Consider the following 72,089-nt stretch of genomic DNA (forward strand, 5'->3'; position numbering starts at 1 on the left):
CTGTCATTGGTAGCCATATTCTGCCTTTATTTGGTTTTATTTATTTTTCGAGTAGAAATCCTCTATATAGTTTACAATTCAAGAGATGTAAGATGTGTACAATAATGTGTCCCTCCACACAAAATGGGCAATCATCAAGTGTCTGTACTAGAGGGACCATGCCATCCTTACAGGTCTGTTTTTGAACCTATGAACCAATATGCACCCCTATTTCCTCCTTTTTACAGAAACGGCAGCATTCCATACACGACACCCTGCACCATGAGTTCTCCATTTGCTATTTGGTAATTGTTCTAGATGAGCACACTCAAAGCTCCTCCTGTTAAAAATATTTTTATTAATGTCTTGTGAAATGAGTGTCTGTTTTACGGACAAGTAGTTGAAGGAATAAGACCTATGTGTACTATAGCTCAAAAAAGCTGTCATTTTGGGGCGCCTAGGTGGCTCAGTCAGTTAAGCATTTGCCTTCGACTCATATCATGATCTCAGGGTCCTGGGATTGAGCCCTGAGTAGGGCTTCCTGCTTGGCGGGGAGTCTGCTTCTCCCTCTCCCTTGGCCCCCCACTTGTGCTTGCTCTCTCTAGTGATCTCTGTCTCTCTCTCTCTCAAATAAATAAATTATTTTTTAAAAAACCAGCTGTCATTTTTAAAAAGTAGAAAAAGAAATTGGACCTGCCATCAACCCAGTAAACTCTGGTGATACCCTGTGAATAGCAACACCCTCCTCCAACATAAAAGACCCCTGCGGACTCCCTCCCACTGCGACTTTCTCGACTCCCCCTTTCCAAGTCGCAGAACCTTGCCCGAGGGTGCCCACCTCCTCCTGGCATGACTTTCTTGACTCCCCTTCTCCTGAGCCCTGAAACTTCGCCGGAGGGTGCCTTTAATAAATCTTGCCTTGCGCCCACCTTGCCTGGTGGTGTGTCTACCTCACCTGCAAAACCTTACATTTGGTGCCGAAACCTGGGAAGGAGATTGAACCCCCACCCCAGTGGGGAGGCTCTCTCCTTTCCCTAGCCAGACCTGGACCTGCCTTTCCGAACGCCACTTCCAAAGCCGAGGTGAGTTTCCCCAGATTCCGCGCCTCCGTCTGGAAAGCCATGCCCTAATCGCTGCTGAGTCAGGTCACCAGGTGACCTCCGTGGCTCCAAGAGGCTGGGAGACGTCCTAACCTCTATGGCAGTCAACACAGTTTTTCCGCAACCCAGTGGTGGACAAGGGGGGGCCTTCCTCCAGCCCTCGGGTTGCCCGGCAATGAATCATGGGGACCTCCCAATCCAAATTCGACCCTAAAACATCCCTGGGGTGTTTTAGGCCTGTTGGCCAATCTTAAAACCCTGGAACCAGACCAGTACCTGTGGAAACAACATTACTGTACTGTCGTTTGGCCACAATACTGATTGGACAATCATTCCCAATGGTCTCCGGAAGGCACATTTAATTATCAGATTCTCATGGACCTAAATAACCTCAGCAGACACCAAGGCAGATGGGCCAAGGTCCCATGGACCTATGTTCAGGATTTCTGAACCGGCGCCCTTGTCTACCTCTCCCCTTCCCCACTCCTATCCCAACTCCTGACAAAGTTATTAGCAGTAAATGTGAAACTTCCATCAAAGTTTACTGAAGGTCAAATAAGCTCGTGTTATTTGTTAAAATCTGTTAGCAAAGAAATGACTAAACTGATGGTTAATCGTCTGTCTCAAAGTTTTAATGGGTAATTGCTGAGATAGCTTTCAAAGTCTTTGGTAACCTGAAAGTTTAAAGTTTTGCTTGAATGACAAATGGAATTAAATTTGTTGGACATTTAGGTCTTTTCCAAAGAGGATAAAATGCCAAGTCATTGATTACTGAACATAGGTTTGCGCTTTTGACTTCTTACAGCAAAGAAAATAAGAATATTTAAATCTGTTAGTAAGCATTGTTTGTGCTTAACTGATTCATAAATTGGCATCTAAAGAATTGTTTTAACCGTTCACAATTGATTAATAATTGACAAGAGGTTAATAACTAAAGGTGTTTCTAAGAGTACAAAATTCTGCTAACTCTAAGACTGATGGAAATAAAGGAAGCAACTCTGTATGTAGGAAAGTAGAAGATATGTAAGAAAGATTTAAAGAATGGGAGTACATTTTGTTGAAAGTAAAAGGAGGTAATTTTATCCTAAATGAGATGGTTGTTTGGAAGGAAATTACATGGGACAAAACCTGAATGCAAAGGAAAGTTGTAGAAGGTTTGTGAAGGGAAATCATTCAGGAACCCAATGAAAACCCGGCCGTCTCTTAACCGACTTACTGAGGCGCTGACTCAATATACTCGCCTAGACCCAGCCTCTCCGGCAGGAGCAACTGTTTTAGCTACCTACTTTATTTCTCAGTCAGCAGCCGACATTCAGAAAAAATTAAAGAAAGCAGAGGAGGGCCCTCAAACTCCCATTTCTGATCTGGTGAAAATGGCATTTAAAGTCTTTAACTCCCAAGAGGAGGCAGCAGAACTTAAGTGCCAAGCCAGACTCCAACAGAAGGTCCAACTGCAGACTCAAGCCCTGGTAGCAGCCCTGAGGCCAGCAGGTTCTGGGGTCAACATGGGGGAGCACCTAACCGCATCCTTCTGGGGGCCTGTTTCAAGTGTGGAGCCGAGGGACACTGGGCCCGTCAATGCCCCAATCCAAAAGTGCCTATTAGGCCGTGCCCTCAATGCTGAATGATGGGCCACTGGAAATCCGACTGCCCCAGCCTGGGAGGATTCCTGGCACCTCTATGTGGGGGAGACCCTGAGACTGTAAGTCCTGCCTTCCAACTTCTCGGATTGGAGGATGACTGACAGAGCCCAGACTCGGACACCCCTCTCACCTATGCCAAGCCCAGGGTCATGCTCCAGGTAGCGGTAAGTCCATTTCCTTTCTGTTGGACATGGGGGTTACCTATTCCCCAGGGAACCCATCAGGTCCTGGACTCTTGTTTTTTGGAAGGTTTTTGATCACTACTTCAATCTCATTCCTAGTTATTGGTCTATTTAGGTTGTCAATTTCTTCCTGTTTTAGTCATGGAAGTTTGTAGGCTTCTAGGAATGTATCCATTTCTTCTAGGTTCCTTAACTTATTGGCATATAGCTGTTGATATTAATTTCTGATGATTGTTTCTATTTTATTGGTATTAGTTGTGATCTCTCCCCTTTCCTTCATAATTTTGTTAATTTGAGTCATTTCTCTGTCCTTTTGGATAAATCTGGCTAGTGGTTTGTCAATCTTATTAAATCTTTCAAAGAACCAGCATCTAGTTTTGCTGATGTCTTCTACTGTATTTCTGGTTTCTAATTCATTAATGTCTGCTCTAATATTTGTTATTTCCCTTCTCATGCAGGGGTTAGGCTTAAGCTGTTGATTCCCCAATTCTACAAGGTATAAAGAGAGTTTGCATATTCAGGATTTTTCCATTTTTTCGAGTGAGGCTTGGATGACTATGTATTTACCTTTTAGGACTTCCTTTGCCATATCCTATGTGTTTTCATTCTCATTGGTTTCCACAATTTGTTTAAGTTCTTCTTTTATTTCATGGTTGAACCAAATATTCTTGAGCAGGATTGTCTTTTAACTTCTAAGTGTTTGAATTTCTTCCAAACTTTTTCTTGTGATTGAGTTCCAGTTTCAAAGCATTGTGGTCTGAGAATATGTGAGGAGTAATTTCAGTCTTTTGATATTGGTTGATACCTGATTTGTGACCCAGTATGTGTTCTATTCTAGAGAAAGTTCCAGGTGAGCTTGAGAAGAATGAGTATTCTGTTGTTTTAAGGTGGAACGTTTTGTACATATCTATGAATTCTATCTGGTCCAGTGTGTCACTCAAAGCTCTCGTTGATTTTCTGCTGAGATGATCTGTCCATTGCTGAGAGTGGAGTGTTAAGGTCTCCTACACTTAATGTGTTATCATCAATATGATTCTTTATTTTAGTTAACAGTTGGCTTATGTAGTTGGCTGCTCCCATGTTGGGGGCATAAATATTTACAATTGTTAGATCTTTCGGTAGGTAGACCCTTTAAGAATGATGTAATGTCCTTTTGTATCTCTGACTACAGCCTTTAGCTTAAAATCTTATCTGTCTGATATAAGAATCTCTACCCCAGCTTTCTTTTGAGGCCTGTTGGAATGAAAGATGGTTCTCCATCCCTTCACTTTCAGTCTGGTTGTATCTTTAGGTTCAAAATACGTCTCTTATAGACAGCATATGGGTGGGTCCTGTCTTATTTTCCAATCTGCAACCCTATGCCATTTTACAGGAGCATTTAGGCCATTCACATTGAGAGTGACTATCGAAAGATATTTTTATTATCATCATGTTTCCTGTGAGGACCTTGTTTTTATAGATTGTCTCTGTAAATTTCTGTTCTGTATCACTCTTGGGGGTCTTTCTTCTTTTATAGAACCTCCCTTGATATTTACTGTAGTGCCAGCTTGGTGATGACAGAATCTTTTAGTCTTTACTGGTCTTGGAAGCTCTTTATCTCTCCATCTATTCTAAATGTCAGCCCTGCTGGAGAAAATACTCTTGACTACATGTTCCTCTTATTTAGTATCCTGAATATGTATTGTCAGCCCTTTCTGGCTTGCCAGGTGTCTATGGACAGGTCTGTTGTTATTCTGGTATTCCTCCCTCTGTATTTTAGGAATCTCTTCCCCTTAGCTGCCCTTAAGATAATTTCTCTGAATTTACAATTTGCAAATTTCATAATCACATGTCTGGAGGTCTTTCTGTCTCCTTGTTGATCTTGGGGGAGTGTCCTCTCTTTCTCTAGGACATGAATTCCCCAGATCAGGGAAATTCTCATCTAGGATTTGCCCAACTTTATCTTCTAGACCTCTCTCTCTCTCTCCACACCCTCAGGGATCCAAATAATTCTGACATTGGAACATTTCATACTGACATTTATTTCTCTAATTCTGTTTTTTACATACATATATATGTGTATATATATATATTATACATATATTTATATAGTATTATATATTATGCATATATGATACATACAATATATAGTATTATATATATAATATATGTTTTATATATATGTATTATATAATACATATATATATATATATAAATAGAGAGAGAGATAGTATTGAATAGGGAAAAAAGACTACATTGAAGTGCATATCTATATATATCTATATATCTATATCTATAACTATCTATCTATCTATATAAAAGAAAAAAGTATATGTATGAAAAAAGTTCAAGTTAAAAAGTTACTTTGGAATATGTTGTATTAAACATCTAGTTGAAATGTAAGTACGTAAAAAAATAAATAAAAGAACAAGAACCATGAGAATGAATTAAAAAAGAAAAAAAAGTAAAAAGTGGTATCAAAGAAACATACAGGCTCTGAGGCAATACCAGGAACTTAGTATATTGTTTTCCCTTGATGCTGGGCTTTTACAGTTTTATGGGGTCCCTGGGGTTGTTGTCCTCTTGTTTCTTTGGCTTGTCTTCTGAGGGAGTGGCCTGCCTTGTTTTTTGTGGTATTTTTTTTTTCAATCAATTCTGCTTGGGCAGAGTTGTCCTGCCCCATCAAGGGGCTGAGCTCCATGGAAACCAGTTTGGGAGGCTTCTGCTCTCTGGAGGCTTCCATTCTCTGGCAGCTTTTTGTGCCTTTTTAAAAGGTTAGAGCAATGTAAAATGTGCATACCTGGACCTCTGCCTCAGGGAGAAGCCACAGTCTGCTCCTCTCTGAACGGTCCAGAACACACAGACTCCCCATCTCTGCAAACTCTATTGAACACTGCAGCCTTCTACAGGGGATGCACACCCCTAGTCATTATCTCTGTGGTCGCCCGAGTCTCCTGCTTGTTTCTGTGCCCCTGTGCCACCAAACCCATGAGTGATACTGGTCTGGGCAAGCCCAGTCTCATGGCTGCCATTTCTGGGAAAACTGACTCAAGTCCATGCCAGGTGTGCTCAGCCCTGGTGATGGTGGAGAGTGTGGAGGTGGCTGTGATTGTTGTAGCAGCCACCAGCCCTAGGGACCGCCAATTGTAGCCCACACTGGATGCACTCAGGTGTGGACAGGTCCCAGATGTGGCCACCTGGGACCTTGGGCTTGGGTCTGCACCTGCAGCTGCTATTCCCAGCAACTGTCCCTTAAGTCCCTTTGTTTTGTTTGAGTGCTATTATCAGTTTCTTCCTGACTCACAGCCACTGGTTTCCAAGTTACTATTGGTCCCCATGTACAGGCACATTTGCACTGGGGTATTACATTCCAATGGCTTGCTGCTGGTGGCTCTCTCCCCCTTCTGTTTATTCTCTGATATTTTTCTGCAGACTCCCAACTCCTCTGTATCTCTCCACTGAAGATCCTCTGCCCTGGTAGAGATCCAGAAGTGTGTAATTTTTATCTCAGGCTGATTTCATAGGTGTTCAAAGTACCCTGGTAGATAGCTAGCTCAATTCAGGGTTGGTCTTCCACTCCTCCACCATCTTTCCCCCCCTCCCCTCTGTTTGCATTTTTGTTCCATTTCTTTTTCTCTTATCTTGGATCTGGCTTTTTCTTTTTTCTTCTTTTCTTTTCTTTCTTCTTCTGCAGGCTTGACTTGACAAATCAAAGCATACCTACTTAATGATCCAAACACTCCCAACTACAAGCAAGGAGGAACTCGGTAGAGGACAAAACAGTGAGAAAAAGGAGCCAAAACACAACAGCAGAGTGTGCAGAGCTGAAATACTTCCTGACACCAGTGACACTGGAAATACTTCCTGAAGTTTTCTTTTTGTTGTTGTTATTATCTTGTTTTTTCTTTCTTTTCTTTTTTTCCCCTTCCTCATTCTTTTCTGGACACAACAACTAGATAGAGAAATTCACTGCAAAAGAAAGAACAGAAGGTAGTTCTCTCTGCCATGGACCTAATCAATACGGATATAAGTAGGATGTCTGAACTAGAATTTAAAGTAACGATTGTAAAGATGATAGTGGGGCTTGAAAAAAGGGTAGAAGACATTAGAGAATCCCTTAATGCAGAAATAAAAGAACTAAAATCTAAACAGGTTGAAATTAAAAATACTAAAAAAAAAAAAAAACTAAAAATGCAGTAAAAAATGGAGGCTCTAACATCGAGGATAAATGAGGCAGAATGGCAAGTGAGTGATATAGAAGGCAAGATGATGGAAAACAAAGAAGTCAAGAAGAAGAGAGAAAGACAACTACTGGATCATAAAGCAGATTTTGAGAAATAATTGATTTTTTTTTAAATATTTTACTCATTTGACAGAGAGAAATCACAACTAGGCAGAGAGGCAGGCAGAGAGAGAGGAGGAAGCAGGCTCCCCATGGAGTAGAGAGCCCGATGTGGGGCTTGATCTCAGGACCCTGGGATCATGACCCGAGCCGAAGGCAGAGGCTTTAACCCACTTGAGCCACCCAGGCGCCCCAAGAAATAATTGATTCTTTAAGGGAAAATCATATCTGGATAATACAGATCCCAGAAGATAAAGACAGGGGGAGAAGGTTTATTTGAACAAATTATAGATGAGAACATCCCTAATCTGGGGGTGGAAATAGTCATTCAAATCCAGGAGGCACTGAGAACTCCTCTTAAAATCAATGAAAATAGGTCAACACTCCAACATAAAGCGAAGCTTGCAAATTTCAGAGATAAAGAAAAAATCCTGAAAGCAGCTCAAGACAGGAGGTTTTTAACCTACAATTGTAGAAGCATAAGGATGGCAACAGGCCTGTCCACAGAGACCTGGTAGGCCAGAAAAGACTGACATGATATATTCAGTGTGCTAAGTGGGAAAAATATGCAGCCAAGAATACTTTATCTAGCAAGGCTGTCAGTCAGAATAGAATGAGAGAAACCAAAAGGAGTTTCCAGGACACAAACCAGAGGAATTTGTGAACATTAAACCAACCCTGCAAGAAATATTCAAGGGGATCCTTTGAGCAAAGAGAGAGCCAAAGTAACAAAGACCAGAAAGGAACAGAGACAATCTACAGAAATAAAAACTTCACAGGTAACACAATGACATTAACTTCATATCTTTCAATAATTACTCTGAATATAAATGGATTTAGAACTCCAATCAAAGGACATAGGGTACCAGGTTGAATTTAAAAAGGAAGAAAACGGGGCGCCTGGGTGGCTCAGTGGGTTAAGCCTCTGCCTTCGGCTCAGGTCATGATCTCAGGGTCCTGGGATCGAGCCCCACATCGGGCTCTCTCCTTGGCGGGGAGCCTGCTTCCTCTTCTCTCTCTGCCTGCCTCTCTGACTACTTGTGATCTCTCTTTCTGTCAAGTAATTAATAAAATCTTAAAAAAAAAGAAGAAAACAAGATCCATTGATATTGTGTCTAGAAGACACTCATTTTAGACTCAAAAACACCACCAGATTGAAAGTGAGAGGGTGGAGAACCATTTGTCATGCTAATGGATATGAAAAGAAACCTGGAGTAGCAATCCTTGAATCAAACTAAATTTTAAAGTGTGTTTTTTTTTAAGACCTTATTCATATACTTGGCAGAGAGAGAGACCACAAGTAGGCAGAGAGGCAGGCAGAGAGAGTGGAGGAAGCAGGCTCCCTGCTGAGCAGAGAACCTGACTTGGGGCTCGATCCCAAGACCCTGGGATCATGACCTGAGCTGAAGGCAGAGGCTTAACCACTGACCCACCCAGGTGCCCCTAAAATAATAGATTCTTAAATAGATTCTAAATTTTAAACCAGAGATTATAATAAGAGATGAAGAAGGACACTATATCATGATTAAGGGACCTATTCAATAAGAAGATCTAACAATTATAAATATTTGTGCCTCTAACTTGGGAGCAGCCAAATATATAAACCAATTAATAACAAAATTAAAGAAACCCATTGATAATACAGTAACAGTAGGGGACTTTAACACCCCACTCACAGCAATGGACAGATCAGCTAAGCAGAGAATGTGGAAGCAAGCACTTTGCATGACACATTGGACCAGATGACCTCACAGATATATTCAGAGCATGCCATCCTAAAGCAACAGAATATACAGTCTTCTTGAGTGCACTTGGAACATTCTCTAGACTACATCACATACTGGTCACAAATCAGGTCTCAACCAGTACCAAAGATAGTGAATATTCCCTGTATATTTTTAGACCACATGCTTTAAAATTAGAACTCCATCATAAGAGAAAATTTGGAAGGACCACAAATACATGGAGGTTAAATAGAATCCCAATAAAGAATGAATGGGTCAACCAGGATATTAAAGAAGAATTTTTAAAATATTCATGGAAACTAATGAAATGAAAACACAGCTGTTCAAAATCTTTGGGAAGCCAAAGCAGTCCTAAGAGGGAATTTTAGAGCAACGCAGACCTTTCTCAAGAAACAAGAAAAATCTCAAATACACAAGCTAACCTTACACCTAAAGGAGCTGGAGAAAGAACAGCAAATAAGCCTTTGAGTAGGAGAAGATAAATAATAAAGATTAGAGCAGAAATAAATGGCATAGAAATAAGAAACACAGTAGAACAGATCAACAAAACTAGGAACTTGTTGATTAAAAGAATTGACAAGATCAATAAACCCTTAATAAGATTTATCAAAAAGAAGAGAAAGGACCCAAATAAATAAAATCATGAGTGAAAGATGAGAGATCACAACCAACACTAAAGAAAGACAAACAATTACAAGAGGATATTATGAGCGATTATATGCCAACAAATTAGGCAATCTAGAGGAAATGAATGCATTCCCAGAAACATATAAACTACCAAAACTAAAACAGGAAGAAATAGAACACAGGAACAGACCCATAATCAGCAAAGAAATTGAACCAGTATTCAAAAAACCCCCAACAAATAAGATTGCAGGGCCAGGTGGCTTCCCTGCAGATTCTAACAAACATTTAAAGAAGAGTTAATACCTACTTTTCTGAAGCTATTTAAAAAAAAAAAAAGAAAGGAAAGGAAAACTTCCAAACTCATTTTATGAAGCCAGTATTACCTTGATCCCCAAACCAGACAATGACCTCACCAAAAAGGAAAATTACAGACCAATATCCCTGATGAACATGAACTTAAAAATTCTCACCAAAATACTAATAGGATCCAACAGTACATTAAAAGGATTATTCACCAAGACCAAGTAGGATCTATTCCTGGGCTGCAAGAGTGGTTCAGCATCCACAAATCCACAATCAATGTGATACACCACACTAACAAAAGAAAGGACAAGAACCGTATAATCATCTCAACAGAGGAAGTAAAAGTTTTTGACAAAATACAGCTTGATTAAAACTCTCTGCAGTGTAAGGATAGAAGGAGCATACCTCAATATCATAAAAGTAATATACAAAAAACCTACAGTTAATATAATCTTCAATGGGGAAAACCAGATTTTTTGCCCTAAGGTCCAGAACCTGACTGGGATGTCTACCTCACCACTGCTGTTCAGTCTAGTACTGGAAGTCCTAGCCTTAGCAATCAGACAACAAAAGAAATAAAAGGCATCCAAACTGACAAAGAAGTCAAACTCTTACTCTTTGCAGAGATATGATACCTTATGTGGAACACCCAAAATACTCCACCTAAAAATTGGTAGAACAGATACAGGAATTCAGCAAAATGGCAGGATATAAAATCAATGCTCAAAAGTTAGTTTCATTTCTATACACTAACAATGAGACAGAAGAAAGAGAAATTAAGGATTTGGTCCCATTTACAATTACACCAAAACCTGTAAGATACCTATAGCTAGGAAGAAACCTAACCAAAGAGGTAAAGGATCTCTACTCTGAAAACTGTAGAACATTTATGAAAGAAGTTAAGGAAGGCATGAAGAAATGGAAAAACATTCCATGCTCATGGATTGGAAGAAAAAATATTATTAAAATTTCTATCCTACTCAAAGCAATCTACACATTTAACACAATCCCTATCAAAATACCGCCAGCATTTTTCACGGAGCTAGAACAACCAATCCTAAAATTTGTGTGGAACGAGAAAACACCCTGAATGGTCAAGGTAATGTTGAAAAAGACAGCCAAAGTTGGTAGCATCACAATTCCGGACTTCAAATTGTATTACAAAGCTGCAACCATGAAGATAGTAGTACTGGCACAAAAACAGACAGATAGAAAAATGGAATAACATAGAGAACCCAGAAATGGACCCTCAACTCTATGGCCAACTAGTCTTTGACAAAGCAGGAAAGAACGTCCAGTGGAAAAAAGTGTGTTCCACAAATGGTGTTGCAGAGGAAAGAAACTAACCACTCTCTTATACCATACATAAAAATAAACTCAAAATGGATGAAAGACCTAAATGTGAGATTAGAATCCATCAATATCCTAGAGGAGAACACAGGAAACAACCTCTTTGACCTGGGCCATAACAACCTCTTTGCCCTGGGCCACAGCAACTTCTTGCTAGCCACATCTCCAAAGGCAAGGGAAACAAAAGCAAAAATGAACTATTGGGACTTCATCAAGATAAAAACTTTTGCACAGGAAAGGAATTGTCAACAAAACTTAAAGGCAACCCATGGAATGGGAGAAGATATTTGCAAATGTCTTATCAGATAAAGAGCTACTATCTAAAATCTATGAAGAACTTAAATTCATCACCCCCAAAACAAAAATGCAGTCAAAAAATAGACAGAGGACATGAACAGACATTTCTCCAAAGAAGACATACACATGACCAACAGACATATGAAAAAATGCTCCACATCACTTGGCATCAGGGAAAAAATACAAATCAGAGTCACAATGAGATATCACTTCACACTGGTCAGAATGGCTAAAATGAACAACTCAGGAAACAACAGATGTTGGCGAGGTTGTGGAGAAAGAGAGGAATCTTCTGACACTGTTGGTGGGAATGCAAACTGGTGTAGCTACTCTGGAGAACAGTATGTATTTTCCTTAAAAAGTTAAAAACAGAGGTACCCTATGACTCAGCAATTCAGGTATGAGCTATTTATCCAAAAGATACAAATATAGTGATTTGATGGGGCAAAAGAACCCCAATGTTTATATCAGTAATATCTACAAGAGCCAACTATTGGAAAAAGCCCCAATGTCCATCAATGGATGAATGGCTAAAGAATATGTGGTATATATACACAATAGAATATTATTCAGCCATCAAAACGAATGAAATCTTGCTGTTGCAATGACTTGGATGGAACAAGAGAGTATTATTCTACACAAAATAAGTCGGTTAAAGAAAGAAAAATATAATTTCGCTCATATGTGGAATTTAAGAAACAAAAGAAATGAGCATAAGGGAAGTGAAGGAAAAGCAAAATAAGATGAAAATTGCTGGAACAGAAGTGGGTTAGGGGAAGGGATAATTGTATGGTGGATTTTAAGGAGGGCACTTGATGTAATGAACAGTGGGTGTTATGTGCAACAGATGAACTACTAAATTTTACCTCTGAAACTAATAAAAATATATTTAAAAATAAAAAATGACAACTGTTGGTGAGGATGTGGATGAAGGGAAAAATCATGCACTCTTGCAGGAATATTTTGGAACTTTGCTACAACAACTTTGGAACGCTCCTCAAAAGATCAAAAACAGAAATAACAAATAATCTAGTCATTCCACTACTGTGCATTTACCCAAGGAAAACAAAAACACTAATTCAAAAAGATGGCTGCACCTCTATGTTTACTGCAGCATTATTTACAATAATTAAGATAATGGAAGCAGTCCAAGTGTGCATTGATAGACCAATAGATGCAGAAGATGTAGTATATAAATATATACAAAGGAATTTATTCAGTTTAAGAAATGAGTGCTTTCCATTTGCCACAACATAGACGGCAGAAGATATTATATTATATATTAATATATATTATATATTAGAAGATATTATATTAAGTGAAATAAGTAAAAAAGAGGGATGCCTGGGTGGCTCAGTGGGTTAGGCCACTGCCTTCAGCTCAGGTCGTGATCCTGAGGTCCTGGAATCAAGTCCTGCATCGGGCTCCTTGCTCAGTGGGGAGCCTGCCTCTCTCTCCACCTCTGCCTGCCTCTCTGCCTGCTTGTGTGCTTTCTCTCTCTCCTTCTGACAAAACAAACAAACAAAAAAAAAAACTTTAAAAAAAGGAAAAGAGAAATACCATATAATTTTAATCGTATGTGAAGTCTAAACAAACAAACGAGAAAACAGACTGTTAAATATAGAGAACAAACTGGTGGTTGCCAAAGGGGAGTCAGGTGGAGGGAAAGATAAAATAGATAAAGGAAATTAAGAGGTACAAACGTCCAGTTATAAAGTAAATAAGTCAATGAGATGAATAGTACAACATGGGGAATGTAGTCAATAAGATTGCAACAATGTTGAATGGTGACTGTACTTACTGTGGAGAGATTTGAGTAATGTATAGAGTTGTTGAATCAATGTTGTGCACCTAAAACTAAGATAATGTTTTAAGTTAATCATTCTTCAATCAAAAAATATGTTGTGGGGGGATAAACTCCAGGTTGGAAGAAGAAGTTGCTATTTGCAGATGTTCAGCTGTGTTTGATGGCAGGTCTCACTTCTTCTTTTTTAAAATGACACCTTCATTCAGCTATAGTTCAAATACTGAAGGTATTGTCTTTCTTTCCTTCCTTTTTTTTTTTTTTTTTTTTAGAGGGAGAGAGAGCACATTTTTTTAGAGGGAAAGAGAGGAAGGGAGAGCAGTGTCTGCAAGCAGAGGAAGGAAGGAGGGGAAAACGGAGAGGGACAGGCTCTTCAGCAGGCTTAAGGCTGAACTCAGGGCTCCATGCCAGGCTTGAGATCATGATCCTGAGATCATGATCTGAGCAGAAATCAGTCAAAAGCTTAACCAACTCAGTCACCCAGGTGCCCCTCACAAAGGTATTATTTCTTGACCTATTTGTTTCTGAAACAGATATTTGCTTGAAAAGACATTAATAAAAATATTTTTAACAGGAGGAGCTTTGACTGTGCTCATCTAGACAATAACCAAATAACAAATGAAGAACCAAGGGTATAGGACATTGTGTAGGCAATGCTGCCATTTTTGTAAAAAGGCAAAAAAAAAAAAAATAGATGTGCATATTTGCTCAGACGTTCATTAAATGGACTTGTAAGAATGACATGGTCCCTCTGGTACAGACACTTCACAAATGACCATTGTATGTGGAGGGATATATTATATATATATATATATATATACACACACACACACACACACACATATATATGTATATGTGTGTATATATATGTCTTACACCTCTTGAATTATAAACTATACAGTGGATTTCCACTTAACAAAAAATAAAAATAAATAAATGAAAGTTAAAGTCAGAACATGGCTACCAAGGACACAAGTTTATTCCCTATTCAGTTTGCACTCCAACTGGTAATACTGCCTTTTAGTTCCTGCACTAACCACTCAGAGTTAACAAAAACTTCCCGGGTTTCAGGGCTCAGTCTTTGACAGTCCCTCACTTCAGACATTAGCTGCACTTGGGGGATTCCCTAGGTCACCTGGACCTCCAGCTGTCTACCAATTTGATGGTTCCTATAATCCCCCCTTGATAATTAACTAGGATGATCAACAAAAGTTAGGAAAGTTTTATACGTACAAATACAGCTTTATTTGAAAGGATATATATAGGGTGAGGTCTGGGAGTGAGTACACAGCTTCCATGTCTCTCCACATGGAATCATGATGCATCATCTTCCCAGAACATCAATGCAAATGTCAACCAAGAAACCCACACCACTGAGCCTTGAATTCCAGAGTTTTGATGGGGATTGCATAGACATGATTAATCAAATCATTAGCCCTTGATTGAACTCAATCTCCAAACCCCGTTCTCCTCCACAGATCCAGCTGTCTGTGTCCCCCCTCCCCCCCATTTCACGTGCTTGGTCTTTCTGTGGACCAACCACTAACTGGAAGCTATCTAGGATCCTGCCAAGAATGACTTCATTAGCATAAGAAAGTCAACTCCTACCACTTAGGGAATTCCTAGGGTTTTTGAAGCTCTGTGCCAGGAATCAGGGACAAGGACTAGATATCCTCTTTATTACGTTTCATGCCCCATAGAGTTTGGGCTGTCCAACGATAACAGGGGGGCCATGAGTGTTATTTCACCAGGACTCGGGCCTGTGTTCTCTGATTCTAGATTCAGATTCTGACTGGCCTGGAGCCTGGGGCCTGGTTATAGTGTCCCTTGCGGGTCACTGAGAAGCCTCCTGCTTGGGATCCAGTGTCTTCCTCTCACTCATGAAGCCAAAAACACACCATACGCATGGTCCTGATACCTTTCAGTTTCCCTTCCTGACAATGGCTGAGTTTCTCAGAAAAAGAGCCCTCAACTTTGATTTCACTTTCAATTCCGGGAAACGTAGAGCTCTGCAGTGTGATGGCTGCTTCTTACTATTGGGCAGGTTCCTGTGAGGGTGGAGCTGAGGCCACAGATGATTTGAGTCCTGCCAGCTCCTCACACCCAGTTTAGACATTTGGGGTGACTGTCAGCTCTTTATCTCTGTGGTGACCACACCAGCACACAGGACCTGTTCCAGTGCAAGGCCAGTCTGAGGAGAGCAGCGCTCCTCCTACTGACTTCATGGCTTCAGGGAGCACTTCAACCAGTCTCAGCATTTCCTGAGCTGCCTGGAGACACGTTCAGAGCTCAACGCTGGCAGCTGAAGTCTCTTTTCCTCCAGGAGCTGGTAAACAAGAAATTATTTTGGATTGAAGCCAGGTCTAAAAATGCAATTACAGATCTGTAGGCCTAAGGTTGAGAGAGACTGGATGTTCAATTTTGGGGGCTGTGGACTTGAAAGGCTGAGGGGCAGATGGGTATGGATGGCTGTAAACCACTTAGAGCATTTAACTATTTGGGACATTTTCAGAGGGCAGCTGGAGAACAAACTTTATTCCTATGAACACAGAAGGATTATGTGAATGTCAGGGGTGTCAGTGGGTTGGGGATTTCCCCAAGAACTTCTGGATCAGACACCCCCATCTCATGCCTAAATACCTTTCACTAAAGAGACAATGCATCTTATGTGTTAAGAAACAAAATTCAACTGAAAATTTTAAAGAGCTACTTAGCTTTATTAAGTGACACATGGGTTAGGCATCATCTTACCTAGCAAATAGCAAGGAACTCCACCGAGCTGTAGGAAAAGACATGTTTTTAAAGGTAGAAAGGAAGGGTAAAGGAAAGAAATTATTAGCTAAGAATCTATTATTTTAGGGGCACCTGGGTGGCTCAGTGGGTTAAGCCTCTGCCTTCGGCTCAGGTCATGATCCCAGAGTCCTGGGATCGAGTCCCGAATCCGGCTCTCTGCTCAGCAGGGAGCCTGCTTCCTCCTCTCTCTCTGCCTGCCTCTCTGCCTACTTGTGATCTCTGTCTGTCAAATAAATAAATAAAATCTTAAAAAAAAAAGAGAATCTATTATTTTAGTCCAGATTGCTCTCCTAAGGGGAAATGACAGGGTCTATCAGCAAATTTCCTAGCGCTGACCAGGAAATACAAAGTTCACTGTTTAAAGGGCTCATTCCTTTGGTATTTAAACTGTAGTTAGGCATTAGGTTTTGGTTACTGAGTTGAGGCTTTAATTTAAGTGTCTTCCTATGGCCCTGTGGCCATGTGACCCTGTAGCCCTTTTTCACAATTACCTGCTTGTGATCAGACTCAGCTTAAGTTATAGGTGTGATCAAAACGTACGATACTGGTGTCACTTTCAGGTACTGTTCAGTGTTCTTGCTGTTTTTGCTGATCTTTGCATGGTATTCACCTGTCATCATGTTTTTGCATAATCTCTGTGATATTTCCAGGTTATGACTTCATATTCATAATTTTTGAATTATCCATTTACATCCTTTTTCTGATGGTCCAGTCTCAGGGAGATTACTTACTTGATGGTTACCATCTGTGAACATGCATTTACAACTTCTGAGAGTACAATCTACTTGTCAGATTATTATGATTTTTATAAGCAGGATTTTTTTTAATGGTTAGAGTGCACATTGAAGCCATGGTTCCCAAGACCCCAAAAATCAAATGTAAGTAAGTCAAAGAAAGATCCCACTGAAGGAGTCTTTTTAAGCCAAGCGGCTTGCTCAGTGAACTTATGTAACTGTGTTTCAACTTCCCCAGAAGTGTTAATCCAGATGCACCAGGTGGTGTTGGTCACAGTATAAACAGCTCTTGTTTCGCTAAAAGATAATCAGGGGGATATCTTATTGTCAAGCGGATTTTTGGCTAGAGAATCTAAGCAGTTTTTTGGGGCAGCTACTGTGTTAGTCATGGATTTTGTAATATCTATTTTTTTTTAAGATTTAATTTTTTATTTGAGAGAGAGAGAATGAGGGAGAGAGAGTGTGAGAGGACAGGTTCAGTGGGAGAAGCAGGCTCCCTGACAAGCAGGGAGCCCAATGTGGGACTAGATCCAGGGACTCCGGGATAAGGACCTGAGCCAAAGGCAGCTGCTTTCCAACTGAGTCACCCAGGCACCCTCTGGTTCATCTTTTTTTTTTTTTTTTTTTTTAACTCAATGATGTAAACCTGAAAGAGCCACCCAGGCACCTTCTGGTTGGTCTTTTTTTAAACTCCATGATGTAAACCTAAGAGAGCCGATCAATGAGATGTCTTATTTTGGTTGTGAAGGGTTAGGAAGATGGTTAGATTTTTCTCTTAGCCTAAAATAAAAGGTTGTTTTACAGCTTACTCCCCTTGTGAGCAATGAGCTCAGACATACAGCTGAAGGCGTTATCTTTCCAGGATTATGCCAGAGTAAAGGAAAGGGAAAGAAGAAAGTGCTTCTCCTTTAAAGTATGAAGACTTGATCTGTTGTCACATGAAAGCAGTCTACCTCGATGTCAGGTACTTATCTTCCTCATCAATTTTATTTAGAGGTATCTAGAATCTGTGCAGGACAAGGTGCAGGGAAAACCTTCTTTAGCTGTGAAATGTGAACCCAAGACTCAACACCTTATAACTTTCTCGCAATGTCTGATTGAGAACACTTGGTAAGATCCCTTTCAATGGGGTCAAAAGCTGTATTCCTCTAATGTTTCTAGAATACTCAGTCACCAGGGTCTAGACTGTGTCCGACAGGATTCTTTGAATTGGGAGGTGGGAAGACTTCTCTAAACTACTGATGATAGGTTTTATGGTAAAGCATTAGAGATTTTGCTTTAGTTGGTCATACTAGCAGGCGACATCGAGGGATCAGCAGAAAGTTATATTCCAATAGACGTTGGTCTTCCAGTGACTATGTTGTGTGGGGCGAGTTTACATGCCCAAAATGGGTACTGCAAACAGTCAGCAAGTCCAAAGGCACTATACCTTAGGGCAGGGACATCCAGTAGTTGTGGCTAGTTTAAATTTTTAAGTTTGATCTCTCAACCTTACCTAATGATTGAGGGTGATAGGACTAGTGATGATTCCAAGAAGTTTGAACGGTTTTTGTTAAGGCTGATATAATTTGTCCGATGAAAAGGCTGCCTCAATCACTGGAGATTGTGCAAGTGGGAAACACCTTTTCTAACAGTTCCTTACTGGGAAGGCTTTAACTTTGTAGCAGGTGAAATTTTCAACCTTCCAGGAAAATATATGTACAATAACAAGAACATATTGACAACCCACAGCTGCAGGTCTTCATAAGTCTAGAGGGACTAAGGTGTGAGGCCTCCAGGGGCTAAAATAATTTCTCCAGGATAATGGACCTGAGAAGTCAGACATTGGTTGTAGACTGTTTCCACAATTTTATAGAAATTTCCCCACTAATGTCCAGTCATAGTTTGAGTCATCTTAAATGGACCAGGATGGGTAAAGGAATGAAAAAAAGCAAAACTAAACAACAAACAAAGAAACAATGGAGTTTACCAGGGAAAGAATCAAGCAACTACCCTGGGTTTCCCAAGCCCTGACTATTTCATTTACAGCCGTTGGTTACCCATCATGTTTTTTCTGATTCAGAAGCAGAGGGTTGCCATGTTACACTGACATCAGAATAGCAGAAACCTCACAGTGAGGGGACATTTTTGCAGTGGCAGAATGGATTTTATCCGCATATGCCACATTCTTTAGAGATACTTTTGCCGCCTGCCTTTACATGAGAGTCAGCTGGGGCATTTTCCTGATATTCTGGTTCAGTCCTTTTAGTGTGAGCGTCAGTTTTGATGACAGCAGTTTCAGAAGGTAAAAGGGTAATTTTAAGAGATAATATTTTACTAGGACATATCAAATTTCCAGGAATTCCACATAATTTCTATAATACTTATATACCTATACAAATCAAACATAAAACACAGGATCCTTGTTTTCTAGGAAGATCACTTAAATGGTAAGGGAACTTTTACAATGTATTACTAAAGGTAGATCAAATGTTTAAAACAGACAACTCTTTGTCCTTTTAACAGATAAGAAAACAAATTCTAATTTTACACCAGCTTACTTATGTATGAGAACATATTCATTGCAATGTTAGTCAGTCCTGACCATGAATAAATTCCTTTCCAAAGATTCCTTTTTCACAGTCTTAATACAAATTTCTTTTGCATCCAAAAAAAAAAGTCATCTCTCATCCATATACTTTTTTTTTAATCAAAAGCACATGCCCTACTTTTCTTCATTTAGAGAAGTCTCCTTTTTAAAAAATTTTTAGTAGCTCTAGCCACACACATTAATCAGAGTTCTTAACATTTAGAAACTTTAATGTCTAAGAAAAGTAAAGGGTAAGTACTTGTTAAGTGTATGTCATACCAATATTCTTTAGATTGTACATTTATAAATACATATCATGATTTCTGGAAATGTGCTTTTTAATAGTAGTTTCTTGTATTTCCAGTAGTGTGATTACTGGATCAGAGGGTAGTCCTCTTTTTAAGTTTTTGAGAAGCTTCCATACTGTTTTCTACTGTGCCTGCCTCAGCTTGCATTCCCACCAACAGTGTACCAGGATTCCTTTTTTAACACATCCTCCCTAACACTTTTTTTCCTTGTGTTTTTCATTTTATTTTTTATTCTATTTCATTTTTTTTTCAAAGATTTTATTTAATTTGACAGACAGAGATCACAAGTAGGCAGAGAGGCAGGCAGAGAGACAGAGGGGGAAGCAGGCTCCCCGCTGAGCAGAGAACCTGATGTGGGGCTCCATCCCAGGAACTTGGGATCATGACCTAAGCTGAAAGCAGAGGCTTTAACCCACTGAGCCATCCAGGCGCCCCTGTTTTTCATTTTAACATTTTGGTTATCTTATTGTGACTTTGTTTGGAATTTCCCTAATGTGATTTTGAGCATCTTTTCATGTGTCTGTTGGCCATCTAGATGTCTTCTTTGGTGAAATGCCTGTCCTTGTCTTGTACCCATTTTTTTCCCCTTTAAAACAATTTTTAAATTCAATTAGCCAAAGTATAGTACATCATTAGTTTTTAATATATTGTTCACTGACTCATTAATTTAGTATAACAGTCAGTGTTCCTCATATCATGTGCCCTCTTTAATGTGCATTTTTAAATTGGATTATTTTTGTGTTTTGGTGTATCAATTCCCTGCGTATTTTGGATACTAACTCTTTATCTCACATATCATTTACAAATATCTGATCCAATTCAGTAGGTTGTTTCTTAGTTAATAGTTTTCTTTGATATGCACAAGATTTTTATTTTGATGAAGTCCTAATAGTTTATTTTTGCTTTTATTTCTCTGCCTCAGGAGAGTGGTCTAGAAAATGTTGCTTTGGCCAATGTCAGAGACTTTACTTCCTGTGTTCTCTTCTAGGATTTTTATGGCTTCAGGTCTCATATTTAGGTCTTTAATTCATTTTGGATTAATTTTTGAATTAATTTTTGTGTGGTGCAATATAGTAGTCCAGTTTCATCCTTTGGCATGTAGCTCTCCAGTTTTCCCAACACCATTTGTTGAAGACTCTATTTTTGCCCATTGCATATTCTTTCCTGCTTTGTCAAAGATTAATTGACCAATAAATTCTGGGTGTATTTCAGGGTTTTCTATTCTTTTGCATTGATGGATGTGTCTATTTTATTTCAGTGCCATACTGTTTTTATGATTACAGTTTTGTAATATAACTTGAATCCTGGAATTGTGATACCTTCAGTTTTGTTTTTCTCTCTCAAGGTTCCTTTGGCTATTTGAGGTCTTTTTTTTTCCCCATAGAAATTTTAGGATTATTCATTCCGTGCCTGTGAAAAGTGCTCTTGGTATGTCTGTAGAGCTGCATTGGAACTGTAGATTTCTTTAGGTAATAAAGACATTTTAACAATATTTGTTCTTCCCACCCAAGCATGGAATGTCTTTCCATTTCTTTGCATTGCCTTGATTTTCTTTCATCAGTGTTTTATAGTTTTCAGAGAACAGTTCTTCCACCTCTTTGGTTAAGTTTATTCCTAGATATTTTGGTGTTTTTTGGTGGAATTATAAATGGGATTGTTTTTCTAGTTTCTCTTTCTGCTGCTTTATTGTTAGCGTATAGTAATACGACACATCTCTATACATTGATTTCATATCCTGTGACTTTACTGAATTTATTTAATAGTTCTAGGAGTTTTTTGATGGAGTCTATAGTGTTTTGTGTATCTCATACATGTCATCTGCAAATAATAACTTTTACTTCCTGCTTGTCAATTTGAATGCTCTGTGACTTTATGTAGTCTAATTACTATGACTAGGACTTCTAGCCTATGTTGAATACAAGTGGTAAGAGTGGACTGCCTTCTCTTGTTCCTGACAGGTGAAATTCTCCCAGTTTTTCTCAACAGAGTATGATTTCACTGAGGGTTTTTCATATATGGCCTTTATTATGTTGAAGTATGTTACCTCTAGACCTACTTTGTGTAAAGTTTTTATCACAAGCAGATGTTATACGTTGTCAATGCTTTTTCTTCATCTATTTACGTAATCACATGGTTTTCATTCTTTTCCTTATCGATGTGTCCCATTGATTATTTTGCAAACATTGAACCACACTTGTACCCCGAGAAAAATCCCACTTTATTTTATCTCAAGCTATTTTTAAAATACATTTCCCCTCCAAGTTTTTATTTAAATTCCAGTTAGTTAATTATACAGTGTAATATTAGTTTCAAGTGTAGACTTCAGTGATTCAGCACTTACATACATCACCCAGTGCTCATCACAGGTTTCCTGCATAATACCCATCACATGTTTAAGCCATGTACCCTGCCCACCTTCCCTCCAATAGTCACTGGTTTGTTCTCAAAGCTAAGAGTCAGTTTCTTGGTTTTACCCTGGTTTTCCTGCCACTCCATGTTCATTTTTTTGTTTGTTTGTTTCTTAAAATCCACATATGAGTGAAATGATATGGTATTTATCTTTCTCTCATTGAGTTATTTTCTTAGCACAATATTCCCTAGCTCCATCCACATTTCAAGTGGCAAGATTTTATTCTTTCTTATGGCAGAACAATATTCCATTGTAAGATATCTATATATCTATATCTATATCCATATATATCTCTCACATCTTATATATATATATATATATATAGAGAGAGAGAGAGAGAGAGAGAGAGAGAAGATATCTCTCATCTTCTTTATCTATTCACCAGTCAATGGATATTTGGGCTCTTTCCATAATTTGGCTATTGTTGGTAATGCTGCTATAGACATCAGGATGCATGAATCCCTTTGAATCAGTATTTTTGTCTCCTTTGGGTAAATACTTAGTAGTAAAATGGCTGGATCCTAAGGTAGTTCTATTTTAACTTTTTGAGGACTCTCCATACTGTTCTGGAGTGGCTGTACCAGTTTGCCTCTGCCAACAGGGTAAGAAGGTTCCCATTTCTCTGCATCCTCACCAACACCTGTTGTTTCTTGTGTTGTTAATTTTAGCCATTTGACAGGTGTGAGGTAATAACACATTGTAGTTCTGATTTGTATTTCCCTGATGATGAGTAATGTTGAACATCTTTTCATGTTCTGTTAGCCATCTGTATGTCCTCGTTGGGATCGTGTCTATTCATGTCTTCTATTTTTTAATTGGATTAGTTAGTTTTGGTGTTGAGCTTATACATTCCTTTTGTATTTGGACACTAATCTTGTTATCAGATATGTCATTTGCAAATATCTTCTCCCATTCCATAGGCTGCCTTTTATTTTTATTGATTGTTTCTTTTGCTCTACAGAAGCTTTTAATTTTAATGAAGTCCTGGTAGTTTATTTTTCCTTTTCCTCCCCTTGCCTCAAGAGACATGTCGAGTTAGAAGTTGCTTCAGCTAATGTCAAAGAAGTTACTTTGATTTTAGGACTTTAATGGTTTCCTGTCTCACATCCTGATCTTTTTTTTTAATATTTTATTTTTTTGATAGAGATATCACAAGTAGGCAGAGAGGCAGGCAGAGAGAGAGGGAAGAAGCAGGCTCCCTGCTGAGCAGAGAGCCCAATGCGGGGCTTGATCCCAGGACCCTGAGATCATGACCTGAGCCAAAGGCAGAGACTTTAACTTACTGAGCCACCCAGGCGCCCCTCACATCCTGATCTTTAATTCATTTTGAATTTACTTTTGTATATGGTATAAGAAAGTGGTCCAGTTTCATTGTTCTACATGTTGGTGTCCAGTTTTTCTAAGACCATTTGTTGAAGAGACTGTTTCTTCTCTGCCCCCCACCCCCATTGGAAATTCTTTCTTTCTTTGCCAGAGATTACTTGACCAAACCACTGGGGGTCCATTTCTTGCTTTTATATTCTGTTCCATTGATCTCTGTGTCTGTTTTTCTGCCAGGACTCTACTGCTTTGGTCACTACAACTTTTTATATAACTCAAAGTCCAGAATTATGATGCATCTCATTTTGCTTTTCTTTTTCAAGATTGCTTTGGCTATTTGGGGTCTTTTGTGGTTCCATGTGTATTTTCAGATTGTTTTTTTCTAGCTCTGTGAAAAATACTTATGGTATTTGATAAAGATTGCATTAAATGTGTAGATTGACTAGGATAATATAAACATTTTAACAATATTTGTCTTTCCTATCCGTGAGCATGGAATTCTTTTCCATTTCTGTGTCATCTTCAGTTTCGTTCATCAGTGTTTTATAGGTTTCTGTGTACAGGTATTTTAACTCTTTGGCTAGGTATCTTATGGTTTTTGGCATAATTGTAAATGGTATTGATTCCTTAATTTCTTTCTTCTGCCTCATTACTGATGTATACAAATGCAACAGATTTCTATAGGTTTATTTTGTATCTTTACTGAATTCCTGTATAAGTTCTAGCAAACTTTTGTGGAGTCTTTCAGGTTTTCTACACACAGTATCATGTCATCAGCAAAAATTTGACTTCTTCCTTGCCAATTTGGATGCCTTTTATTTCTTTTTGTTTTTAGATTGCCAACGCTAAGGATTTCCAGCATAATGTTAGATAACAGTGGTGAACGTGAACGTCCCAGTCCTGTTCCTGACCATACAGGAAAAACTCTCAGTTTTTCCCCATTGAGGATGATATTAGCTGTGGGTCTTTTATATATGGCCTTTCTTACTTTGAGGCATGCCTCCTCTAACCCCCTCCGTTGAGAGTTTTTTTTTTTTTTTAATCATGAATTGATCTTGTACTTTGTGAAATGCTTTTTCTACATCTACAAAAAGAATCATAGTGTCCTTATCCTTTCTTTTATTAATGTGGCATATCACATTGATTGATTTGCAAAATTTGAACCACCATTAAAGTCCAGGAATAAATCTCACTTGATCATGGTGAATGATTCCGTAAAGGAATCTGTATTGTTGGATTCATTTTGCTAACATTTTACTGATAATTTTTGCATCCATGTTCATCAGGGATATTGGCCTGTAGTTCTTTTTAGTGGATTCTGTGCAGTTTTGGAATCAGGGTAATGCTGGCCTCATAGAAAGCATTTGGAAGTTTTCCTTCTATTTCTCTCTTTTGGAACAATATGAGAAGAATACATATTAGTTCTTCACATATTTGTAGAATTCAACTGTGAGGCTAGCTCATCCTTGACTTTTGTTTCTTGGGAGATTTTTGATTATTGATTCAATTTCTTTGCTGATTATGCGTCTGTTAAGGTTTTCTGTTTCTGTTTCAGTTTTGTAGCTTGTGTTTTTAGGAAATAATCCATTTCTTGCAGGTTGTCCAATTTGTTGGCATATAGTTTTTCATGATAATCTCTTATTGTTTGTATTTTTGTGGTATTCCTTGCTGTCTCTCCTCTCTGATTTGTGGTTTCATTTAATTGGGTCTTTTCCTTTTTCTTTCTGTTAAGACTGGCTAATGTGTTATCAATTTTCTTAATGTTTTCAAAGAACTGGCTTCTGGTTTCATTAATACCCCCTCCTATCCTCCTCCTCCTTCTTCTTCCTTCTTCTTTCTCTTTCCCCTCCTCCACGTCCTCCTCCTCCTTCTTCTTCCTTCTTTCTCTTTCCCCTCCTCCACTTCCTCCTCCTCCTTCTTCTTCCTTCTTTCTCTTTCCCCTCCTCCACTTCCTCCTCCTCCTTCTCTTCTTCTTCTTCTTCCTTTCTTCTTCTTCTCCTCCCCCTCCTCCTCCTTTTTCCTCTTCTCCTTCTCCTTTCTCTTTCCCTTCCCCTTCTCCTCCTCTTCCTCCTCCTCCTTCTTCTTCTTTTCCCCTCCTCCCCCTCCTCCTTCTCCTCCTCCTCCTCCTCCACATCATTTATGTCTGCTCTAATCTTTTATTTCCCTTCTTCTGCTGATGTTCTTTTTTGAGATTTTTCTTACTTCTTTAGGTAGGCCTGTATCTTATGACCACTTTTGCTGCCTCCCAAATTTTTAGACTGTCGTGTCTTCATTTTCATTTGTTTCCATGTAATGTTTATTTCCTCCTTGACTTCTAATGAGTTAATGCTCTTTAGTAGTATGTTGTTTAACATCCATTTATTTTTGGTCTTTCCAAATTTTTTTCTTGTGGTTGACTTCTAATTTCATAGTGTTATTTTCAGAAAATATACATGGTATGACTCCTTCTTTTGGTACTAAATGAGGGTTGACCTGTGGTCCAGTTTGTGATCTATTCTGTGGAATATCCAATGTGCATTTCAAAAGAATGTCCAGTGTGTATTTTGGTGACATAGGGTGCAATGTTATGAATATATCTGTTAAGATCATCTGGTCCAGTGTGTCATTCAAAGCTATTGTTGCCTTATTGTTTTTCTACTTATATGATCTACCCATTGATGTAAGTACAGTGTTAAAGACCCAGCTATTACTGTATTATTATTAGTGAGTACCTTTTTGTTTGTTATTGTTTTATATATTTGGGTGCTCCCATGTTGGAGGTATAAATATTGACAATTGTTAGATCTCCTTGTTGAATACCCCTCTTGATTATGATATGGTGCCCTTCTTCACTTGTCACCGTCTTTGGTTTAACATCTGGTTTGTCTGTTATAAGTATCACTTCTCCAACTTTCTTTTGAGGTCCATTTCCATAATTATTTCTCCAACCCTTCACTTGCAATGTGCAGGTGTCTCTAGGTCTGAAATTAATCTCTTTTAGGAGGCATACAGATGGGTCTTTTTTTTTTTAATCCATTCTGACACCCATGTCTTTTTTATTGGAACATTTAGTCCATTTACAGTCAGAGTAATTACAGATAGATACATATTTAGTGTCATTTTATTACTTGTTTTGTCATTATTTCTGGATATTTTCTCTGTTCCTTTCTTGCTTTTGTCACTTTTGGTGTCCCCTTTTATATTTCTTGCAGGGCTGGTTTACTGGTCATGAAGTCCTTTAGCTTTGTTTGCCTGGGAAACTCTTTTCTCTCTCTTTCTATTCTGTTTTTTTAAAATTTACTAATGTCTATTATCTTTTATTTTTTATCTCTCCTTCTATTCTTAATGATAGCCTTCCTGGTTAAAGTATTCTTGACTGCAGATTTTTCCCATTCAGCATGTTGACTATATCATGCCACTCTCTTAGGGACTGCCAAATTTCTCTTGAAAGATCAGCAACTAGCCTTGTCAGTTTTCTTTTGTCTACCTCCTCCTCCTCCTCCTCCTCCTTCTTCTTCTTCATTCTCACTCTTACTCTTTCTTTTTCTTCTTCTTCTTCTAAGTATACAATGGCTTTATTTTTATTTTTAAATTTTTATTTAAATTCAATTTAAGATATACTGTATTATTAGTTTCAGAGTTAGAATTTAGTGATTCATCAGTTGCCTACAACACCCAGTGCTTATTACTTCGAGTACCCTCCTTAATATCCATTACCTAATTACACCATCCCAATACATCCCACCTCCCTTCCAGCAACCCTAAGTTTGCTCTTCTTAGAGGTAAGAGTGTCTTATGGTTTGTTTCCCTCTCTGTTTTCATCTTATTTTGTTTTTTTCTCCCCTTCCCCTATGTTCATCTCTTTTATTTCTTAAATTCCACATATGAGTGAAGCCATATGGTATTTGCTTTCTCTTACTGACTTATTTTGCTTAGCATAATACTTTTTAGTTCCATCCAAGTTGTTGCAAATGGCAAGATTTCACTCTTTTTGATAGTTCAGTATATCTATCTATCATCATCTATCTATATATATATCTCTATATATCCCCTCTTCTTTGTCCATTCATCTGTTGATGAACACCTGGTCTCTTTCCATTGTTTGGCTATTGTGGGTATTGCTGCTATAAACATTGGGGTGCATGTGTCCCTTCAAATCACTATGTTTGTATCCTTCAGATAAATACCTAGTAGTGCAATTGGTTATAATGCACCTCTATTTTTAACTTTTTGAGGAAAATCCATACTGTTCTCCAGAATGGCTGCAATGGTTTGTATTCCCAACAATGGTGTAAGAGAGTTCCCCTTTCTCTGCATTTTTTTCCAAAACCTGTTGTTTCCTGAGTTGTTCATAGTAGTCTTTCTGACCAGTGTGAAGTGGTATCTCATTGCGGTTTTTGATTTGTATTTTCCTGATAACGAGTGATGTTGAGCATCTTCATGTGTCTGTTGGTCATGTGCATGTCTTCTTTGGAGAAGTATCTATCTATCCATGTCTTCTGCCCATTTTTTGACTGGATTTTTGTTTTTTTTCAGTGTTGAGTTTGATAAGCTCTTTATAGGTCTTGGATACTAGACCGTTATCTGATAAGACATTTGCAAATATTTTCTCCAATTCCGTGAGTTGCCTTTAGCTTTATTTATGGTTTCCTTTGTTGTGCAGAAGATTTTTTATCTTGATGAAGTCCCAAAAGTTCATTTTTGCTTTTGTTTCCCTTGCCTTTCAAGATTTATCTAGCAAGAAGTTGCTGTGGCCTGGGTCAAAGAGGTTTTATTTTGCTTTATTTTATTTTTATTTCTTTTCAGCATAACAGTATTCATTGTTTATGCACCACACCCAGTGCTCCATGCAATACGTGCCTCCCTAATACCCACCACCTTGTTCCGCCAACATCCCACCGCCCACCCCTTCAAGACCCTCAGATTGTTTTTCAGAGTCCACAGTCTCTCAGGGTTCACCTCCCCTTCCAATTTCCCTAAACTCCCTTCTCCTCTCCATCTCCCCATATCTTCCAAGTTCTTTGTTATGCTCCACAAATAAGTGAAACCATATGATACTTGACTCTCTCTGCTTGACTTATTTCACTCAGCATAATCTCTTCCAGCCCCGTCCATGTTGCTAAAAAAGTTGGGTATTCATCCTTTCTGATGGAGGCATAATACCCTATAGTGTATATGGACCACATCTTCCTTATCCATTTGTCCATTGAAGGGCATCTTGGTTCTTTCCACAGTTTGGCAACCATGGCCATTGCTGCTATGAACATTGGGGTACAGATGGCCCTTCTTTTCACTACATCTGTATCGTTGGGGTAAATACCCAGTAGTGCAATTGTAGGGTCATAGGGAAGCTCTATTTTTAATTTCTTGAGGAGTCTCCACACTGTTCTCCATCAAAGAGGCTTTTGCCTGTGTTTTTCTCTAGGATTATTATGGATTCCTGTCTCACATTTAGGTCTTTCATTTGTTTTTAGTTTATTTTTGTGTATAATGTGAGAACATGGCCAGTTTCATTCTTCATCATATGGTTGTCCATTTTTCCCAACACCATTTGTTGAAGACATTGTCTTGTTTTCACTGGATATTCCTTCCTGCTTTGTCGAAGATTAATTGACTATTGAGTTGATTGACTATTGAGTTGAGGGCCCATTTCTGGGTTCTCTTTTCCGTTCCATTAATCTATGTGTCTGTTTTTGTGTCAGTCCCATATTATTTTGATGATTACAGCTTTGTAAAACAGCTTGAAGCTGTATTTTGATGCCCCCAGCTTTGGTTTTCTTTTTCAACATTCCTTTGGCTACTTGGGGTCTTCTGTTTCCATACAAATTTTGGATTGTTTGTTTCAGCTCTGTGGAAAATGTTAATGGTATTTAGATAGAAATTACACTGAATGCATAGGTTGATTGGGTAGCATAGACATTTTAACAATATTTTTCTTGCTTCTTTTAAGATATTTTCCTTATTGCTATATTTTGCAAATTTAATTACAATAGGTCTTGGTGTTGATCTGTTTTTGTTGAATTTGGTGGGAGTTCTCTGTGCCTCCTGGATTTGGATGTCTATTTCCTTTCCTAGATTTGGGAAGTTTTAAGCTATGATTTCTTCAAATAAATTTTCTGTCTCCTTTACTCTCTCTTCTTCTTCTGGGACTCTTATAATACAAATGTTACTATGTTTGATGGAGTTATTGAGTTCCCTAAATCTCTTCCTGTGTTACATATTTCTTTTTTTTAATTTTTGTTCAACTTCATTTTTTTAATCTTCCTCTTAAAGATCTTTTGCTTTTATTTTCACTTCTTTTTAAAAATTTTTTATTTTATTTTTTTCAGTGTTCCAAAATTCATTCTTACGCACCGCACCCAGTGTTTCAAGCAATACGTGCCCTCCACAATACCCACTACCAGGTTCACCCCTCCCCTCCAAACACTGTTTTTCTCTCAGAGATCAGTGTCTCACAGTTTATCTCCCCCTCTGATTTCCCCCAACTCACTTCTCCTCTCCATCTCCCAATGTCCTCTGTGTTATTCCTTATGCTCCATAATTTTGTTTTATCCTCTTTATCACTTATTCATTCCTATCCTTCTTCTACCCTTGTATTCACTGCATCCAGTCTGTTTTGAATGTCAATTATTGCATTTTTCATTTCTGTTTTTTAACTCCTTTATCTCTTTGGTATGGGCTTCCCTGAAGTCTTCCATTCTTTTCTCAAGCCTAGTATATTTGTGATTATCACTTTAAATTATCCATAAGGCATATTACTTATATGTTTTGATTAGATCTCTGGATGTGACCTCCTCTTGTTATTTCAGTTAGGATGAATTATTCTGCCTTGGTATTTTGTCTAAGTCACTGTGTTCTTCTCTGTGTTAGAAAAGCCTGTTATGTTTCTGCTCCTGAGAGTAATGGCTTTTTGAAGTGTCTGTGGCCTGGTACTTTTTGGTATTCTCTGGTGTGTGCTGCATACACTCAGCTACTGTGTTTTGGCTACTTTGTCCTTCCAGGCCTGTCATCTGCAGAGGCTTTCCTTTCCTACTGTGAGCAGTGTTTGAACCTTTTCCAGAGTGTGGTGAGTTTTAACTAGGTGTGCTCTGGTCTATTTGCTAAATGAGACCTGATGCTACTTCAATGAGAACTTGTAAAAGTCTCTGGTCTAGAGATGCAGTGTGTGTGGTGGTTTCTGCTTGTCTTCTGGGGGAGTGGTGTGCTGTATTGGGGCCAAGGCAAACTTCACCAAGATGGGCAGTTCTGGTAGAACATGGGTTTGTGGGACCCATGTAAGTAGGTTAGGCAGCCAGTGTTGGTGCTCAGTTGTTTGATGCAAGTGATTCTGTGTTTATGCTGGGGGCCAGGGCTAGGGAAATGGCTCCATCTAGCTCATTGTCCTCAGAAAGGATTCTTCATGCTACTGTTCTCAAGGAAGTACTCTCAGTAGAGTGATGTCTCTCCCATTTGTGTGTCCTAGGCATCTTTCAGATCACTGTTTTCCTTTTTTTTTTTTTAAGATTTTATTTATTTATTTATTTATTTATTTATTTATTTATTTATTTGACAGAGCGAGAGAAGAGAGATCACAAGTAGGCAGAGAGGCAGACAGAGAGAGAGGGGGAAGCAGGCTCCCCACCAAGCAGAGAGCCTGACTCGAGGCTCAATCACAGGAACTTGGGATCATGACCTGAGCCAAAGGCAGAGGCCCAACCCACTGAGACACACAGGCACCCCCAGATCACTTTTAACTCTATTTCTGGGTCATTTGTCTGCCCTCCTTACAGGAGAAATTCAGTTTCCTCCCAACTCTATCCCAACCAAGCCACCAATCTTAAGCTGCAGTCTTTGAGCCCCACCAATTAAAAACTTTACAAAAATCAGCCAATGGCTTTGGGGCAGTGTTTTCCTTATGCATCCCCCTGTGTGTTCCTCTCTTTGCTGCCTTTCTCTGTGACCAGAGAGACCAAAATGGTAAATATAATTCTAAGTTGTAAATCTCCCTGAGGGCTGGCAGCAGTTTGGTAGGACCCTGATTACAAATGGAGTTTAACACACATTTCTCTCCAACCATATCTAGTAGAAAATAGGGGGCAACTCACATTTTTGTTTGGCATTATTTTGTGGCTCCCAACTTCACATAACTAAGTCAAGTTATTTAGGACACACAAAAAGTCTTGTAATTTTTATAGCTTCCAGAACCATAGTTTTTTCCCCCCAAGTATGTATGTATGTATGTATGTATGTATGTATGTATGTATGTATATATTATCTATCCCTTTGTTAAGTGTCTTTTTTTCCATTAATTTCAGTTAGCCAACATCTAATACTTCATGGTTTTTGATGTAGCGTTCAATGATTCACTAGTTGTACGTAACACCAAGTGCTTATATTCCAGTTAGATACCATACTATATAATATTAGTTTCAGGTGTACAAGTAAGTAATTCAATACTTACATACGGTTACCCATGCTCCTCATGACAAGTACACTCCATAAACCCCACTGCCTATTTATTCCACCCCCATCCATGCTTCCCCTCTGATAACCATCCATTTGTTCTCTATAATTAAAAGCCTTTTCCTGATTTTCTTCTCTATTTTTTCCTCCATGATCATTTGTTTTGTTTCCTAAATTCTACATGAGGTTGAAATAATATAGTACTTTTCTTTGAAGGATACATATAGCATATGTGTCACATAGCTATACTACTGTCTCCATCCACTTCCTTGCAAATGGCAAGATTTCATTCTTTCTTTATGGTTGAATAGTATTTCATTATATATATATATATATATATATATATATATATATATATATATATATATATAAAGCAGGTTCCCTTAATGAAGACTGCAGGCAGGAAATGGGGGAACATACTAAGCCAGCAAAGATCAGTAAATACAGACTGTGGGCTGGAACTGGGGAAGGGATTCCAATGTGGACTTCTGGATTGAACTAAGGGTGAAGGATGGAAGTTCTGTCAGAGCCTTCTGTCAGTGATAGATTGATCCATTAACCCTAAAGTCAACTCAGTCAGGAGCTCTAAGGCAAAAGAGATCATAGTTCAAAGCAAGATGGACTTACAATGGTCCTTGGAAATGTTGAAAAAGACAGTGAACTCAAAAGGATTCATGGGACTCCACACCTGTGTTTCTTGTAGTCTCCAAATACAGTCAGAAATTTGCTTTGGATCTAGACACTGCCACCAAATTTGTTTAAAAAAATTGAAACAATAAATTCTAAAGACTTCATTAGCTTTATTAAATAAGTTTTGAATTGGGTAGTATCCCAGCTAGCAAAAAGAAAGGATCTCCACTGAGCTGCAAAAATGAAAAGGTTCTTAGGTAAAGAAGATAAGAAAAAAATTATTAGCAGAGAATCCATTGCTCTAGGCAATGTTGTCCTTCTAAGAGAAGAGGAGGAGGGAATCTGTCAGTATAGGTTTTAGTGCTGACCAGGATATGACCATGCTGACTGCTGAGAGATTACATTCCTGGGGGTTAGGTACTAAACCTGCTGTTAGGTACTATTTCTTGGTTTACCAACTTGGAGCTTTGAATCAAGTAGATCCATTATGGCCCTGTGGCTTTCTTTTTAACACATCTCTTCATGGAAATTAAATCTTGTGTGTTTCACACTGACTTCATTTTAAGTCCTCTGCTCACCATAATGTGTGCTCTGTCTTTCCTTCCTGAGACAGAACTCTGCCCTTGGCAGAGGGCCCTCGCCTTGAATCCTAGCTCTGAGCTTTGCTAATGGTGGGATCCTCATTGTCTGTCCCTCAACCTCATCATTTATTTGATGCTCAATTCATGGTGGAAATGATTATAATGTCTGTGTAGGGTTGTAAAGAGAATGACATGAGAAATATATGTACAGGTGCACATCTAAGGTTTGTTGGCATGGATTTCTCACATTTCCTTCCATTTCTATCCCAGCTGCAGAGGACACACTGCCAGAGGATGGAATAAAAGTTCCCAGGGATTCCATCGACTATTCTGCACCTGCTACCCCTGCATGGCTTTTGCAGCAGAAAAGAATCAATAACAGAACTTCCATGCAACATCAGGTGAGGCATGGAACCTTAAAAATAGGGCATGGGTGTGTGTGGTTGAAATTGGCTCAGCACGCAGAATTTTGTTGTCCATATCTGCTTACCCTCTAATCCTGTCATTTGGTTCCCTTTCTCTTTATTTGTGCCATTCCTTAGGACCTGTCTCAGTCAGATTTCTTCAACCTCCTGTGTATTCTCCCCCACCCTTGAGAATGCACAGGCTTCCTGGCCTAAAAACTGGTCTCAAACTCTTTAGGGGGCAGTATGCAAGTCTTTCACATTATTTTTTAATCCTGGGTATGTGATTTCTTCTGTTGCACCATCTCAAAGTATAAGACCCCAGGGATCAGATAGATTCAAGATTCCAGATCATGCTGTTTGATCATCAGAGAAGGTGACAGAGGAACCTCTTTATCATGGCTGCCTTACATCCTAGTCAGCTCCTGCTTCAGTCTTTGCTAACACCATCTTTTGTTCCAATGACACGTTATACATCAGTCAGTCCCCTAGTGGATTATCTTCCTGACTTGATATCTGTCCCCTTTTATGCACATGCATGAAGCAGGTGATGGGTGGAGTCTCAGGACAGTTGGGGTGGCTCATAGCAAGTCCCAGGTGGATAGTCCAGCATATTTTTTTAAAACATGGGAATCCATGCCCCCTGCTGTTTCTGCTCTAGGGAAAATAAAAAGAGTCCTTTTAACACTTTGTTTCATGAGCCAACATACTTTCTAGATAAAAGAAAAGACATTTGCAGTCATTAAAAGTTTCTACCTCCGAATGTAGATGTACAGTATCTTTTCTGAGAAAGAAAGGAGCCACTCATCTTTATTTAGCTGCTCCTTATGAGAACCAAAATTTATGACATGAAGTTGGAGGTGATAAGAAGTGGATCTTCTAAAGGGTCTCACACCACAGGTGGGAAGGGTTGTGGGCATAAATGCTGGTTTTGTCTCCTTAGGTTTCCAAGAAGAAGTACTATTTTCATAACATTACAGATAAAGAAAACTGAAGCAAGATAAGGAAAGAATAATGTAGGCAGGAAAGTTTGGAAAGAAGAGTCAGGCTTTGAAATAGGTCTGGAAGAATGAAAAGTCTCTTAAAGAAGAAGGGCTTTCCAAGATAAGGGAAGAGACTAAGCAAGGACAAATGTTATATCCAGGTCAGAAGTTCACACAATGCCTGGACAGAAAGAGAAGGGCACCTGACTATAATATTATGGCCAGGACTGAGGTTCTCCCTACCCATAATAGTATATCTCAAGCCACCCCTCTTTGTGGTAACTCTTTTTCCTTCCTTCTTCTCTCCTCCCCGTAGTGTCTTCGGTTCCAGCCATGGGTCAGGCGTCTTCTTCCACACCCTCTCATAGAAAGGGTGGTGATTTGTCCTCCAACTTCGAGGATTTTTTTAAGGAATTCAAGATGGAAAGAAAAATCCTCTCTCAGGAAACCATCACCTCGATTCAATCATACCTGGTGAACGGGGACCTTCGGAGAGCAGTTTCTGTAATCAGTGATGCATTGAGAGACATGGAGGATGTCCCAGTAAACACTGCTGTGACTGGGGAGTCTGGGACAGGGAAGTCAAGCTTTATCAATGCCCTGCGGAGGGTGGATCATGAGGATGTTGGGGCTGCCCCCACTGGGGTAGTGGAGACAACCTTTGTGAGAACTCCATACAAACACCCAAAGTTTCCCAATGTGACACTCTGGGACCTTCCTGGTGTGGGGACCACTACCTTTCCACCACAGACATATCTAAAGAAAATGAAATTTGGCGAATATGATTTCTTTATTATCATCTCCGCTACACGCTTTAAGGACAATGATGTATTTCTGGCCACAGAAATTAGAAAAATGAAGAAGAATTTCTGTTTTGTCCGAAGTAAAGTGGACAGTGATTTGCATAACCTAGAAATTAGTAAATCGAGCACATTTGATAAGCATGAAATCCTGCAACAGATCCGCGATGACTGTGTGACACATCTGCAGGAGGCCAACGTGGGTGATCCTCAGATCTTCTTAGTTTCCAGCTTTGAGTTGTCTGGCTATGATCTCCAAAGCCTGGAGACCGCCATGCTGAGGGGGCTCCCCGCCCACAAGCGCCACATCTTCATGCAATACCTGCCGAACGTTACCGAGGCCGATATTGACTGGAAGAGGGATGTTCTGAGACAGAAGATATGGTTGGAGGCCCTGAAGGCTGGACCATCGGCCCTGATGCCTTTCCTGATCTTTTTCAGTGATAAAGATGTGAAAAAGCTGGAAGAGACTTGAACCCTCTACAGATCTTACTTTGGACTGGATGATGCATCCCTGGAAACCATAGCCAAGGACTTGCATGTGTCAGTGGAGAAACTCAAGGCAAACCTCACGTCTCCCCATTTGTTATCAGTTGAGAAGGTTGATGAGTCATTAGAGGAAAAACTGTTCAGTTATGTGGAAAAATTCTGCTCTGTTAATGGAGGGCCTATTGCCCGTGGTATTTACTTTAGGGAGAATTTCTACATGCAAAATTATTTCCTTGAGACTGTGGTGAGTGATGCAAAAGTTCTTCTTTAAAAAGAAGAGATTTTTAAGGATTCTGTGGGCTCTGGGAAAACCTGTCTACATCAGGATGTTGAGAATGATGATCGGAAAAGTGAAACAGCCAGCTCCTGAATTATTCTCAGTGCTGACATGGCACTGATGCCTGGAAAGTTGACTTAGGGCTCCCCTGAAGCAATACTGACCACTGCTCCCATGGATTGTCGCAGAGAGTTCCATAATTTACTCTTGAACAAACCATGAACTTAGTGACTATAATTTGACAGTGAAAACAATGAGCTCTAAAGAGTCCTTCCTTCATATGATCCTTCTTGGGAAAATGAAGGACAGGAATCTGGAATTATTCTGTTTAGTGGGGAGTATAACACTTTGTGTGATGGTTACTTTTTACTCAGCACTGGTCTTTCTACTGCCATAGTAGGAATAAAATGGCTGTACACACAGTAGGTCCTCAAAAATGATTTTTTAAGTCAATGAATACGTAGTCTGTTTTTTGTGCTCCTGACATTCTGTGGTGAATCCATAAATTGTGATCATTAGTAGATCAATTAATGTTGACTGAGAACCTCCTTGTCCTTTCTAGGTTTATTATTTTAGTTAAAAACACAAAAGATGGTGAGCTGAACATGAGTCACAGGAAATGAAAGAGAAACATTAGCTAAGGAAAAACTTTATCTGGAGTACACTGTGAGAAGGACACATGTATAAGATGGTTTGCAAATTGTCCAAGGTTTGCAAATTGCAAGTCTAGGCACCCCTTGGCTGCTATCAGTATATTTTCTGTCTGAACTTGAGAGTTTAGGGAATAAGAGAAAAGTGGATTGTGATGGACCTATGTGGAAATTTTTAAAAAATGCAAAAGGTACTTGAACATATCCAACCTCTCATCTAATAAGGGGAATGCAAATTCATGTCAAGAAATGTCATGTATACTAAGGTATCATTTATTTCCTATTAGATTGGGCAAATTGCATAGTTTGACATTCTGTGGGTGAAACTGTAGAAAAACAGTTGCTGTCATACAATGCTGGTATTCCCAGAAAATGATCTAGTCTAATGTGGCATATTAGGTCATCCCTAGGAACATTGCACACACATTTACACTTTGCCCCTGTGATCTCACTTTGAAGAATCTGGGCCATAAAATTGAGAGTAGATTAATGGCTGGAAGGTGGGGATAATGTGTAATGCCGTTAAAGAGCACATCTTTCAGTTATAAGGTGAATGTATATTATGGTGACTATAGTTAATAAAACTGTGTAATAACACTATACAACAACAGAACTTGAAATTTGCTAAGACAGTAGATTCTAAGCCTGTTCAACACACACATACACACACACACACACACACACACACACACAGATGGCAAATATGTGAGGGGATGAATGTATGAATCGACTTGAATGCAGTAGTCATTCCACCATACGTAAATATCTATCAAATCGTCAGATTGTATACTTTAAATATATATGATTTTATTTCCAGTTTCACATAAATAAAGCTGGGGGTGGGGAGAAAAACAAGAACTCTGGGAAAAATTCCAAAATGTATATGATTAAAGTTATTAATTGCAGCACTATTTGAAATGGTAAAAGATAAAATTGAAATGTTCTTCAATAAAAAATGTTACAACCACAAAATAAATGACTCTAGAATTATATGGAACGAGTAATACTCTATATAATGTAATCTCATCTCCAGGATGTATTGTTCATTGTTTAAGGCAAAGAATGAGGTGGAGAATTATGTGTATAATGTGTTCGTGATAATCTAAGACAGTGTAAAATATGAGACTATATTTGCACATATTTTTCAGTTAACTATGAGATAACTTCAGTAATAAAATTCAATTATATGTACTGTGAAATGTACTGTGTGGAGAGGCAGCGTAAGGGCTAGATTTTACTCAATGCAACTTAATTTTATTATTTTTTAAAGAATTTATTTATTTTTTTGATAGGGAGAGAGAGCCTGCATGTGCACAGGGTGGGGAGGGGCAGAGGAAGGGGGAGAAGAAGACTCCCCTCTGAGCAGGTAGCCAGATACTGGGCTGGATCTCAGGACCCTGAGATCACGACCTAAGCTGAAGGCAGATGTTTAAATGGCTGAGCCACCCAGGCGCCCCAATGCAACTTATTTTACATTGGAACATGCAAATATTTTACAAAGATATGTAACTGTATAATAAAACAAAAAGACCTAACACTTTCACTTATGTGTGGAACATAAGGAATAACATGGAGGACATTAGGAGAAGGAAAGGAAAAGTGAAAGGGGGGAATTGGAGGGGGAGATGAACGATGAGTGACTGTGGACCCTGAGAAACAAACTGAGCGTTTTAGAAGGGAGGAGGGTGGAAGGATGGTTGAGCCTGGTGGTGGGTATTGAGGAAGGCATGGATTGCATGGAGCACTGGTTGTTATATGTAAACAATGAATCTTAGAATACTACACCAAGAACTAATGATGTATTGTATAGTAACTAACATAACACAATAAAAGAAATACAAAGCAATTGAAACAAATTAGTCTAAACTTATTGTTGCTTTGAGAAAACTGAAGTTATTTCAAGATTTTATCTGTCACTTTATCTGTTTATCTATTTACCATCTATCTATTTTTAATTTTTGATTTTTAAAATTCCAGTAGAGTTAACATACAGTGCTATGTAAGTCTCAGGTGTACTTCTAACCATTACTCTGGGCTCTACATGATAAGTATTTTCTTCATCCCATTCCACCCATTCCTCCCTCCCCCACCTTCCCTCTGGCAACCATAAGTTGTTCTTTATATTTATGTGTCTGGATTTTTTTGGTCTCTTTTTTCTTTGTTTATTTCTGTGTTTTGTTTCTTAAATTTAAATATGAGTGAAATCATATGGCATTTGTTTTTCTCTGAGAGGCTTAATTCACTTAGCACAAAACCCTCGAGGTCCATCCATGTGATTGAAAAATGGCAAAATTCCTTTCATTTTTATGGCTCAGTAACATTCCATATAATAAACCACAACTTCTCTGGATGGATGCCTGGATTGCTTCTACATCTTGGCTAATGTAAATAATGATGCAATAAAACTAGGGGTGTATGTGTTTTTTGAATTAGTGTTTTCATTTTCTTAGGGTAAATACACACTAGTGGAGTCATTGGCTTATATAGTAATTTTTTTAAACATTTTGTTTATTTGACAGAGATCACAAGTGGGCAGAGAGGCAGGCAGGGGGAGGGGGGCCGAAGTAGGTGCCCCACTGAGCAGAGAGCCTGTTGCGGGGCTCAATCCCAGGACCCTGAGATAACGACTCCAGCTGAAGGCAGAGGCCCACCCACTGAGCCACCCAGGAGCCCCTCATGTAGTAATTCTATGTTTAATTACTTGAGGAAACAACCATACCGTTTTTCACAATCACTACACCAGTTTGCATTTCTGCCAGCAATGTACCTGGGGTCCTTTTCTCCACATCTTCACCAGTATAACTTGTTTCTTCTGTTTTGTATTTTAACTCTTCTGAAAGGTATGAGGTAATATCTCATTGTAATTTTGATTTGCATTTCCCTGATGATTTATGATGTCGAGCATCTTTTCATGTGTCTGTTGGCCATCTATATATCTTCTTTGGGGGAAATATCTGTTCATGTCTTCAGCTAATTTTTAAATTAGCTGAATTTATGAATTAATGATTTTTGGTGTTATATCTGTTCCTTATATGTTTGGGATATTAACCCCTCTTTGGATACATCATCTGGGTTTTCTGTTTTTTTTTTTTTTTTTTTTTTTTTTTTTTCATGAGGACAATTTCCATTTATTTGCTGATGACTCTGACTAAACAGACTTCAAACACAGCAGAAGTTAAAGAGTCTGTCAGGTGAAGCCGCTTCTTGCCAACAGCTACAGGTGGTCAATGAAGAGTAATCTGAGCATCATCTTCAGGCTGAGGCCCTGGTTCTGGGCAAACAGCTGATGGGTGGACCTGGTTCTTTCCGCGTGGGGAGGGATCTCTGAGGAACTACTCCTTATTCTCATACTTGTGCTTGATGTGTTTCCACAGCTTCCCCTGGTTGATGTGTTCGTAGATCGCGTCCGCGCCTTGATCGAAAGCGCGCTCGAAGAATAAGGCGCCCACGGCGATGGTGAGAGCGAAGGTGGAGGTCCTGTGGAACAGCAGGGAATACAACCTGGCAGTAAACGTCGGGGCCGCCATGTTTCTCCGTTGTCCTGGGTTTTCTGTTTTGTTTCATTGCTCTTGTGTCTACTTTTGTGCCCATACCACATTGTTTTGATTATACATTTCTAGTATATCTTGAAATCTGCAATTGTGATTTCTTTCTTTCTTTCTTTCTTTCTTTCTTTCTTTCTTTCTTTCTTTCTTACTTTCTTTCTTTTATTTTTTCCCCCAAGTTTGCTTTGGCAAACTTTGGGTCTTTTGTTGTTCCAATTTTTGGATTTTAGTACTATTTTAGGATTTCTTGTTAGAACTGTTTTTTACTATTTTGATAGGGTTTCCTCTGAATCTGTAGATTGCTTTGGCTAGTATGGGTGTTTTAATTGTATTAATTTTTCCAACCGAACAGTGAGGTATATTTTTCCATTAGTTTGTGTCACCTTCCATTTTCTTTCATTAGTGTCTTATGTTTTCAGAGTATAGGTCTTTTGCCTCCTATTTCTAGTTACTTTATACTGTTGGGTGCACTTGTAATTGGAATAGTTTTAAATTCCCTGCTACTTTATTATTAGTGGGTAGAAATGGGGCAGATTTCTGTATATTAATTTTGAATCCTGAGACTTCAATGAATTCATATTAGTTTTAGTAGGTCCTTGGTGGATTCTTGGGGGGGGTGTTATATATAGTATCATGTAGTCTGCACATTGTGGAAGTTTTATTTCTTCTTTACCAATTTGGATGCCTTTTATTTACATTTCTGGTGGGATTGCTGTGGCTAGGATTTCCAATACTATGTTGATTAAAAGTGGTGTGAGTAAGCATCCTTGTTTTTTTTCTGATTTTAGAGGGAAAGCTCTGGAATTTTCATAGATGTCCTTTACTATGTTGAGATATGTTCCCTTTAAACCTATTTTGTTGAGAGTTGGTTTGGGTTTTTTGTGTGTGTGTGTATTTTTGTTGTTGTTGTTGTTGTTTATCATGATGGATGTTGTAGTTTGTCAAATGTTTTTCCTACATCTATGGAGAGGGTCATAGGGTTTTATCCTTTCTCTTGTACATGTGATGTAACATATTAATTGATCTGTGAATATTGAACTATTTCTGCATCTCCGGAATAAATCCCACTTTATTGCAGAATTTATTTATTTTTATTTTTATTCTTTTGAGAGAGGGAGTGAGTGCAAGCTGGGGGAAAGGGGCAGAGGAAGAGGGAGATAATCTTAAGCAGATTCCACACTCAGTGCAGAGTCCGATGTGGGGCTTAATCTCATGACCTGAGATCATGACCTGAGCTGCAATCAAGAGTTGGAGGCTTAACTGACTGAACCAACCAAATGCCCTGTATTGTGGTGATTTATTTCTCAATGCACTTTTGGATTGGGTTTGTTAATATTTTTGAGGGTTTTGAATCTATAGTCATCAGAGATATTGCCCTGTAGTTTTCTTTAAAAAAAAAAAAATAGTGTCTTTTGAGGCACCTGGGTGGCTCCATGGGTTAAGCCTCAGCCTTTGGCTCAGGTCATGATCTCAGGGTCCTGGGATGGAGGCCCTCCCCTCCTCCCGGATCCAGCTCTGTGCTCAGCAGGGAGTGTGCTTCCTCCTCTCTTTCTTCCTGCCTCTCTGCCTACTTGTGATCTCTGTTTGTCAAATAAATAAATAAAATCTTATAAAAAAATAGTGTCTTTTTTTTTAAGATTTTATTTATTTATCTGACAGATCACAAGTAGGCAGAGAGGCAGGCAGAGAGAGGAAGGGAAGCAGGCCCCCCCACTGAGCAGAAAGCCCAATGCGGGGCTCCATCCCAAGATCCTGGGATCAGGGCCCAAGCCAAAGGCAGAGGCTTTAACCCACTGAGCCACCCAGGTGCCCCCCAAAATAGTGTCTTTTTAAACTTTTGGTCTCAAGGTAATGCTAGTCTCTTAGAATGAGTTGAGATATTTTTCTTCCTCTTCTAATTTTTGGAATTGATTCAGAATTGGTATTAACTCTTCTTTAACTGTATAATTCATGAATGAAGCCATCCAGTCCCGGACTTTGTAGGGAATTTTCTGATCACTGATCCCATTTCATTGCTGGTATCAGTCTGTTCATATTTTCTATTTCTTCCTGAACCAGGTTTGGGAGGTTGTATGTTTCTAGGCATTTATCCAATTTTTCTAGGTTGTCTAATTTGTTGGTCAATAATTTCTCATAATATTGTCTTACAGTCGGGTGCCTGGGTGGCTCAGTGGGTTAAGCTTCTGCTTTCGGCTCAGGTCATAATCTCAGGTCCTGGGATTGAGCCCTGCATCAGGCTCTCTGCTCAGCAGCGAGCCTGCTTTCTCCTCTCTCTCTCTCTGCCTGCCTCTCTGTCTACTTGTGATCTCTGTCTGTCAAATAAATAAAATCTTAAAAAAAAAATATTGTCTTACGGTCCCTTTGTGTTTATGTGGTGTTACTGTTATTTCTCTTCTTTCATTTCTGATTTTGATTATTGGAATCCTCTCTGTATCTCTCTCTTCCTCTGATGAGTCTCGCTAAACATCTATTAATGTTGTCGATCTTTTTAAAAAATTTTTCGCCTTGTTTCATTGCTTTTCTATTGTTTTTTGTTTCTTTGTTTATATTTTATTTCCATTCTAGTCTTCATTATTTCCTTCCTTGTACTAGTGTTAGGTCTTGTTTATTGTTCTTTTTTTAGCTCTCTTATGTGTAAGCTTATGTTGTTTACTTGAGATTTTTTTTGGTTCTTGACATAGGCCTGTATTGCTAAATCTTCCCTCTTAGAACAGCTTTGGTTCATCCCAAAGGTTCTGGACAGTTGTGTTTTCATTCTCATTTCTCTCCATGTATTTTTTTAATCTTCTCTTTGATTTCTTGTGACCCATCCACTGTTTTGTAGCTTGTTATTTAACCTTCATGTGTTTGTGTTGTTTTAGATGTCTCGTAGTTGATTTCTAGTTTCATGGTGTTGTGGTCAGAAAAGACGTGTAGCGTGACTTCAATTTTTTTTTAATATGTTGAAACTTGTTCGTGACCTAACATGTTCTATTCAGGGAAGTGTTCCATGGATACTTAAAAAGAATGTGTATTCTGCTGTTTTGGAGGCAGGCTTCTGTATATATCCATTAAGTCCCTCTGGTCCAGTGTGTCATCAAAACCACAGTTTCCTTGTGGATGATATATTTATTGATGTCAATAAGGTGTTCAAGTCCCCTATAAATACTGTAGTCCTTTTGATTATTTCCTTCATGTGTGTTAACAGATGATTTGCATATCTGGGTGCTCCCCTGTTGGGTGCATACAAATTGTGTGCAATTGCTATACCTTCTTGCTGGAGTGTTTTCTCTATGATATGTATGTCCTTCTTTGTTTTTTGGTACAGTCGTAGTTTTAAAGTCTACTTTGTCCAATATAAGTATTGCTACAATCTCATTTAGCTCACTTCTATTTGCATGATAAATATTTCTCCATCCCTTTCATGTTCAGTCTGCATGAATCTTTAGGTCTGAAATGAGTAGACAGCACATGGATAGGTCTTGCTTTTATATCTAACCAGTCACCTATGTCTTTTCTTTGGAGCATTTAGTCATTTTATATTCAAAGTAGTTTTTGATAGTGTGTACTTATTATTATTTTCTCACAGTTTTATTCTTGTTTTTGCAGTTCTTCTTTGATTCTGTTTTCTCATGCTCTCTTCCGTTATAGCTTGATAGCTGTTCTTAATAATATACTTGGATTCTTTCTCTTTATTTTTTGCATATGTATTATAGGTTTTAGATATATGGTTACCATTAAGTTTACATATGTTGTCTTCTACATAGAACAGTCTGTATTGATGGTCACAAAGATTTGAATTGATTCTTTACTCCTATTCCATGTTTTACATATATGGAGTCATACTCTAAATTTTTTTGTTTTATGGTACCCTTGACTGTTTTTTTTCCTACTTGCTTTATTTTTTTTTTAAGATTTTATTTATTTATTTGAGAGAGAAAGAGCGAAAGAAAGGCAGAAGGAGAAGCAGATCCCCCGCTGAGAGCCTGATGCAGGACTTGATCCCAGGACTCTAAGACTCTTCTTTTTGAGAAGAGTTAATACTGTTTTTAAGACTGGGGGCGCCTGGGTGGCTCAGTGGGTTAAGCCGCTGCCTTCGGCTCAGGTCATGATCTCGGGGTCCTGGGATCGAGTCCCACATCGGGCTCTCTGCTCAGCAGGGAGCCTCCTTCCCTCTCTCTCTCTCTCTGCCTGCCTCTCTATCTACTTGTGATCTCTCTCTGTCAAATAAATAAAATAAAATCTTTAAAAAAAAAAAAAAAAAAGACCGAACCAAAGGCAGACACTCAACCATGCTCAGCCGACTGAGCAACCCAGTTGCACCCTAAGGTAATTTATTTTTATTTTTATTTATTTATTTTTTTAAATTTATTTATTTTTTTCATCGTAACAGTATTCATTGTTTTTGCACAACACCCAGTGCTCTATGCAATACGTGCCCTCCTTATAACCCACCACCTGGTTCCCCCAACCTCCCACCCCACGCCCCAGCAAAACCCTCAGATTGATTTTCAGAGTCCATAGCCTCTCATGGTTCATTTCCCTTTCCAATTTCCCTCAACTCCCTTCTCTTCTCCATCTCCCCATGTCCTCCATGTTCTTTGGTATGCTCCACAAATAAGTGAAACCATATGATACTTGACTCCCTCTGCTTGACTTATTTCATTTGGCATAATCTCTTCCAGTCCCATCCATGTTGCTAAAAAAGTTGGGTATTCATCCTTTCTGATGGAGGCATAATACCCTATAGTGTATATGGACCACATCTTCCTTATCCATTTGTCCATTGAAGGGCATCTTGGTTCTTTCCACAGTTTGGTGACCGTGGCCATTGCTGCTATAAACATTGGGGTACAAATGGCTCTTAGTTTCACTACATCTCTACCCTTGGGGTAGATACCCAGCAGTGCAATTGCAGGGTCATAGGGAAGCTCTATTTTTAATTTCTTGAGGAATCTCCACACTGTTCTCCAAAGTGGCTGCACCAACTTGCATTCCCACCAACAGTAGAAAAGGGTTCCCCTTTCTCCACATCCTCTCCAACACATGATGTTTCCTGTCTTGCTAATTTTGGCCATTCTAATTGGCATGAGGTGGTATCTCAATATGGTTTTAATTTGAATCTCCCTGATAGCTAGTGATGATGAACATTTTTTTGTGTGTCTGATAGCCATTTGTATGTCTTCATTGGAGAAATGTCTGTTCATATCTTCTGCCCATTTTTTGATATGATTATCTGTTTTGTGTGTGTTGAGTTTGAGGAGTTCTTTATAGATCCTGGATATCAACCTTTTGTCCGTACTGTCATTTGTGAATATCTTCTCCCATTCCGTGGGTTGCCTCTTTGTTTTGTTGACTGTTTCCTTTGCTGTGCAGAAGCTTTTGATCTTGATGAAGTCCCAAAAGTTCATTTTCACTTTTGTTTCCTTTGCCTTTGGAGACATATCTTGAAAGAAGTTGCTGTGACTGATATCGAAGAGGTTACTGCCTATGTTCTCCTCTAGGATTCTGATGGATTCCTGTCTCACATTGAGGTCTTTTATCCATTTCGAGTTTAGCTTTGTGTACAGTGTAAGAGAATGGTCGAGTTTCAATCTTCTACATATCACTGTCCAGATTTCCCAGCACCATTTATTAAAGAGAATGTCTTTTTTCCATTGTATATTTTTGCCTGTTTTGTCGAAGATTATTTGACCATAGAGTTGAGGGTCCATATCTGGGCTCTCTACTCTGTTCTATATGTCTGTTTTTATGCCAGTACCACGCTGTCTTGGTGATCACGGCATTGTAGTAAAGCTTGAAATCAGGTAATGTGATGCCGCCAGTTTTGTTTTTGTTTTTCAACATTTCCTTAGCAATTCAGGGTCTCTTCTGATTCCATACAAATTTTAGGATTATTTGCTCCAGGTCTTTGAGGGATACCGGTGGAATTTTGATTGGAATGGCATTAACAATATAGATTGCTCTAGGCAGCATAGACATTTTAACAATGTTTATACTGTCAATCCAAGAGCATGTAATGGTCTTCCATCTTTTTGTGTCTTCTTCAACTTCTATCATGAGTGTTCTGTAGTTCCTTGAGTACAGATCCTTTACCTCTTTGGTTAGGTTTATTCCCAGGTATCTTATGGTTCTTGGTGTTATAGTAAATGGAATAAAGTCTCTCACTTCCCTTTCTGTATTTTCATTGTTAGTGTATAAGAAAGCCACTGATTTCTGTACATTAACTTTGTATCCTGCCACGTTACTGAATTGCTGTATGAGTTCTAGTAGTTTGGGGGTGGAGTCTTTGGGGTTTTCCATATAAAGAATCATGTCATCTGCCAAGAGAGAGAGTTTGACTTCTTCCTTGCCAATTTGGATACCTTTTATTTCTCTTTGTTGTCTGATTGCCATTGCTAGGACTTCTAATTCTATGTTGAACAAGAGTGGTGAGAGTGGGCATCCTTGTCGTGTTCCTGATCTCAACGGGAAGGCTGCAAGCTTTTTTCCATTGAAGATGATATTTGCTGTGGGTTTTTCATAGATCGATTTTAGGAAGTTCAGGAATGTTCCCTCTATCCCTATACTTTGAAGTGTTTTATGAGGAATGAATGCTGGATTTTGTCAAATGCTTATTCTGCATCAATTGAGAGGACCTTGTGGTTCTTCTCTCTTCTCTTATTGATTTGTTCTATCACATTGATTGATTTGCAAATCTTGAAAAAACCTTGTAACCCAGGGAAGAATCCCACCTGGTCATGGTGGATAATGTTTTTAATTTGCTGCTGGATCCTGTTTGCTAGGATCTTGTTGAGAATCTTAGCATCCATATTCATCAGTGATATTGGTCTGAAATTCTCCTTTTTGGTAGGGTCTTTGCCTGGTTTGGGGATCAGGGTAATGCTGGCTTCAAAAAAGAGTCTGTTTCTAGAGTTGCTGTTCTTCTCTTCGCTCTCCCGTTGGATTTGTAGGTGTTTGCTATGTTTAGATAAGCTATCGAGCTGATCTCCTGTTACCTGATGTAGTCTCAGGCTGCTACTTCTCCGCCATCTTGACTCCTCAAAATGTTGAAAATAGAACTACCCTATGACCCAGCAATTGCACTACTGGGTATTTACCCTAAAGATACAAACATAGTGATCCGAAGGGGCACGTGTACCCGAATGTTTATAGCAGCAATGTCTACAATAGCCAGACTATGGAAAGAACCTAGATGTCCATCAACAGATGAATGGATCAAGAAGATGTGGTATATATACACAATGGAATACTATGCAGCCATCAAAAGAAATGAAATCTTGCCATTTGCGACGACGTGGATGGAACTAGAGCGTATCATGCTTAGTGAAATAAGTCAATCGGAGAAAGACAACTATCATATGATCTCCCTGATATGAGGACATGGAGAAGCAACATGGGGGGGTAGGGGGATAGGAGAAGAATACATGAAACAAGATGGGATTGGGAGGGAGACAAACCATAAATGACTCTTAATCTCACAAAACAAACTGGGGGTTGCTGGGGGGAGGTGGGATTGGGAGAGGGGGAGGGGGCTATGGACATTGGGGAGGGGAGGCGAACCATAAGAGACTATGGACTCTGAAAAACAACCTGAGGGTTTTGAAGGGTCAGGGGTGGGAGGTTGGGGGAACAGGTGGTGGGTGATGGGGAGGGCACGTTTTGCATGGAGCACTGGGTGTTGTGCAAAAAGAATGAATACTGTTACGCTGAAAAAAAATAAATAAACAGTTATGTTTCCTGTTAAAAAAAAAAAAAAAAAAAGAGTCTGGAAGTTTTCCTTCTGCTTCAATTTTTTAAAACAGCTGTATTCCAATGTTTATAGCAGCAATGGCCACGGTCACCAAACTGTGGAAAGAACCAAGATGCCCTTCCGTGGACAAATAGATAAGGAAGATGTGATCCATATACACTAGAGAGTATTATGCCTCTATCAGAAAGGATGAATAGCCAACTTTTGTAGCAACATGGACGGGACTGGAAGTGATTATGCTGAGTGAAATAAGTCAAGCAGAGAGAGTCAAGTATCATATGTTTTCACTTATTTGTGGAGAATAACAAATGACATGGAAGACATTGGGAGATGGAGAGGAGAAGGAAGTTGAGGGAAATTGGAAGAGGAGGCGAACCATAAGAGACTATGGACTCTGAAAGACAACCAGAGGGTTTGAAGGGGCAGGGGTAGGAGGTTGGGGGAACCAGGTGGGGGGTAATAGGGAGGGCACGTATTGCATGGAGCACTGGGTGTTGTGCAGAAACAATGAATACTGTTACACTGAAAAAATAAAAAAATAAAATTCAAAAAAAATCTGAAAAAAAAAATTAAATTAAATTAAAAAACAAAAACCACAATGGTTCAAAACCTTTGGGATGAAGAAACTGTGGTCCTAGGAGGGAAGTATATAGCAATACAGGTCTACCATAAGGAGCAAGAAAAATCCAAATAATAACCTAAACTTACACATAAATGACCTAGAAACAGAACAACAAATGAAACCTGAATTCAGCAGAAGAAAGGAAATAATAAAGATAGAGCAGAAATGAATGATATAGAAACTAAAACAAAATAAGACAAAACAAAACAAAACAAAAAACCCATAATAGGACAGATCAATGAATCCTGGAGCTGGATCTTTGAAAAGCTTAATAAAACTCATAAAACTCCAGCCAGAGGTATCAAAAAGAAAAGAGAAAAGACACAAATAAATAAAATCACAAATAAGAGAGGAGAAATAACAACCAAAGCCACAGAAATGCAAACACTTATAAAACAATATTATGAAAACTATATGACAAAAAATTGGACAACCTGGAAGAGATGGATAAATTCCTATACATGTAAATTACCAAAACTGAAACAGGAAGAAACAGAATACTTGAACAGATGAATAACTAGAAAATAAACTGAATCTGTAGTAAAAAATTTCCCAAGAAAGAGAAGTACAGGGCCAGAGGGCTTCACCTGTGAATTCTACCACATATTTAAGAAGAGTTAATACCAATTCTTCTCAAACCATTTCAAAAAATATAAAGGGAAGGGGAACTGCCAAACTCATTCTATGAGGCCAACATTATTCTGATACCAAACTAGATAAAGACTCCACTAACAAAAGAGAAGTACAGGCCAGTATGCCTGACAAACGTGTATTCAAAACTTCTCAATAAAATACTAGCAAATCAAATTCAACAGTACATTAAAAGAATCATTCACCACAATCAAATGAAATTTATTCCTGGGCTGCAGGTATGGCTTAATATTCTCAAATTCATCAATGTGACATACTGCATTAACAAAAGGAAGGACAAGAACCGTAAAATTCTTTCAATAGATACAGAAAAAACATTTGACAAAGTACAACATCCATTCATGATAAAAAACCCTCATCAAAGTAGGGTTAGACAGAATATACCTCAATATAATAAAGGCCATATAAAAAACCCCCACAGCTAATGTCATTCTCAATGGGGGAAGACCTGAGAACTTTTCCTGAATGGTGAAGAACAAGACACAGATGTTCATTCTCAACACTATTATTTAACATAGTCCTGGAAATCCTAGCCACAGCAATCAGACAACACAAAGAAATAAAAGGCATCCAAACGGGCAAGGAAGAAGTCAAACTTTCCTTTTCAGACTTATTTGCATAAAATATTGTGCTCTATGTAGAAAACCCAAAAGACTCTACCAAATCTTGTTAGAACTGATACACAATACAGTAAAGTCACAGGATATAAAATCAACATACAGAAATCTGTTGCCTTTCCATACATCAATAATGAAGCAGGAGAAAGAGAAGTCAAGGAATCACTCCCATCTATAATTACGCCAAAACGCATAATATACCTCCGAACAAACTTGACCAAAGGGGTAAACTACATGTACTCCAAAAAGCATAAAACACTGAGGAAAGAAATTGAAGTTGTCACAAAGAAAAGGAAAGACATTCCACGCTCATGAATTAAAAGAACAAATATTGTTAAAATGTCTATACTACTGGAAGCAATCTACACATTTAATGGAATCTTTATCAAAATACCATTAATATTTTTTACAGAGTCAGAACAAACAATCCTAAAATTTCTGTGGAAACATGGAAGATACTGAATAGTCAAAGGAAGCTTGAAAAAAAAAAATCAAAGCTGGAGGTATTAGAATTCCGGGCTCCAAGTTATATTAAAAAGCTCTACAGATCAAGACAGTATGGTACTGTCATGGAAACAGACACATTGATTGATGGCACAGAATAAAAAACCCAGAGATGATCCCACAATTAAATGGTCAATGAATCTTGACAAAGCAGGGAAGAATATCCAATAGATATTGGATTGAAGACAGTCTCTTCAACAAATGGTGTTGGGAGAACAGGACAGCTACATGCAAAAGAATGAAACTGGACCACTTTCTTGCACCATACACAAAATTAAAAATGGATGAAATATTTAAATGTGAGACCTCAAACTATTAAACACCTGGAGGAGAACACAGGCAGTAACCTCTTTGATATTGACCGTAACAACTTCTTACTAGATAGGTCTCCTGAGGCAAGGGAAACAAAAATAAATAAATAAATAATCTACTGGGATTTCATCAAAGTAAGAAGCTTTTGCACAGTGAAGGAAACGGTCAACAAAACTAAAAGGCAACCTTCAGAGTGGGAGAAGATATCTACAAATGACATGGCTGATGACGGATTAGTATCCAAAAGGTATAAAGAGGTTATAACTCAACACCGAAAAAACAAATAATCCAGTCAATGAATGGACTTCTTTAGAAAAACGTTTTTCTAAAGAAGACATATGGATGGTTGGTAGATACATGAAAAGATTCTCAACATCACTCATCATTGGGGAAATACAAATCAAAACTACAGTGAGCTATTACCTCACGCCAGTTAGAATGACTAAAATTAACAACACAAGAAACAAAAGGGGTTGGTGAGGATTTAGAGAGAGGGGAACCCTCTTACACTTTTGGTGGGAATGCAAACTGTGCAGCCATTCCGGAAAACGGTATGGAGAGTCCTCAAAAACTTTAAAATAGAATTGTACTATTAAGGTATGTATGCACCCAAAGAATTCAAAAATACTAATTCAAAGGGTCATATGTACCCGGATGTTTATAGCAGTATTATCAACCATAGCCCAATTATGGAAGAAGCCCCAATGTCCATCAACTGATGAATGGACAAAGAAATCGTGTATGTGTGTATACATATATATGTGTATATAGACACATATATAATATTCTATATAATGTATTATTAATGTAATTAATATTGCATAATAAAATAAGTTAATATCAAAATATAAAAATAAATATTATATAATATATAATAGAATAATAGAAAATATATTATCTAATAAAATGATATATAAAATATAATAAAATATAAAATAATACTTCATATATAATATTAGTCCAATTACACTATATATGAGTATTACTCAGGTAACAAAGTATGATATCTTTTCATTTGTAATGTCATGGATGAAGCTGAAAATTATTTTGCTAAGTGAAGTAAGTCAGAAAAAGACAATTACAATTTTATTCACATGTGGATTTTAAGAAACAAAGCACAGGAACGTAAGGGGGAAAGAAAAGAAAGGCAACCAAGAAACAGATTCCTAACTATAGAGAGCAAAATGGTAGTTTCGGGGTGGGGGGTAGAAGGATGTGTTAAATATGTGATGTAGATTAAGGAGTGCCCTTGTGATGAGCACCAGGTCTTGTATGTAAGTCTTGCATCACTAAATCCCACATCTGAAGGTAATATTAGAGTCTTATGTTTACTAATCGGATGTAAGTAACACTTGGAAGAAACAAAAGGAAACACATAGGAATGGCCACATGCTTAACTCATTGAAACTGTAATGTATATCAATGGTCTTTATTTTATTTTTTTTTAAGATTTTATCTGTTCACCTGACAGAGAGAGATCACAAGTAGGCAGAGAAGCAGGCAGAGAGAGAGGAGGAAGCAGGCTCCCTGCTGAGCAGAGAACCCCATGCAGGGCTCCATCCCGGAACCCCAGGATCATGACCCTTGCCAAAGGCAGAGGCTTTAACCGCCAAGCCACCCAAGTGCCCCATAAATGGTCTATAAATAATATCTTCTTTCATTTAAAAAAAAAAAGTGTCTGGAGTGTAATCCCACTTTCCTCGTGACCCAGCTCTGTGACCTTAGGCAAATGACTCAACAATCTCAGCAGCATTTGAAAGAAGTGAGTGATAAAAGTGCCACGCCTTATACTCGTGAAGAGGCAACTATGATAGCAGCGACTTGACCGCAGTTAGTGTTCCATTAGAGTCCTCTGTCATCCCACCTCACAATTATGCAGGAGAAAAGGCATCCCAACAAAGATCACTAAAGATTACCTCTTTTTTTTTTTTGGGACGCTAACTTCCAAGAATTGATTTCATTTGTCCCTTGCTGTGTTGATTTAGGGCTGCTACCATAGGAGAGAGGCCCCGCTGACCTGGGAGTTGGACTTTTCACATCACCTGTTTCAACAGTGTCCGAATTCTCACAGCCCTTGAGCTGGACAGAAGGTAGGAGAGGGGCTGTTTTACCACTGACCCAGTTGGTGAGAAGATCGTAAGATGCCTTCAGGCAGGAGCACCAAGGATCAGGGTTGGGAGGTTTCCCTCTCACCAACACCAACCCTCTGGTAGTCCAAGTCACTATACCCAAAGTCAGGCCATGAGAGGAGTTTTGTCCTCATGGCGAACAAAGAGATTAAGGCACTGTGAGATGGTCGGGCTGCTGAATGACAGGGCTCACCCCAGATGCCCATAGTGATGGCCAACCATCATGGCACCCCCTTGAGAAATTTAAGTCCCCTCAGACAGATTCTAGCTGAGTCTTCAATGCTGAGTTGATAAAGACCCAAAATGTCTCACAGTTGTTGACTGGCTGGACGCACAGGTCTTGGTTTACAGACACCTCACAGCTCCATCTCCTGTTCCCAGACACCTCTCTCTCCTCTTAACTGCTACCTCCTTTCACACTTTTCACTGCCAGGGAAATCATGAATGCCCGCTAGGTACATGAACACTCTTATTCACCCTGGGAGAAGGCTGATAAAACCAAAGCACTGTATCTTATTTCCTTACTCTCATCTTCTTCTGAGTTCTTTCTTCCCACAGTGAAAGAAAGACACACATAGGTGGGACAGTTGCAATTCTGCTGATGGCTTGGGGTGGTGAATGTCCCTCAGGTAGGTGGGGCCATCTGGGGCTCCTTCACACTGTTGGCCACCTACCTCCTCAGTGTCAGACAAAGAATGGGAGTCCAGCCTCTTTCCCTGGAGATCATCTGGGGTAGGAAGACCATCCCAGTCCTTATTTTTTTCCCGGAGGGAAAACACATCCCCTTGCAACAGGCTTGCCTTCTCGTCCACAAACTGATAGCTGTGCTTTCCCCCCAGCCCCGACTTTTTTTTTTTTTTTAAGATTTTATCTATTTATTTGAGAGAGAGAGAGAACAGAGGGAGAAAGGGAGTAGCAGACTCCTGCTGAGCAGAGAGCCTGACATGGGGTTTGATCCCAGGACCCTGACATCATGACCTGAGCCAAAGGCAGACACTTAACTCATCTGCCCAGGCATCCCTAACTGTGCTTTTCTAACACAGAAGAAGGATCAAGGGTTGTGATGCCATGTTGAGAGTCTCTTGACTGTCTAAGAGTTGTACACCTTGTTGTAGATATTTGCAATCTTGGCAGACACTTTGCAAAGCAAACCATTTCTATCACCCTGTTACAGTCATAAGACACCTCCCTGGGTCCTCTTTCCTGTCCACAAAGACTCTGGGGAGCTTTCCTTTCTGCTTCCACATGAGAATGAGAAAGCGACAATCACTGAGAGTTGAAGAGCTGCCCAGAGTTACCCAGTCAGTAGTGAGCAGCGTGGGACTCAGCCCCGAAACTGGTTGGGGCTGGTGCCTTGACGCCAGGAGAGGCCACAGCTGGAGTCAGAAAGGACACTCAATGGTGGATGTAGCATCTGCATCTGCTCTCAGCAGATGGAAGCCAGGGAGATACTGAGGTGGACATGTTGGGAAATCCCAGGGAACAATTTTATGGGCAATGTGTGCACCCATCTGAGGCGCTACCCCCACAGGGGCTAAATGTGGACTTCTTAGTGGTCTGGGCCCAGTATGGAGTTCATGCAGCCTCTGAATTGTCCCTGCCCTCTGGAACTGAAGTGGCCTTGGAGCATTTCTATTTTGGGGAACTGGAGTCCTTTCCAGGAATAGAAACCGAAACTGACCTTTCCTGACCTCCTTCTTGCTGGATCTGGGGTCCTGCCAACTGCTTTATCTAGAAATGATAGAGCTCTGAGTATGAGAGGTGCTAGAGCAGAAAAACCTACAAAATTGCACTGTCCTTCCCAGCTCCTCTTCCCTCCTTCTCTCTAGGCTCTTCCTAGGAAAATCTGAGCCCAACATAACTCCCTTCCTTCCTTCTGGAAGGTAGTTTGGACAGTCCCAAAGGGGACTGCCTCTGCCTGAGGGCTAGACCCTTTCTCAAGGAGAGGTAACTTTGAAAGAGGACCACTGACATCTTCCTGATCATGATTGCCCCCTGCTTCCTGGAGCAGGTAACTGAGAGAGCTCCTACAACCCAACTTGGTTACTAAGTCTGCTGGTATGAAGACATGGAAGGTAGAGTCTGACAGCAGGGCAAGAGAACTTGGGGACTGGCCTATCCATTTCAGTGAGTATTCACAACAGGGCCTCCCTCTGACATTCTTCAATGACAAAGTTCAGCATCCAAATTCTAGATCCCCTAGATCCACCCAGCCCTCCCATATGGAGGCAATGTACCTCTTGCCATCTTTCCAAGTTAGTTCTGGTCTGTTCAAGAGCATGCCCACTGAGCATGTGGAGTTGTTCAACTTTCCTGGAAGAAATTGGGGTATTGGTTTCCCATTAGACTTTCCCTGTGATGATGAGATAAAGAACACATCTGGGGCTTGACTCACATTGAGTTTTGAGCTGACAAAAGTCCTTGATGTTTCAGGCTCTACATCTGGTATAAGGTGGTTCCACTTCTCCATGAATTTCCCTAGTTGGTGCTCAGGATAAATAGGCATGGTGCAACCTGAATGGGAAATTCCCTAACAAGTGTCCTCATTGTATGTCTTAGGTGGTGAAATCTTTTTTATGAATATGACTAGCATTATATTTTATTTTATTTTTCACTTTTATGTATTCATTTACTAAAACTTGCATAAGCCTTACCTTGTTCACCAACACAAAACATACAAGCAGGACAATGCATATGCACAAGGCCTTGGAGGAGGCTGAATATGACCAGCATTTTTAAAAAAGGTTAACTGATCAGAATAGATGTGAGTAGAACACCAACTGTGTGGTGAAACATAGTTTTGGATGAGTGAGTGTGTGTGTGTGCATAAGTGTTGAATGTGTGTGTGCACTATAGTGTCTGGAAGAGACTGGGGCATTAACCTGGGTCCCTAATACTTGAGGCTAGCCAGCATAGATAATTCCCATGGCCAGAGCCAATGCTGTGGCTGGACTGGCCCTTGCACTTCTTATTATGATTAGAAGAAACACCTCAGCAAAACCCATCAGGGAACTTTGAAAAGTAAGATGTATTACTCACAGGTGTTGGAGGACACACGGTATGCAAGGGGCCACACGGTGAAGTAAGGGGAGAGAGAGAGAGAGAGAGGTGGACTTGAGGTTCTGTCTTCGTTGGGGCTAAATGTGGAATGCCTAGGGCTTGGGGCTCACTCTTTATGAATGAATTTAAAACATGAGAGTGGTAATTTAAACATGGGAAGGGAACAGTCGAGTGACATGGGTGGCCCGTTATCTAAGACATCCAGGGCTTTCTAAGGAGAGCTTCATGGGTAGAGTGACCAGGTTCTTTATCCAGTTGTGTAGTTGGTAACATGTTTATCTGAATGGATTTCTTGGAAGGGATGCTTTGGCATCGATGTAGGTTATGCACTTTACAAGCTAATAAGCTAATTGCCAAGCACTTACTGAGGAGACAGGGTATTTTCAGTGATCTGATAGAGCAGTCAGGGTGATATGGGTACCTGGAAGGTAATGATGGGATTGAGACAAACCAGAGCAAGGATTCAAGGGCTCCTGCCCAATTCTTGTCCTTTCTGGCTTGCCTGGCCCAGGGCACTGCTGATAAGAGCACTGAGCCTCTCCCAGTCCATATTAGGGATAAGCTTAGAAGCAAGCAGAATCCATAGCATGCTCAGGGTCAGAAGAAAGCTGTTCATATGACCTTGTCAGTGAGCCTGAAACTCACCCAGGGGATTGACTCCCTGGGGCCAGGATGACAGGTGAGGCCTCCTGGAGACTTCATGTCCCCCATAAGCAAGGGACTAAAGAGATCTTAAAGAAGGTTTTGGTGCAAAGGTAGGGAAAGGGTGCTCTTTGAAAACTGAGATAAAAGAGACTTTATATCCACTACCACCGCTGACCATTCCTTCCTCATCCTCCACTACTGCCCTTGTGAGCAAACCATACTGTGTCCAGTTATATGGCAAACACATTTTCACCTTGGTGGATAAGAGGTTGAGGGGAGGAGAATTGGAATAGGGCCTGAGAATAAGATGGTTATCTTGGCACCACAGAGTTTTCTTCCACCGGTCACTTCTCCCAATCTAGGAGGTTCCCCTCTCCCCCAACCCAACCCAGAGCTCCATCTTTCTGGATTCTAGCCAGATTTGCTCATGCTCTGCCTGACCACCATGTTGCTCACTTCTCACCAAGCTCAGGGCAGCTCCACTCCCTGCAGAAGGAGAAACCATCCTTGCTGACCTATTACAGCTCAAGCTTGTCACAGGAGCTCCTGGTGGAGAATGCTGAAGACTTTGTTGTTACCAGAAGCAGGGGTTTGTGGTCTCCAAGAAGATGGGATGGTGATCACATGGTATTTCCATCTTTTTTTTTTTCTTCTGTGTGTACTCGCATAAACTTCTGATCCTTTTTTTAGGAATTTCTATCTTCCCTTGGGTGTGTAGGTCCCAAGAAGAGATTCTGAGAAGTGGGGACACTTTTTTGGGATTTTCTCTCATGCTACTGCCCCTTGGAACAATTTGTTCCTTAAACTATAGCCCCTGGAGGATTTTACTAGTTGCCAAGCACATTTAGATATGGCCTTAGGAAAAACATATACTGGCAACAGGTCTTTGGGGAGAAGGACGATATACGACCCTGAAGCTGGGCAGCTGGGGATGCCTGCTCACTCAGGACAGAAGGCCGCCCCTTCACAGAAGCCAGGCAGCCAGGAACGCCTGGCCCGCCTGGAATGCCGCCTGCTTCAGGGAAGCCAAGCAGCCTGGAACACCCGGTCAGCTCAGGGTGGAACGAAATACTTCCCTTTTCCATTGTCGCTCCTTTCTCTTTCCAGAAGCGCCAGTTGTTAGTTAGATGAGTCCTTTGAATGTGCTTGGTTAACTATAAACTTTATCCTCCTTCTTGTTTGTCCACAAGACCTGTGACTAGCATTTGACCTTCAGCAATTCTTCTGTCGGCTATTCTTTCTATCCAATAAAAGTGAGACTGTGGAGTTGCTCGGTGCAGCAGTCTTTTCTGACTATTGTCCCCTGCTCCAAATCTGTTGCAGCTGACTTGTTTGTGCCTAATTCTTCTCCTGTCGCAGACTGGAAATGGCACTCTCATACTTCCAAAAGTGGGGAGTGCCAAATTTCAGTGAGTTTTCTTTAATGTGGAGTGAGTATGGGAGCTTATAGAGAACTATGATTTCCATTCTCTTCCCATATTAGGAAGGGCACCTCCAGGAAGGGGGATAAAGACAGTTGATAGCAGTAAGTGGACCCACATCCCCAAGGGAAGCATCTCAGCATCCAGCCTCCCTTCAGTCCATAGGGCTGCAGATTCAGCATTAACTAGGATTATCCTCCCTTCCTGTCTAGAAAGAAACAGAATCACGCTATGGGTTCAAAGCTTGGATTTGAGATTTGTTTCTTTTCTGTAAGACATCTGTCTTCATCTATAGCCAGAGATAATAATATCACTTTTCTAATAGAACTTGTGAAAGATTAACTAAGAAGAGGCTTTCAAAAGGCCCAGCCTCAACAGACTTACAGAGATAGTACCATCATACGCTGTGGTAAGAGTTGGAGTGTGTTAGAACCAGAGAAAAGTCTTCCTCAAAGATCCTAATAAGATGAGAGAGGATTTACTGAAAGGTGCTGGGAGCCCTGCTGAGAGAGCTTCACCTGGATGATACCATGTAACTTTCTCTGGAGTCCTGAGAGGTAGGGGACATGGCGGCCCTGCTGCACGGGGAAGAATATTGGGCAGATTTCACATTGTCTTGGGCAGAGCTTGTCCCTTGGCTCTTTCCTTCAATGGGCAGGGTGAGTCCATGTTTTGGAGCTGGTTGCAACCAGAGAAGTCTGGGGAGTAATGAAGCAAACAGGCCCCACCCCAGGAGAAGTGAACTTGGCTGTCCAGAGCATAAAAGCAAGAAGCTGTACCATGCGGGCTACCAACGGGTGTGGAACTTATATCGCAGTGGGGACTGTGGGCTCTCTGGGACAGAAACATTGCAGGTGGGTGTGAGCATGGGTCTCTAGCAGCTTCACAGGGCCCCATAGGTTGGTCTGGTAGGCAGCACTTCATGGACTAGAATTTTCAGGGCTTCTCTGCCAAAAAGTCAGGCTTGAATTAAAAAAAAAATGCATTCATGCATATAGAAGTAGTAGATTTTTAAAAAAATTTTTATTGTGTTATGTTAGTCACCATACTATACATCATTAGGTTTTGTTTTTTTTTTTTCATCATTAGGTTTTGATGTAGTGTTCCATGATTCATTGTCTACATATAACACCTGATGCTCCATGAATATGTGCCCTCCTTAATACCCACCAACTGGCAAGTGCACTACTGGGTATTTACCCCAAAGATACAGGCGTAGTGAAAAGAAGGACCATCTGTACCCCAATGTTCACAACAGCAATGTCCACAATAGCCAAACTGTGGAAAGAGCTGAGATGCCCTTCAATAGATGAATGGATAAAGAAGATGAGGTCCATATAGACAATGGGATATTACTCAACCATCAGAAAGGATGAATGCCCAACCTTTACATCAACATGGATGGGCCTGGAGGGGATTATGCTGAGAAGTCGTGGATTTTTAAGAGAACAGCAAGTAGGCACTCGTTACTTGTGGGATTGTGAAAGCACACCAGCCAAAAGCACTGTGTGTGCAGGATGTAAGAGGAGACTCCACTAGTTAATCCCAGTCAATTCTTTTTCCTAATCCTGTTTTACAAAATACTGTCATCTCGCTGTAGGTTTCATCCTACAAGAGAAATCTACACTCAAGGAAGAGTGTAAATACTTATGATAACAACCAGACAATGGTAAACAATCATGTGCAAATATAAGTGCTGACTTAAAATCAGTAAGAAATTATTTGGAAAGTTTGTGATGACTTAGATGTTCACGTTGCAAAGACACAAGCGTTTCTTAGGTATGCCCTTGCTGTTAAAAGATAACCATTTTTTTCTTTATTTTTTAATTTAAATTCAATTAGCCAAGGTATCATACATCATTCGTTTTTTATACAGTGTTCAGTGATTCATTAGTTGAGTATAACAGAATTGTTTTTTTGCATAGATGTAAAAAGGAAACTTATATATAACAGTATTAGACAAAATAGACTTTAAAACAAAGATTGTAATAGACAAAGTAGAATATTATATAGTCATAGACAAAAGAATTCAACAACATGTAAGAATTATAAATATTCATGCAATAAACATGACAACACCCAAATACATAAAGCAGCTGAAAACAAACATAAAGGAAATAATCAATAGCAATACAATAATAATAGACTTTATTACTTTATTTTTTTTAAGTTAACGTATAATGTATTATTTGTTTCAGGGTACAGGTCTGTGAATCATCAGGCTTACACAATTGTCAGCAATTACTATAGCACATACCTTCCCCAATGTCCATCACCCATCCACCACATCCCTCCCACCTACCTCCACTCCAGCAACCCTCAGTCTGTTTCCTGAGACCAAGAGTCCCTTAAGTTTTATCTCCCTCTCTGGTTTCATCTTATTTCAATTTCCCCTCCCTTCCCCTATGATCCTCCGTCCTTTTTCTCAAATTCTTCAAATCAGTGGGATCATATGATAACTGTCCCTCTCTGATTGAGTTATTTTGCACAGCATAATACCCTCTAGCTCCATCCATGTCATTCCAAATGGCAAGATTTCATTTCTCTTGATGGCTGCATAGTATTCCATTGTATATATATACACCATCATCTTTATCCATTCATCTGCTGATGGATATCTAGGTTCTTTCCATAGTTTGGCTATTGTGGACATTGCTGCTATAAACATTGTTGTGCATGTGCCAATAAGGGACCCCATTTGCCTCAACAGACAGATTATCAAAACAGAATATCAATAAGGAAACCATAGTTTTGGATGACAAGCAGGACCAGGTGGATTTAAGTGACATATCCAGAACATTCTATCTTAAAACAGCAGAATACACATTCTTTCCCAGTGCACATGGAACATTCTCCAGATTAGATCACATATTAGGCCACAAAACAAGTCTCAACAAGTTTCAAAAGGTCTAAGCCATATCATGCACCTTTTCTGATCGTGGTGCTGTGAAACTAGAAATCAACCACAAGACAAAATCTGGAAAGAGCACAAGTACATAGGGGATAAAAAACTTGGTTCTACACAATGAGTGGGTTAGCTAAGAAATGAGAGAGAAAATAAAAAAAAATACAGAGAGGCACTTGAAAACAATACACAGTGGTTCAAAATCTTTGGGATGCAGGAAAAGTAATTCTTTTTTTTTTTTTTTTTGCTTTTTAAAAAATTTTATTTATTTATTTGTCAGAGAAACAGAGAGAGTACAGGCATGCAGAGTGGCAGGTAGAGGCAGAGGGAGAAGCAGGGTCATTGCAGAGCAAGGAGCCTGATGTGGGACTCGATCCAGGATCCTGGGATCATGACCTGAGCTGAAGGCAGCTGCTTAACCAACTGAGCCACCCAGGCAACCCCAGAAAAAGCAATTCTAAGACTTAAGTTAGCATTGGTACAGGTCTACTTCAAGAAGCAAGAAAAATCTCAAATAAACAACCTCACCTTACACCTAAAAGAGATAGAAAAAGAAGAACAAACAAAGCTCTAAAACAGTAGAAGATAGGAAATAATATAAATTACAAATGGAATAAATGAAATGAAAGAACAAAACCAATAGAAAAGAGCAACGAAACCAGGAGCAGTTGCTTTGGAAAGATCAACAAAAGTGATAAACCTCTACCAGACTCATCAAAAAAGAAAGAGAGAGAGAGAGAGAGAGAAATGAGCTCACATAAACAAAACAAGAAATGAAAGAGGATACATAGAAAGTGACACAACAGAAATACAAAAGATTATCAGAGGATATTACAAAAAATTATTTGCCAAGAAATTGGATAATATAGAAGAAATGGATAAATTCCTAGAAACACGTAACCTCCCAAAATTCAATCAGGAAGAAATAGAAAATCCAAACGACTGATTATCAGCAATGAAATTGAATCGGTATTCAAAATACTCCCAACAAACAAATGTCGGGACCAGATGGCTTCCCAGGTTAATTTTTGCAAATATTTATGGAAGAGAAAGTTCCTGTTTTTATCAGACCATTCTAAAAAATAGAAGAGGAAGGAAAACTTCCAAAATCGTTCTATAAAGCCAGCGTTACCCTAATATGAAATTGAGATAAAGACACTAAGAAAGAGAGGGAGAGAGAGAACTGCAGGCCATAATCTCTGATGAACATAGATGCAAAACTCCTCATTAAATATTAGCAAGCCAAATCCAACAATACATTAAAATATCACCTGCCACCATCAAGTGGGACTTGTTTCCAAATGCAAATGTGGTTCAATAGATGCAAATTGTCAAAAAAAAAAAATCAATGTGGTACAACATATGAAAAAGAGAAAGAAGAAAAACCATATGATCCTTTCAATTGATGCAGAAAAAAACAATGACAAAGTACAACAACCATTCATTAAAAACTCGCTATAGAGTTAGAGGGAACAAATCTCAACATAATAAAGCCCATGTTTGAAAAACCTACAGTGAACATCATACTTAATGGTGAAAAGCTGAGAGCCTTTCCCCTAAGATCAGGAACAACAGAAGGATGTTCACTCCCACTACATTTATTCAAGATAATACAACAAGTCTAGCCACAGCAATCAGACAAGAAAAAAAAAAAGAATAAAATGCATCCAAATTAAATGAAGATGTAGAAGTTTCACTATTTGCAAATGACATGAAACTAGACAGAGAAAAACATCAAGACTCCAACAAAAACCTCCTAGAACTGATCAATAAAATCAATAACATCACAGGATACACAATAAATTGTGCAGAAATCCATTGCATTTTTATAAACTAATAATAAAGCAGCAGAAAGAGAAATCATAAAAAACCCCATTTACCATTGAACCAAAAACATGACATATCTGGGAATAAATTTAACCAATGCAGTGAAAGCTCTGTACCCTGAAAACTATAAAGCCTTGAAAGACTGAAGATGATGCAAACAAATGGAAACATATTCCATGTCATGCATTGGAAGAACATATACTGTTAAAATGTCCACACAAAACATAGCACTATACAGATTTAATGCAATCCCTCTCAAAATACCAACAGCATTTTTCACGGAACTAGAACAAGCAATCCTAAAATTAGCATGGAATTTCAAAGACCCCAAATAGCCAAAGCAATCTTGAGAAAGAAAAATAAAGGTAGTGGTATCACAATTCCAGATTTCAAGTGATACTTCAAACTGGTAGTAATTAAAACAGTATTGTATTCGGATGAAAATATACACAAGATCAATGGAATAAAACTGAAAGCCCAGAAATAAATCTAAATGCATTGGGTCAATTAATGCATAATAAAGAAGATAAGAATAAGCAAAGGGAGAAAAGCAGTTTTTTCAATAAATGGTTTTAGGAAAACTGGATAGCCAGATGTAAAAGACTGTAGCTGGGCCACTTTTTACACCATACCCCAAAGAAAACTCAAAATGGATTAATGACTTAAATGTGAGACCTGAAACCATGAAACTATTTTGTTGTGGTGGTTCTTTAGAGTTCTCTACCTTGCTTGCTAATCCCTCATTAATTCAACCCCCAATCATAGTTAAATGTACAATTCACTGGGAAGCTCTATTTTTAATTTCGTAAGGCATCTCCACACTGTTTTCCAAAGTGGCTGCACCAACTACTGGGTACTTACCCCAAAGATAAGGAGGTAGTGAAAAGAAGGGCCATCTGTACCCCAATGTTCATAGCAGCAATGGCCACAGTCACCAAACTGTGGAAAGAACCAAGATGCCCTTCAAAGAACAAATGCATAAGGAAGATGTGGTCCATATACACGATGGAGTATTATGCCTCCATCAGAAAGGATGAATACCCAACTTTAGCATCAACGTAGACAGGACTGGAGGAGATTATGCTGAGTGAAATAAGTCAAGCAGAGAGAGTCAAGTATCATATGGTCTCACTTACTTGTGGAGCATAAGAAATAACACAGAGGACATGGGGAGATGGAGAGGAGGAGGGAGTTGGGGGAAATTTGAGGGGGAGACGAACCATGTGAGACTGTGGACTCTGAAAAACAATCTGAGGGTTTTGAAGGGGTCGGGGGGGTGGGAGGTTGGGGAACCAGGTGGAGGGTAATAGAGAGGGCACATATTGCATGGAGCACTGGGTGTGGTACATAAACGAAGAATTCTGGAACACTGAAAAGAAATTTAAAAAAATAAGAATGTACAATTCATTGGTTTTTGGTTTTGTTTTAAATTTAACTTTATTTAAATGCAACTAATTAACATATAGTGTATTATTATTTTCAGTGGTAGAGTTCAGTTATTCATCAGTTGCATATAATACCCAGTGCTTATTTCATAATGTGTCCCCCCTTAATGCCCATCACCCAGTTACCTTAATCCCCACACCCATCTCCCCTCCAGCCACCTTAGGATTGTTTCCTAGTTGAGTCTCTTATAGTTGGGGCACCTGGGTGGCTCAGTCAGTTGAACATCTGCCTTTGATTGGATCATGATCTCAGGGTCCTGGATCAAGCCCAATGTCTGGTTCCCTGCTCAGTGGGGTACCTGCTTCTCCCTCTCCCTCTGTCCCCGCCGCTGTGCTCTCTCTCTCAAAAAAATAAATAAAATCTTTAAAAATTTATTTAAAAATGGTGTCTGGGTGGCTCAATCCCTTAAGTATTTGCCTTCAGCTCAGGTCATGATCTTGAGGTCCAGGGATGGAGCCTGGTGTAGGGCTCCCTGCTCCTCAAGGAGTCTGATTCTCTCTTTCTCCCTCTGCCTGCCACTCGCCTGCTTATGCACTCTCTCTCTCTCTCTGTGTGTCAAATAAATAAATAAAATCTTTAAAAATAATTTAAAAATTTAAAAAATAATAAAATTTATTTTTTTAAGATTTTATTTATTTATTTGACAGACAGAGATTTCAAGTAGGCAGAGAAGCAGGCAGAGAGAGAGAGGAGGAAGCAGGCTCCCTGCTGAGCAGAGAGCCCGATGCGGGGCTCCATCCCAGGACCCTGGGATCATGACCTGAGCCAAAGGCAGAGGCTTTAACCCACTGAGCCACCCAGGCGCCCCAATAAAATTTATTTTCAAAAAAGAGTCTCTATGGTTTGTCTTCCTCTCTAATTCCATCTTATTTTATTTTTCCTTCCCTTCCCCTATGATCCTCTGTTTTTTTGAAACCACAAATCTCTTAAAAAATAAATGCAGTAATCTCTTGCATGTCTCCCTCAGCAACATATTTACAAAAATGTCTCTCCAGGCAGGGCAAACAAAAGCAAAGATAAATTATTGTGATGATAAGAAAATAAAAAGGTTTTCCACAGGGAAGGAAACTAAACACAAAACAAAAGGCAAGCCGTAAATGGGAAGACATTTGCAAATAATATGTCTTGATAAAGGATCATTATAGAAAAGGTATAAAGAACATCTACAACTACACACACACACGCACGCACAATGGATTACTCAGCCATAAAAAATTAGAGCTTGCCATTTGCAACAACATGGATCACTTTGAAGGTGTTATACTAAGTGAAATAAGTCAGAAAGAGAAAGACAAATACCATGTAATTTTACTTATAAGTGGAATCTGAACAAGCAAACAAATGAGAACAAAACAGACTGGTAAATAATACAGAGAACAAACTGGTAGTTGCCAGAGGGGAGGTGGGTGAGGGGAAGGTAAAAACAGATAAAGGAGATTAGGAAGTACCCACTTCCAGTTATAAAGTAAGTCACAGTGGGGCACCTGGGTGGCTCAGTGGGTTAAGCCGCTGCCTTCGGCTCGGGTCATGATCTCGGGGTCCTGGGATCGAGTCCCGCATCGGGCTCTCTGCTCAGCGGGGAGCCTGCTTCCTTCTCTCTCTCTCTCTGCCTGCCTCTCTGCCTACTTGTGATCTCTCTCTGTCAAATAAATAAATGAAATCTTTAAAAAATAAAAAAAAATAAAAAAAATAAAGTAAGTCACAGAGATGAACAGTACAACATGTTCATGAACAGACAACATGAATGTAGTCAATAATATAGTCACAGTGTCGTATGGTGACAGATGGCGACTGCACTTACTGTGGAGAGATTTGAGTAATGTATAGAGTTGTCGAATCAGTGTTGTGCACCTAAAACTAACGTAATGTTTTATGTTAATTATTCTTTAATGAAAGCTGATGGGTGTGTGAGGGATATAAATTCCAGGTTAGAGGAGAGAGCTGCTGTTTGCAGGGATCACAACAGTTTACTGGGCGGATGGTTCATTCCACTTCTTCTTCTTCTTTTTTAGAATGACAGCTTCATTGAGCTATAGCTCACATAAGTCTTATTTCTTCAGCTATTTTTCTTACCAGATGTTTGTTTGAAAAGACATTAATAAAAATATTTTTAACAGGTGGAGCCTCGAGTGTGCTCATCTAGAACAATTACCAAATAGCAAGTGGAGAACCTGGGGTACAGGACATTGTGTAGGGAGTGCTGCCATTTTTGTAAAGAGGAGAAAACAGATGTGCAGATTTCCTCCGATGTTCCTTAAACGGACCTGAAAAGATGACAGGGTCCCCTCTGGTACAGAAACTTGAAGAATGCCCATTGTGTGCATTGTATACATCTTAGAGCTCTTGGTTTATAAACTACATAGCTGATGTCTTTTCGACAAATAAATGAAAAACAAAACCAAACAAAAAAACCAAAAGCCAGACTATGGCTCCCCAAGACACAGGGTTACTCCCTATTCAGTTTCCACCCCAACTGGGTATACCGTCTTTTAATTCCTGCACTAACCATGCAGAGTTAGCAAAGACTCCCCAGGTTTCAGGGCTCAGTCCTTCAGAAGACTACTCTCACTTCAGACACCAGCTGCACTGGGGAGGGGGTCCCTAGGTCACCTGGATCCTCAAGGGTCTACAAATTAGAGGGTCCTGTAACCCCCTCAGGCTTGCTAATTGATCAGAATGATTCACAGGAGTCAGGCAAGTGTTACACTTACTGTAAGGACCTATTTTATATTTTTATTTTAGCCAGAGGCTTCCATTGAGGTTAAACAATAACTTTGTTGTTTAACCCTTAAACTGTCCGGGCTACTCTTCCCCCAGGAGACTTAAAAACAAGTCCCAGAAACCAGCTCCAGGTAACAAAGCTCAAATACAAGGGTGGGTCAGGCCAGGTGGAGACATTCAATCAGTGGGGGTGCATCCTGTCTCCTAGCTACCAAGGTGATGGGCTAGTTTCCATGGCTACTGTGGGGTGAATTGTAATTCAATTAGCCACCTGTGTGTGGCCAGGCCCAACCACATGGCCTTTGCTCTGCAAAAGTTAGTCTGGAAAGCAGGGAGGGGTCGTCCTTTGTAAGAGGCGTCCCCGACCGGTCTGTTTGATGGTCGGTCTGATTCTTGATGCTTGGCGCGAAATAAAGCTTTGCTTGACCTTCGCTTTTATCAGTCTCGCTCCTTTAATCACGGACCCATTATTGGGGTACCCATTTTGGGGGGACCTAACACTTACAAGTCCAGTTTTATTTAAAATAATACACGTAGGGTGGGTTCTGGTGGGGAGTACACAGCTTCCATGCCTCTGTCCATGGAGCCAGAGTATGCAACCTTCCAGAACATCAATGCAAATGTCAACTAAGAAGCCCACTGAGCCTTGGTGTCTAGGGTTTTGGTTGATGTTTCATTACAAAGACATGATTGCTTAAATCACTGGCTACCTAATTGAGCTCAGCGTCTACCCTCTTCTCCTCCCAGAGGTTCAGCGGGCTCAGAGCCTCCACCCTGTGTTCACATGGCTGGCTTCCTGGTGACCAGTCACTGACCTGAAGCAATTGAGGATCCTGCCTGGAATCACTTCATTAGCAAAACAAAGTCAGCTGCCAACAGTCAGGAAATCCCCAGGGATTTTTTTTAAATTAAAGAGTGTTAATTGGGAAGAGACACAAGAGAGCATTTTATACCACTAAAGAGAGGATACATAATATTTTCAAATACAAAAAATATATTTTTTTCAAATGGCAAGGTTTTAGGTCTCTCTGTTGCAACTAACTTCATGGATGTAGAAATCCGACAGGCTGTCTAGATTGACACTGTAAAATAAAAGTAAAAACTGACAATTGTTCCCAGGGAGTCTGAAGCTCTGTGCCAGGAGCCAGGGACAAGGCTAGATAGACTCTTCATTAGATTCACTCCCTGTACAGTTTGGGCTGTCCAAGATTAACAGGTGAGGCATGAGTGTCATTCTCCCAGGACGCAGTCCTGTGTTCTCTGAATGTGGATTCAGAATCTGCCTGGCTTGGAAACTGGGGCTACTTAGGGTGTCCTTTGGGGTCACTGAGAAGCCTGCTGACTGGGATCCCCTGTCTTTCTCTCACTCACAATGCCAAAACACATCATATCAATGGCCACGGTGCCTTTCAGTTTCTCTTCCCTACAATGACTGTGTTTCTTAGAAAAGTAGCCCTCAACTTTGATTTCACTTTCTATTTCTGGAAATGCAGGGCTCTGCAATGTGATGGCTGCTTCTTACTATTGGGCAGGTTCCCGAGGGGGTGGAGCAGAGGCCACAGATGATTTAAGTCCCGCCAGCTCCTCACACAAAGTGGAGACATTCCAGACGACAATCAGCTGTTTAATTTCTGCAGTGACCACACCAGCACACAGGACCTGTTCCAGTGCAAGGTCAGTCTGAGCTGAGCAGCGCTCCTGCTCTGGGCTGCAGGGGGCACGTCCACCAGGCTCAGCATCTCCTGAGCTGCCCGGGGACACGTTCAGAGCTCAACGCTGACACCAGGAGTCTCTTACCCTCCAGGAGCTGGTAAGCAAGAAATCACAGATTTGTATGTCTCAGCTTGGGAGAGCCTGGATGCTTGATCTTGGGAGCTGTGGACTTGAAAGGCTGAGGGGCAGGATGTCTGGTGGATGGCTGTGAGCCATTTAGAGCATTTAACTATTTGGGACATTTTCAGAGGGAGGTTGGAGGACAAACTTTATTCCTGTGAACTGCAGAAGGATCATGTGAATGTCTGGGGTGTCAGTGGATGGGGCTTTTCCCCAAGAGCTTCCTGATCAGACACCCCCTACTCCCCATCTCATGCCTAACTGCCTTTCTGTGGGGGAGACAATGCATGTATTATCTGTTAATGACACAATTCAAATAAATATTTTTTTAAAGATTTTATTTATTTATTTATTTGACAGACAGAAATCACAAGTAGGCAGAGAGGCAAGTAGAGAGAGAAGAGGAAGCAGGCTCCCTGCTGAGCAGAGAGCCAGATGCAGAGCTTGATCACAGGGCCCTGGGATCATGACCTCAGCTGAAGGCGGAGGCTTTAGCCCACTGAGCCACCCAGGTGCCCCTCAAATAAATAAATTTTAAAGGATTGTTAGCTTTATTACATGATTCATAAATTAGCAGCATCTTATGTAGCAAACAGAAAGGGGCTCCATTGAGCTGTAGGAAGGGAAATGTTTTTAAAGGAAGAGAGGAAGAGAAAAAGAAAGAAATCATTGACAGTTCCTTTCCCACTGTGAGGGCATCTGCTTTGCAGCAGGGCAAACTTCACCTGAACTGGAAAACACACGTACAGTAAGAAGAACACATTGATGACTCAGGCTAGGTGACAGCTGCATAAAGACCAGCTCTGGGTGTTCAAATGTCTCTCAAAAGAGGTGATGTGAGTCCTCTGAGGGCAAAAATAATTTTTCCAGGATAATGGATCTGACAAGTCAGACATTGCTGGCAAACTGTATAGAAGTCTTCCCTCCACTGTGTAGTCATAGTTTGAGTCATCTTAAATATTACTATAATGGGTGAAGAAATAAAAAACCAACAAAAATGTGTTTGCTAGTGAATCAGGAAGAATCCAGTTGCTGTCTTGTGTTCCGTCAATCCCTGACTGTTCGTTCAACTCACAACCATTGGTTACCCATGTTATATTTCTCTGGTTTGGAAGCAGAGGGTTGCCACGTTACCCTGGCATTAGAATGGCAAAAATCTCACAACGAGGGGACATTTTTGCAGAGAGGCAGAATGGACGTTGGCCACATGTGTCATGTTCTTTATAGATTCTTTTGTTGGAGGCCTTTGCATATGAAAGTCAGCTGGGGGCAATTTCCCTGCACTGTTTCAGTCCTTTTAGTGTGAGCCTCAGTTTTGATGACTGCAATTTCAGAAGGTAAGAGAGTAATTACAAGCAATAACATTAGACTAGGATGTATCAGATTCCCAGGAATTTCACATAATTTCTAGAATACATATACCCATGGAAATGCAACATAAAACACAGGATCTTTGTTTTCTAGGAAGATCTCTTAAAACGTAAGTGTAACATTCTCAACCTACTACCAAAAGTAGATCAAATGTTTAAAATAACCATCAAATCTTTGTCCTTTTAACAGATAGGAATCCAAATTCTAATTTTGCACCAGTTTACTCTTCTATGAGAACATATTCATTGCAATGTTTCTCAGTCCCATCCATGAATAAATTCCTTTCTAAAGGTTCCTTTTTTATAATACTTCTACAATTTTCTTTTGCCTCAAAAAAAAAGTGTTTCTCCAGCCCATATACATTTTTTTAACCAAAAGCACATAACCTACTTTTCTTTCTTTCAGAGATGCTTCCTTTTTTAATTTTTAGTAGCTTTAACCACACACATAGAGGTCTGAACACTTAGAAGCTTTAATTTCTAGTGAAAATAAAGTAGTAAGCACTTGTTATCTGTGTGATAGACCAGTCTTCTGTTCGTGAGATGGAAAGTTTATAAATACACGTTTTTTTTCTAGAAACATATGCTTTTTTAAATACTATGATCTTCCCATACAATACACCAAAAGGTTTACCAACAGACTTACATTTATCTTTAGTTTCTCAGTAATAAAGGAGCCACAATTGGAGTTAGTAATTAATGTTTCATGATTTTAATTTATTTGGATGTGATCTAGAAATACAATGAATTTGACTTAAATCATTCAGAGAAGACCCAGGAGCTTGAGCCTGAAGATCCTGCAGAGCTTAAAGGACCTGATTCAGGAAGCAGCTTCAGAGGCAGATGTGGTCTGACACCATGTAACCTTCTGAAGGGAGGAATGGTGGTCACAGGCACCAACTTATAAGTGTACTCTGCATTTGAGTATAAGGGTAGACAGGTCCTTCTCAACTCTCCAGTAGTGACAGACATACAGAAAACACTTGAATGATGGAAATTTGATGCTGTTTGTTAAGCAATGCATTCTCTTCCTTTTGTGCGATGTGTAAGCATTGGAATGTTAAGACCCACCAATTCCTCTCCTATTTCTGGAGAAGGCTCTACACAGGTGTACAAGAAACATGTGTAACATGTTTGTAGCAGAACTGTGTTGAATAGAAAGAAACAACTGTAAAGAACCCAATCCAAAGTGCCCACTGAGAGAAAATAGATAATATGTTTTATCTTTGCAAAATGGAAAACACATGTGATAGAAACAATTGTAAATGAAAAGTTTTCTAAGACACCCACCAAGGACTAATTTTCTGAGGAACCACACATAGTGGTAAAAATGGAAGGAAGTAAAAAATGATAAACTTAAAATTTACGGTGCTGTATGTCTGAGAAGAGATATGGAGAGACAGGATATGGATTAATTGTGTAGGAATATTCACTTATATAAGAAACATTCCTGTTCTTAATTTCGGGAGTTGAGTTCACAGGTACTTGTATTTAGATCTTTTTTTTAATGTTGCATGATTATATTTTTTTTGAAAAAGTTATTTACTTATTTTAGACCAAGAAAGAGTGCCTGCAATCAGGGGAGGGGCAAGGAAGAGGGAAAGGATCCTTAAGCAGACTCCCTGCTGAGCAGGGAGCCGAATGTTGGGTTCCATCTCAGGACCCTGAGATCTTTTTTTTTTTTTAATATTTTATTTATTTATTTGACAGAGAGAGAGGTCACAAGTAGGCAGAGAGGCAGGCAGAGAGAGAGGGAGAAACAGGCTCCTCACTGAGCAGAGAGCCCGGTGTGGGGCTCGATCCCAGGACCCTGAGATCATGACCTGAGCCGAAGGCAGAGGCTTAAACCACTGAGCCATCCAGGCGCCCCAGGACCCTGAGATCTTGACCTAAGCTGAAACCAATAGTCGGACACCTGACTGAGCCACCTTGGCATTCCTTTATATCTTGCTTTATTCTGTGTGTATGTACGTTTGAGATATCATATATATCCTACTGTAGCTAACTGCTGAACACATATTACACTTAG

The 72,089-nt window shown here is 39.6% G+C and overlaps 2 protein-coding genes and 1 pseudogene across 4 annotated transcripts in view; 2 read left to right on the top strand and 1 right to left on the bottom strand.

Annotated features, from left to right (window-relative positions):
* Nucleotides 1-15,429: 15,429 nt before the first annotated feature.
* On the top strand, nt 15,430-37,702 carry LOC123937938 (annotated as a pseudogene).
* Nucleotides 37,703-39,832: 2,130 nt separating this feature from the next.
* LOC123938834 (cytochrome b-c1 complex subunit 9-like) lies at nt 39,833-40,256 on the bottom strand. Its single transcript, XM_046000564.1, has one exon. The coding sequence runs from the start codon at nt 40,245-40,247 to the stop codon at nt 40,053-40,055; it is 195 nt and encodes a 64-aa protein (XP_045856520.1). The 5' UTR covers nt 40,248-40,256; the 3' UTR covers nt 39,833-40,052.
* Nucleotides 40,257-68,425: 28,169 nt separating this feature from the next.
* LOC123938620 (immunity-related GTPase family M protein 1-like) overlaps nt 68,426-72,089 on the top strand; it is an 18,899-nt gene continuing 15,235 nt past the window's right edge. For 2 of the 3 annotated variants that reach the window (XM_046000158.1, XM_046000159.1), the window contains exon 1: nt 68,426-68,667. The gene's annotated coding sequence lies outside the window, so the exon portion shown is untranslated. The remainder of the gene's footprint in view (nt 68,668-72,089) is intronic. The other variant, XM_046000161.1, reaches the window with a different exon arrangement.

This window comes from Meles meles, chromosome 3 (genome assembly GCF_922984935.1).
Source record: "Meles meles chromosome 3, mMelMel3.1 paternal haplotype, whole genome shotgun sequence".
Taxonomy (NCBI): Eukaryota; Metazoa; Chordata; class Mammalia; order Carnivora; family Mustelidae; genus Meles; species Meles meles.

Bases quoted from the DNA above. Each gene is read 5' to 3' on its own strand.
- LOC123938834 (XM_046000564.1), bottom strand. From the start codon at position 40,247: ATGGCGGCCCCGACGTTTACTGCCAGGTTGTATTCCCTGCTGTTCCAC.